This window comes from Achroia grisella, unplaced genomic scaffold (genome assembly GCF_030625045.1).
Source record: "Achroia grisella isolate CSIRO2021 unplaced genomic scaffold, CSIRO_AGI_Agris_v1 utg784, whole genome shotgun sequence".
NCBI classification, from domain to species: Eukaryota; Metazoa; Arthropoda; class Insecta; order Lepidoptera; family Pyralidae; genus Achroia; species Achroia grisella.
In genome coordinates, this window is record NW_026713024.1 from 2,468,986 (window position 1) to 2,541,074 (window position 72,089).

Genomic DNA, 72,089 nt, shown 5'->3' on the forward strand with positions numbered 1-72,089 from the left:
ATGTATTTTTATTTTTTGGACAATTTTTATTTACCATCAGGCGAGCTGCATGCTTACAATAGGATTGAATGAAAAAAAAAGCTGAAAAAAGGATAAAAGGTTTATTAGCTATAACTTACGAATATATAAATATTATTAGTCTCTACATTCTTGTTGAAGGGTTTGTCAGTATATGCAAGGCCGTCTCGCAATTATTTTTTTTATCAATCTTTTATAAATAAATAACCCTGGACAAGCGGGACAATAACACAGCGTTATATGGTCCCATGGTAAGCAAGGGTTGTGTAATGGGTATTAGACAACTGATATAAATACTTAAATATTTTATTTTTTGTAAGTACATAATATACTCGTACATACAAAACATCCAGACCGATATCAACAATTATACTCATAAATAACAGACATTTGATTTCACCGTGTGAGGAATGTGTCATATATAAATACGTATATTTAAAATTGTCTTAATCTTAATCACGTGATCCTTTTTTAGAATTTTGTACCCCTTCTCCCCCTTGGTGACACGAGGTTTAGGACAATCCCCCCATCCCCTCAACATCACGTCTATTTTTAGTGCCTGCAAAGATTTTTTTCTTTAAATACAGATATTAACAATAATTATATTTTATTATGAAATTAAGGACCATAAAAATACAGGTTGTTTTTGATTGCCATAAAAATAGAAAATATAAATACACGTGATATCTTACTACACTCCCCCTCCCTCCTGTGATATTTTCCCCCCTCCCAGGGGGGGAGGGAGACGGTTTGAGGGAGATTGTTTCAAGCCTCACGTGATTAATGGACAATCTCTTAATAGTTGCGTTATTGCTCTACTATTAGAGAAGTTCTCCATTTGGTAGCGAGTCAGTGGCTTTATGACGCATTTTCCTGTACCACTCCGGGTCGTTTTTAGCAACAGATTCCGGTCGTCCGCCTTTATGTCTGTAGTGGAACTCGGAGACTCCCCTGCCCGGCATATTGTTCACCATGAACTTGCAGAATCGCTCCACCATCCGGGCTTCCCACTCGTCAGAAACGTAGTGTATTGACTCGTACTCCACTTGAACCTGTTCGCGACCATTAAAATTAACTGTTAATTCTATTAAATACATATGTAATCTACTAACTGTGGCTACTACTTCGTCCGCGAATGATCTTGACTGAATAAAAGAAATATTCAATAACGTCTAACCCAAAAAAGACAAACAAAAAAAGTTTCGAAGTTTCAAAAGTAACGCATTTCCATATAAGCTTTTGTCCTTTTTTCATGTTATTTTACTCCCATTATCACCTATCATTTTTACAAAGTTTGAATGTCATATTTATTTTTATATTTAAGCAACAGTCTAGCAAGTAAGTTTTAAGCTTCTAGCTTTTAAAACTTCTCCCCTTTTAACCCCTTACAACCCTTTTTCTTTATTTATATTTAATCAACAGCCTAAATGTAAGTTTAAAGCTTTTAGCTTTAAAAAATGACGATATTATCATACAGACTTTCATCTGCTCTTTCAACCACTTACAACCCTTTTTTGCATTATAAAGTAGCCTATGTCCTCCTGAAAGTAAGTGGGTAAAGTATTAATATCTTCAGGCTTGTGTAAGGACATGTTTAGTGTGTTGGAATGACACCTGTAGGCGAGATAATAATTGGGAGAATTTTCACTGTTTCTATCTGCTATTGTACTTTTAGTTCTTTTGCTAGATCAGTATATTTAACATTTTTTCTGTATATGTTGATAGAAGATTTTGTGTGTTTGGTATTACCATATCTATGAGATAAATAATAATAATAATTATTATTAAATACCTGAACTGTATACAGTTCATCTCCAGCCCCGAACCTGAAGGCATAGTCTCTCGGAGCCTGTCCATTCTCTCCGTGATTATGTAGCCGTAGATCTACCCATTTTATAGGCAGAACCTTCCCGTTGGGTAACGCTACTTCACCTGCTTCGAATCTGAAAATTTAACAATAACAATATCTCAGGAAAATTCTCACAGCGCCATCTAGTCCCAAGCTGAGCAGAGCTTGTGTTATGGGTACTAGATAACTGATATCAATATATAGACAATTTTTTTATAATTACAAAAATAATATACATAGAAACCACTTAGACGGAACCAAATAATTATGCTTAAAAATACAAATATTTGTACCGTGCGAAGAATCGAACCCGCGACCACTGGAAGTAAGGCAGTGTGCTAAACCGCTAGACCACGGAGGCGGTCAAATGCCGTTGGTTGGTTTCAAAGAGTGGGTGTTCTTTCGAAGCAATATATTTATGTGGAGAAGGTTTTGTTATTTAGAAGAGCATTGCTATATTTTTTAATGGATGATGATGGAAGTGTGCTCCTCAGTGGGATATGGTAGGATTAGAATGTCAGGTCGTCATTGTCACTGTGTTCCTTTACGATAGTCGTGAGTTCAATTCCTCACACGGTGCAAACATTTGAATTCATGAGTCAGATTGTTTGTATTATTTTATGAATTATAATGGATTGGATGCAATCGGTTTCGCTAACGGGCGAGGCTACAATGGAGGATGATAAAATGAGCAAAAGTCAAGTTAATTAGCCCAATTTATCATGATGGTTTCCAGAGGGAACGACGTGGATGATAATAGGTTGGATGCACCCACCTGCGCTAACGGGCGGGCATCAGTAGATGATGTATGATGATAAAAAGAGCAGTCATCAATGAAGTCAGCCCAATTTATCACGATGAATTTCAGTGGTAACGGCATGGTCAAAGTTTCAATTACTGACAATCTCCTTCTTCCTGATTTTTTCTATTGGTGTTGGTGGTTTTTTAATATATATTATGTCAGAAAGGTTAAAGAGTAATCGTCTATCGTGGTATGGGCATGTAATGCGTAGGAAAGAAGATTATATCTTAAGGACGGTGTTACATATGAATGTGGATGATTATAAGGGTAGAGGAAGACCGAAAAAGAGGTGGATGAACTGTGTGGAAGATGATATGGTGAGAAAGGGAGTAAATAACGGAATGACTGCGAACAGAGATGAATGGAAGAGAAAAACATATTACGCCGACCCCAAATGAATGGGATAAGGAAGAAGCAGATGATGATATGTATGTAAGAAAGACATAACTAATTTGTAAGGCAACCCTGAGAAAACTAAAGTACTATGAAACTGGTACTTGGATGATGATGACAATGGTAAGGATGACGTCCATGATGGTAATGGTGAAGAAAATATATTTGTAGCTTCACTCACACCGATGCTGTTGATGGTTGACAGATGACACCAACGCTAATACTGACACCATTTTTGAGGAAGATGTGATGAAACGCATATCGATGCATTAAACTCCAATCTCGTCTCTGACCTGCGAGATAAAAAAACGTTTTATATACTTTGCACTAAACATAATATATAGTAAAATAAATATATCATCACGACTCAAATTGCAGATGAGGTAGTCATAGATGCCCACATTTTCTTGGATATGCTCATATTTGAATCCAACATGAGCGAACGAGCTGTCTCTCGGATTATTTTGGTTTGTTATCGGTGTTTCCATTCCCGGAGCTTCAGAAATATATATATAGAAATAGAGTTCTAGGTGATTTAGATTTAGAGATTTAAACTTATGGTTGTTTCAAAATATGTACAAAACAATATTTGAAAATATCTTACCAAAGCTATGGTCTCTAAACGAAGGCATGCTGTACACGAACGATTCTTGATCTATTTTAAAATTACATTTTAGGACACCAAACTGTTCATAGTGAGATTGGTGAGCTCTGAAATTAAAAAAATCATTTAGTGGCATTTTACAGCTATTAGATCACTAAGCAAGTAATCACTAGTTTCTAGATTTACTCACGTCTTCAGTCTTTCGAAGTAGTCTCTGCTCCAGGTTTCTCTCGCTATTGATCTGATGACTGTAGCCGGGTACAGATCCGAGTCAAAGTCAAAGAACTGGCTGGTCGCTGTCCATTCGCCTTGGAAGTCAACGTTTACCGTCTTGCTGGGGTCGTTCTGATACCTACAATAATATGGTTCTTTTTTAGTTCATTCTTTCCAAAGATTAATGCGCTATTATATATGTGTGTATATGTCTTTGTTGTTATTTTATGTAATATATATTTAATATGTATATATATGTTTATTCAATTTATGTGTCCACCTACTCTTTTCTTCTCTTTACTTACACTACCCATCTAAAGGTAGTCTCGAAGAAATTGCTAAGCCATAAAATCGCCTTTTGTATTAGTTCATCTATATTTACTAGTTTAATTATTTTCTGTATTTAGTGTAATAAATTAAAAAAGTAATAAAATAATAAACCAGGACAATTCACACAGCGTCATCTTGTTCCAAAGTATGTAACACTTGTACTGCTAAACTGCTAGTAATAATTCTATAAATTTCTTTTTGTAAACAGATACATATAGAAACATCGAATAAAAATAATCACACTCATGAATACAAATGTTTGTGTCGTATGAAGTATTGATGATTGTTTTTTTTCGGACTACTCTAATGCTGTTGGCCGCCACTGGCCTTTACAGCTGCACCGGCGGACAGCGGGCGAGTGCAGATGTCACTCCAACCCCACGGATGGACTAATGGAGCGGCTGAAGGCCAACTCCCGCCTAACGAATACGAATTTAGTCTGAGAGCACCCCTAGGGTTTCGAATCTCAGCTTAGGCTATTGTAATTTCGATCTCCATTTTAATTGGACGGGGGATCGATCGGAGGTATGGACGGGGATCGATCGAAGGGGATCTCGCGCCCATAAGACAGTGTGTTAAACCGTTAGACCACCTGGGCAATCAGTTGATCAGCCGATATTTTAAATATCTATCAAGTTCATATTAAAAATATCACTTTACTCTAGAGAAAATGAATTATAAAATTTCGTGTCATACTCACCACATTTGACCTTTGTAAGATATAGCCCATTTCTTCATAGGTTCTACGGGAGCCATTTTAATTCCCTCGGCACCAAATTCACCAATGTCAGCGCCAAAAAGTACGGTGTCTGGTAGTTTTTTACTGCACAGCAGTCCTTTGCCTGGTAACTGTTAAAAAAATAAAAACTTCCATTAAATTTATGGTCATCAGCCTGTAGTTAAAACGAAAATATTAAATATCAGGCTTTCGTTACTAAGAACAAAATTATATTTTGTATAAACTTTACAAGAAATCTCATAATACACCTAGAAAACATCCAGACCGATACAAACAATCATACTCATGAATACAAATGTTTGCACCGTGTGGGGAACCAAACCTGCGATCATCAGACGTAAATCGGTGTGCTAAACTGCTAGACCACCGAGACCGTCCAAATAGAAACTCATTAGGTGTATGGCTAGTATTAATGTCTGTAATTAAGATAACAATTGAAATTGCTGTAGTGTATGTGGAAACACTAGCAGTTTATTATCTATGGTCTCGAGCCGAGCGTACACGGGCAGCCGTGCGCAAGAGGGGAGGGATTCCCTGCGCAAGCGCCGCCGCGGAGTAAAGACGTGTAGCTGTGGCTAACGAGCCGATATTATGTCGATAACAACTTACATACAAAAAGACATAAATAACAAATAAGTGAACACTATAATTGCAAACGAGATGGACATTTAAATTTTCCATACATAGTAGACCTTACCCCAATGTAGAAGAGTCCATTGCACATGCCCATAGGTCTACGTTCACAACCGGATATGACGTAAACACCTTTGTCATCGATGTCTGTGGCAGATATAAAGAACACAGCGTCGAAAGCCTGGAGAGAAAATTATTTTATTTTAATAGTTTCATTTATGACTTTAATAATGTTGTACTCTCGTCGGTCGATAATAGATTAATTTATAACAAAACAACGTTTTCCGGGTAAGCTAGTTAAATTGTAATTAAAAAATTAGGTTCCAAGGTAGTAATTAGGTAGTCAGGAAAATAGTGTTTTTTTTCTATGAAATGGCACTAAAATACATACAACTCAATTATGTGTATTTTTAGTGCCATTTCATAGAAAATAACTATCCAGAAAATAATAATGCCCTTATCACTTAAGGGTATAAAAATAGTTTACGTCCTATTCTCAAACCTACTGAACATACTCACAAAGTTTCATAGGAATCAGTCAAGCTGTTTCGGAGGAGTTTTGTATCAAACACTATAATACCATATATCTGTATACAACATACTATAATTGGCGCAGTGGGGCACCATTCTATATAGAAACGGATTTCTTTTTAAAACAAACATAATACACGTAGATGATGTCATTGGTATCGTATATGACATATACCATACTAATGACAATTTTTTTTAGTTTAATACCATATGCTATTAAACTTATTCGCGGTTGTCGCACAAAAGGGTCCAGAAAAGTAATTTCGATAATTTCGGTATATGTATGTTGTAGGTAATTGTGCATTATTATAAAATAAATGTCGGGTAGGCTAAATTAGCAATGAAGACACTCTCAACTAGCAACTGGTCTTTGAGGCACGTCCTCCTTACATCCTATAGATATATTATATCCATAAAAACATACGTAACAATGGTGAATGTTTGGTATGTGACCTGTACTTGATTGCAATTAAGTATTCCATAAAACATAGTGAAATAACAAAATAAATCGAATTTACATTGACATTTTTGAGATAATTATAAATTATTATCTATTGTTTTTTCCTGTTGTGTATAGATAGGATTATTAATGGATTAATCGATAATAAAAAAAGTGTATTTATCTTCCAGTAATTATAAGTCACGATTGTTATTTAGTTGGAATGGCAATCAACCTGATGCCACTTTGGATGGTCAGTGGTAACTGTCTCCTATATACACGAATGGCACTACGAACTATACGTTATTATGACGACTATTAAACCCTGTATGTTGCCATTCTGTACGCTGAATGCCACTCGGAAATCAAGGTATTATATGACGTTTGTTAAACATTTATGTTGCCATTATGGAAGTTATCATGCCTATTTATTATTAATCTCTAATTTAACTGCCTTATCTCGGCCTACAGCTGAAAAATCTTACAAAGCAAGCTGTTTGGCGGCTGGAATAGAAATCTGGGTGACGTTGAAACCTTTTTCCAAATTTTAAGCGTCCTCACACGTACACTTGGATTGTGAAATCAGCTACCTGCCGAGGTTTTCTCGAAAGACAAGGACAGCATGGGGTTTTTCAGGGTATATTATGGTTTCTTAAAGGTCGACAATGCGCACATGACACTCTTGGTGTTTTAGGCGTCCGTAGGCTACGGTAACCGTTTACCGTCAGATACCCTATGCTTGTTTGCCACCTATGTAGTATAAAAAATATATCTCAGTAAAATAAACGAACCTTGGCATGATCGCTGAGAATCTGTGCACGATCCATATCTCCAGGGTTCGCTAAAGCCTTCATTCCTTGTCCAGCACGACCATCTCTACCAGCGGCCTTACTTGAATACTGAAATAATTTGTTTTCCACATTTTAGTAGTTTATTTACTTTACACAGTATAAAGTCGTCGCCGCTGTCTGTTCGTATATATCTTTTAAATTACGCAAAGAATTTTAATGCAGTTTTCAGCAATATATAGTGTGATTCAAGAGTAAGATTTATACCTGTAGCTAGCTTTTGCCCGCGGCTTCGCTTGCGATATTTATAGGTTGGAATATATCAAAATCCTTTCTTAGGAGATGCCTACGTCATAGTAGCTTTATGCATGCAAAGGCTCAGCTCGATCGGTTTAAAATTGATAAAATTACATACAAACTTTCATCCCCTATTTTATCCCTTTGGGGGTAGAATTAATCAAAAGTCTTTCTTAGCGGATGCCTACGTCATAACATCTACCTGCATGCCAAATTTCAGCCCGATCCGTCCAGTGGTTTGGGCTGTGCGTTGATAGATCACTACATCAGTCACCGTTGAGTTATATATATGCAAAAAGAACAAAAAACTCAGACGAAAAGCGAATCGAAACGAAGAAATTTTTAAGCCGCCATGTCTTTAACATTAGATTGTTAATAAAATCGCGGAACATGGTTAGTGTGATATAAAAGGATTAAATTATCATAGTATTATCACGTGTAAAGCATAGATATATAAATTATATCGCAGTTTATAAGATCTCATGCGCTTCTGAGTTGCAAATAGGTAAATTCATAATGCTTCATTTCAAAATTATTATGACAGTAAATACGAGATTATCTGTCGTGATAACAATATTTATGTAATAATACCTATGTAATAATTTAAATTACCTAATTTTTGGTATCTATATAAATATATTTATAGACTAATTTCTTTTCTGAAACCTCTCTTTTATGCTTTGGATCTTAGAGAGTATAAATAATATAATATAGTATAAATAATATCAATAACAGTAGTAAGTCAAGTTTGATATTTAGTAAGGTACATGCAGATACATGGACTTTTATATACTTATTAATTATTTAATGCGTTGGAAATATTGAAGAATAAATTAACACAAGCTCATATTTTTTCTTCACATCCTGAATTTTTTTTTATACTTAGACCTACTTCTATTAGTCTTTAAGCAATCTATGAACTTAATCCCATATTGATCTCGTCAAGAGAAAAATTTTGAAAGGAAATAGCGCGATATCTCTTCTATCGTAACCTCTGTATATATTTTTTTATTTATTTATTTCAGGCTACTAATGGCCCCTATTATAAATACCTTATAGACTAACATGCATATATACATATGAAACAATAGAGTAATCATAAATCGTCCCTGTGATCACGGCACTGACGACGGCAATCTGCCACGGTAACGCCGATAATAATGCTGCCAGAGACTAAATTCAAATTAAAAAATCATTTATTACTGTAGAATATTGTACCCGCTTATGAACGTAATTTTGTTTATATTATAATTACCTTACCGTCCAGATCAAGAAACTCAATTAAATACCTTTTTTTTTAAGCCAGTTTATTTACAATGTATCTAAATATATATAACTCAAAGGTGACTGACGTAGTGATCTCTCAACGCACAGCCCAATCTACTGGACCGATCGGTCTGAAATTTGGCATGCAGGTAGATGTTATGACGTAGGCATCCGCTAAGAAAGGATTTTGATTAATTCTACCCCCAAAGGGTTAAAATAGGGGATGAAAGTTTGTATGAAACTTTGTCAATTTTAAACCGATCGGGCTGAGACTTTGCATGCATAAAGCTACTATGACGGAGGCATTCGCTAAGTAAGGATTTTGATAAATTCCACCCCTAAGGTGATAAAATAACGTGAGCGAAATTACTAGCTTTTGCCCGCGGGCAAAAGCTAGTAATTTTTATGTGTCTATGTCTAACATTAAATGAAAATCCCGTGCATGAACAACTATTGGCATGCACGGCCGTTATTCAAGTAATCGTTGCTCAGTAAATATGATTTAACAGATGTTTAAAACATACTATTACCCCATTTAGTGATAATTGAACATACAACTTTATCGCATATTATTAACAAAAATTATCACTCACCTACCTTTCTATAGTAATATATGCCGGCGAACACTGCATATTTTAAATAATACCACTTCCCAGGCACAGAGTAAACACCAAAAATAGGTTTAGGGTCTTTAGATCGGAACTTGTATATTAGTAGAAGAAATATAAATGCGACTATACCGATTAAAAGCGTCATTATAACAGTTTCTACGGCATATATGTATTATTTGACTATATACGTATACTCTGCTTCACTGTAGATTAAAACGGGAATTGATAATGGACTTGACATGGTCAGATAAGATTGAAGACAAGTCCGCTAACTTATTAGAGTAGATTAGGTAGCTATTATTGCAATTGGACAATTCAATTAATTTTATAGAAATTGTCGATAGATACGTCAGTTTGTATGATACTAGCTATTGCCGCGGTTTCAATTTTTACTGTTTTACTTCTGTTGGTCGCCAGTGTGATTCCTCGCACGGTGCAAACATTTATATTCATGATTATGATTGTTCGTATCGGTCTGGGTGTTTTACGTATGTATTTACAAATTAAAATATATCTAAGTATTTACATCAGTTGCCTAGTACTCATAATACAAGCTCTACTTACAGTGGGACTAGATGGCGCTGTGTTAATTGTCCAGGGTTAAGAAATGGCTGCCTCGAACTCGTGCCTACATTCATTTAGTATTTTATTGCTTTTTATTGGGGAATGTCCGAGTGATCTGAGTTAAATAATAAAGAAAATAGGCTAGAGTAGTAATTTTAAATAGTTCTGCTCATTTTACACTGTGCTATTTAGTGTCAGCACTACGAGTTTTGAAATTATATTTTATAAATATTCGTATTTATTTTAATATTATTAGTTTTTAACAAGGATGTTATGGATACGAAATTTCGGATACGGATAGGTTTCGGATATAGGAATGATTATTATACCATATACGGGTACGGATACAGATATGAAATAAGTTATCATTTTTTCGGAAAATTTCAGTTACGAATATTATTTTTTTAAAGAATTCCAAAAGTAAAAACCAAATAGCTAATAAAATGGTTACATAAAGTATCTCAATTAGGCTCGGCCCCTATCCGATATTATCCGAAACTTTTATTTCGTGTTCGGTTACTGTTACCACAGATAACATAATATTACATACTGTTACGGAGCGCCCTAACATCCTTGGTTTTTATACGTATAGTATTTAAATTAGATACCTACTCTATAGAATATTATTATACTTAAGTAATAAAATAATTTATGTAGTACTTGATAATAATAAAATAGACAAGTAGGAAATTTAGGTTGCTTTAATAAAAAAAAACACCTTTTAAATGAATAACTTTAATCAACTTACTTTCTAAACATTTTAAACAGCAAATTTTAAAGCCACAAAAGCTACACATTTTATAAAAGGATACCACAGTTAATATTTAATTAATACTTTTAAAAGTACATGTATTTATTCTAATATTAATTTTTAACAATATTCGGAACATATATAAGGAATGAAAAAAATACATACATATATATACATAAAACCAAAATATTACACACAGGCATCAGCGCCACATTAATAAGGGTTTTCGGAAATCGATACTTAACTTTATTGTTATTTGTTTATTTTATACATTACTATTTTAATCAGAAACAATATGTTAAGAGCGCTTCCTGTATATGGCAATTATAAAAAAAAAAAACATATACTATTAGGTACTTGTTGTTTTAAGATGAAGAATTTATATTCCGTGGTAATATAAACAAATTGATTATACTCTTTGATGTAATTATTAATTTAAACCTCTTTTGATGTATATTTCACAAATGCATTTACAAAGTTAAGTATTGTATACTTTGTTTATGGTTTTTTTACAAACTGTCCATAGATAATACAACCAGTATTGAATAGGGAACTAAATCTTTAATTTGTAGTGACATTTTCGGTTACGCTAATTATTATAATATAAGAATGAGGTTAATTAAATTATAACATAAACGTTGGTTAACATTACATTAGAATCCCAATTAAGTAATTTTAAGTAAAAGTCCTTTACCAAAACAAAGTAAAAGTAGACATTCCATAAAAAATAAAAATATAAATTCCAAACTAATCAAAATATAATTTTGAAATAAGAATCTTTATTTTTTTTTATTACACTCAGTATTTTATTACCAGCCAGTGTCCCTTATATTAAAACTAAATACACTTTCTAATTTATACAAAATAATTTTTATTTTACTATTTGCTAGAAATAGTTATTAATAAGAGGCGAATTCCGTTAAAATCAACCATATTCAATTACTGTTTCGTATTTATTTCTTATTTTAGTATAAGATTTTGTGCAAATGTTTTATTATTTAAGTAAAAGGTAATTACGAACGACCTTAGTTTAGTTATTCCGTCTCTTTCACACTTATAAATGAGAGTGAAATAAAAGTAGCTGCTTTTGCGTCAGTGCCGAGTTGAGAACATATTGTCAGTTGCCCTGCAAGCGTCTAACTTATCTTCCTATAGTCGAAAATAAGTATTTGGACGTTATTATGCAACGTTATTGCAATAATTTCTAGCATGGCGGGGAAGTGATTGTCAGTAATGTGGATTTATAAACCCATTGCTTACACTGTACCATGTTAGGTTCCACGCGATTGATTCCAAAACTCTGGAAACCATCATGAGAAATGACCAACATGTCTGCTTGATCTCCAAGTGGTTGACCTTGGAAACTATCATGATAAATTTACCAGAAATTTATCATGATGGTTTCCAAGGTCAACTGACCTATCCTCATGATGTTCATCGTATCATCCTCCACTGGTGCCCCGCCAGCGTATACCGTTAGCGCGGACGGCAAACTATGCATTTAAAATAGCAGTCTTTAGGTTGTTTCTATTATTATTGACATTGAGTTGTAAGTTCTTGCACTTGCTGAAACTTAGTTCATACACAATCGCAAAACTTTCAAATTAAATATAACATTTTTTTTATTAAGGATTATTTAATATTGTTGTATGCAATAATTTTACATAATAGCGCTCCTGTACTAAGAATTATGTATATTATATGTTGCTATGCGAATACTATATCTACAAGCTATATTTGGTTTACTAGATCGCGAAGCATTGTCCCAACGATGTCAAGATTAAATATACGAAGCTCATATCTGACCAGAAATAAAAATAATTACTTGTATCTATTAATATATTATACATGTTTAACAATGAAACAAAATATTATATAATGATTTTTCATTATTTCACTCCATTCTGAGATAAAAACCATCGCTACTAAGAATAAGCTATCCCGAACCGATAAAAGATTTGGAGGGTATTCTTAAAAGTTAAGGTTTTTATCTCCAAAGGATAGATCTTTGAGTTTGGGTAGCGAACTCTGAAATTGGAGGGGACAGGTGACAGACAATGTGGCCAAATAATCTCACCTCCACGTTATTCCACCACCTGGAAACCACCCCGTTAAATTTCTGGTGAATTTCTACGATCGACTAACTGATCTGACCTCATACTCATCACCCTGCACTGGTGCCCCGCCAGCGTAAACCGTTAGCGCAGGCGGGTGCACCATTTCTTTATAAGCGATTATAAATACTGAAATAGTGCATGCACATTAGATCTCCGCAAGTTGCAGTGATCTAAGAGTCTAGCAACAGTCTAAACCCCTATATAAAAAAATCATATTATAACAAATTTTGTATGTTATATCTTTTGTTTCATTATTACTAATTACTTTTAAAAAACGGAAATTCGACTTTAAAGCTTTATAACTTTAAAGTTGTTTTTCCAATTTTTTCTTATTTAATTGCAGTTTATAGACTTCGTATTAATTGTTGTATAAAATAGTTATGTATCTTTTATTTTTTTCAAAAATGGAATAAAATCTTGTTGGTCATAGCTTCTACTGATAATTATCAAAACTTTTTAAATCCACAGGGCAAACAGTGTTGGTCCCATATACATTTTTTTGTTTTATCACACAAACAAAAGAGAGTAAGATCTGCGAACTAGTTCGCTTAGTTCGTGTTTAGGAGTTACACAAGCCTACTTCGCTACTTCGTCTGTAACACTACCGATATAGAATTAAAATAAATTTCTCATTACGGGAATTACGTGCCTCTCACTAAATATTATTCTGAAGACTAATCATGTGTTTTTTATAGCAAAGGGGACAATCGAGCTTTTTATACATTAGTATCGGTTACGGCTCACCTGATGGTAAGTCATTACCGCCGCCCATGAGCACACGTATTTCCAGGGGAATTGCAAGTGCGTTGCCGGCCTTTTAAGAAGGAATATGCTCTTTTCTTGAAAGACAAAAATAATCATTATTCTTAAATATTAATAATGACTAACTAGTAGTAACTGCAGTTTAGGTTAATTTAATTCATTAAATTATTTTTCAATTATATAGTAGTAGGTAATTTTTTTTAATTTGATTTTCTTTCATGTTATAATTGTGTTGCTATTATTTTAAAAGCATCTTCTAACAAGTTCTATCGAATACTGTTAATTTAACAATATATATTATTTCTGGTCAGATATATATTTAATGTACATAGAGTTACGACTACAATGAAATATAGACGGATAAAAGTTCTAACTACTTATCTATGGTATATTTATTATTGTTTATTGTTACATCTGGCCTCTACAGTATTGTAAGGCCATTATTCCTTAAATATAGGGTGTCGGTATAAACAAAATATTAGACAAAATAAAAAAAAAAAACTAAAAAAAAACATTTACTCTTCTTATCTTTAAAATAAATATTATAGGTTTCACATGGCGTAAGACGTAAGTTATTTTTTTTTATTTAATAAGCGGCTATTGCCAACGCAAACCGTACAAATTAGAACAAAGTATAATATTTCGTATAACTTCGACAAATGAATCGTTAATTTAGATTCTTCTTTCTACTTCGCGCCTATCGGTTCTAGTAATCGTTTAGAAATCAAAATGGCCACTAACATTTTACATCTGTGGAGATTTTTATTACTGGCAACCTCTAAAACCATAGACTAATCCAGTTATTCATAAAAATATAACGACCAATAAGTTTATATAGTGTTTCATTCCTATGGTCCTAATATTGCAATTTATTTGATTTATATATGCAATCTATATATTAAATATAACAAAAATCTATTCAAAATAACCTATGACTGTTTCGTTATTATATGAGTAATGAAATTGCAATAACAAATATTGGTTCTCAGTACTAACACATAGAATTTAGTTATGGTATTTAGAAATATAATCATGTAATCTGAAATAAATAATTATTAAATTCATAATTCGAATTAAGAATCTTTATACCAAACACTCGTAATATTTGTGTTATCTGTCAAATTAAAAAAATAAATAAAAGCAATGTTTAATATATGTGAATGATTACTTAAAATGTGCTTTAGTTTTGAATTAAATATTCAGTAATTTTTGCAGTAGCCTGAAAGATTTCTACACACACTGTGGCCTTGTTTATCACATATAGAGCTGCTATAAAAAGCATATTGGAGTTATACATTTTTATGAATAAGTACTATTTACATATCAACACATAAATGCAATACGTTTGGATCCAAAACAAATTCACAAAGTTAATTAAATAATGGTGCATTAAATCCATATGCTAGAAGGCCCTTACGCATCCTAGTTTCTGGAGGCACCGATGATGGTCAGAATGTATAAGAAGATGTTGACAATATCCAGGTAGAGGTTCAGGGCTGCGAAGATGTATTCTTCGGGGGAGATGCTGTATTTATGCTTGCCTCCCATCATAAGTTGGGTGTCGTAGACGAGGTAGAAGGAGAAGAGAAGAGCACCCAGCGACGCGTACACAAGAGTTACGATGTTGTTACCCCGCATGAATATGGCGATCAGGCCTGGAAAATTACAAAAAATGCATTATTATTAATAATAATGCATTTTTTTTATTGTGGTAAATAAATGTTAACTAATTTTTTTGTGTGTGTTCAGTTAATTCTTTAATTTCCTATTTGGTTATTTTGTTTTAGCGCAAGCCTATATACTTTGTGTTAATTCAGTGAAACCTATAGTAGCTTTAATATTACTACATATATTAATGTAAATTAAATTGCAACGCCGTTGGTTTCTAAAAAATAAAAAAAATACAACATATTCTACTTACCAAAGACAAGTAGAACGACAGTACAACAGAGCAGCACGCCGCCCATCATTGTGAAGTCCCATTTCGTTTGCAGTGCGAACAGCGTCAGGGCGAGACACACCGCAGCTGTTATACCTACCGCCATCAACACCTGGAACATAATACATTTACTTCGTTAAGAACAGAAAATAGAATGAGATTTCAAACTCAGAACCTTTTATCCTTTCGGTCTCTTCAGCACAATCACAAATTTTATCCCTATTCCTACCGAACTCAAGGGTAGGGATAGTGATAAAAAAATACATCAATACCTGGAACACAGTACATTTACTTCATTAAGAACAGCAAACAGATAGCAAATAGTCTAATCAGTGTTCGTAACCCCAACAGACAAATCCCCACAAGCATCGCTGTTACTCCAGTCAGCTCGTGATCACTGCTAGTACAACCTAGTCGAAACGTTATCTTATATATAAAATTCTCGTATCACAGTTTTTGTTCCCATAAAAAAAAAAAAAAAACGAAGGGTAGGGTAGCGATGCAATCGATTAATCGTAGCTCCGTATAAAAATATTTTTATAAATAATAATATACTATAAAACCTGTTTAAAACCGTTTAAGTTGACTAATTGTGATACAATAGTGATCAGTGAAACTAATACGAAGGACTCCATGGATGAAAACTGTGAGTGAATTGTACTTACCAAGAATATAATTGTACCAGCCGCATAGCGATAACACTTTCAAACAAAAATAGGCATAGAAACCCAATGCAAATTGAAGAAGAGTGAATACGATCAAAATCATATAATAAAATAAAGATAAGCAATAGCATAAATAATACTATTATATGAACATCAACGCACTTGCCACTTGGATGTTATTGTTTATTATTTACTGCATTACTGGTATGTCACTAACACATAGTGGAAGACATCATTTTATGAGTATACACCAAAACACCAACAAAACATCTAACTGTGATAACTGCTTTGGAACGTCGAGGATAAACATTGTACGACGTAGAAAACGATACTAAATAATTACGAGCGCAACGGACCGGCCACCATCACTGCATAATAAACTTACCTACCGTCGCGTCGGAACACAAAATATAAACCCTACGGACTTGTGTGATGTTTATTAAATATACTGAATTGAGCTGATGGGACAAAATTAATGGGATTACTGATTATTATAGTTAAACAATATTCTTATTGTTTGCAGTTTGAAATTTTATTTAGCAATGAAATGAGACTGTGTTGTTCGCAAACACTTAATTTAATATTTTTCAACGACACTTGTTTTACTTTTATATTATAGGTTTATTCCTATCTTCGTTCATGTTTAAATTAATTAATAATTGTGAATATGCTTGGGATACATCATATTGATTAATCTAATATAGTTGAGTAATTAAATTCATAACATTGGATACAAATTAATTAGATATATATTTTAAACAACTTTACATGACAATTTGATTTTTGATTACTGGCGTAAAGATAGCCATACAAGGAAGTAGAATTTCTTCATTGTATTTTAAAATTTATAGTGTTGGAAGTAAGTACATAGTTTAATAGCAGTCAATAATGGCTTATGAAAACGTGACTTACAGAAAACCAATAAAATCAAGTTCACTACATGATGTGTCTGATACCAATTCTTCAATATTTGATTCAACCATGTTGAGCTTACCTAACAATACATCGTTTACCGACAATCAAATTGAAGCAGAATTGACGGATAAAATAAAGAAACTGACAAATGATTTGGAGATGGCTCATCAGGAAATTGAAAATTTAAACAGTGAAAACTTTCAATTAAGAACACATCTTGAAAAAAGTAATAAATTAGTAGAAACTCTAAGAAAGGTACAGACATCACCCTTGACTCCTTTGTCGGGTCGGAAAAATAGGAAAAGTACTAATAATATTCCACATACACCAAAAACCACAAAACTACCTAATGTTACCTTAAGTTCGAGCTCACAATTTGAAAATAAATTGAATCAGTTAAAACACACTGCTGAATGCAATGTAGTACCACAACAAAATTTATTAACTGTGGAAAAAAATGGTAATCCAAATAATACTGAAGATAATAGAAGCAAAAGAAACGAAAATAAAAAAAGAAAAATAATAGTAATAGCCGATGACCAAGGGCAAAGAGTTCAAAAAAATCTTCAGGAATTGGTTGGCGATGAGTATTTAGTTAGCTGTTATTGGAAACCCGGAGCTAGAATAAAAGAGGTTCTATCTGCAGAAAAAAAGTCTATTAGTGAATTAAACAAGAATGATTTCGTGATACTTCTTGGAGGAATTAATGATAGAAATCCCTATGATTTTCAAGTCTACATAAATAAATGGCTCGAATCGGTACTTAACACAAATGTTCTGATTTCTGAAGTACCATATAATTATTATCTAAATGAGTGCAAAATTAATTATGAATTGAAATTTATAAGTACAAAATATAATAACACAACGTTTATTGATATGAACTACTACTCGCACAGACCTAAACGTGGTTATTTTGCATTAAACCTATGTCAATTGGTACTTAGAGAGGTATTGCGTATTGATCATAAGATAAAATATTCTGATTACTTGAAACAAGTGACAGCCCGAAAATGTACTTTACCTAATTCACTAAACAAAAGTACACAAACAGAAGAAATAATAGATATTCCAATAAACACCGAACACCCGATTACTCTTTTTCGTGAATCTTACAGATCTAGAACAATATTAAATAAAATAGGAATACCTCAAGGAAGTATACTTGGTCCATACATTTTTTTGACTTATATAAATGATTTACCTGACATAACAAAACACAAATGTATTATGTACGCTGACGATACTACCATAGTAGTAAAATGTAATAACAAAAATGACATAGAAAGACAAATTATTAATACTTTACAAAGCGTTATAAAATGGTTAACTGAAAATAATTTACAAATTAATTTAAAGAAAACTAAGATAATGCAATTTGGTACATATAATTCGAATAATGTGAAATTAAATATTAATTATTGTAATCAATCTGTGGAAGTAGTGGACAATACAAAATTTTTAGGTATAATTGTAGATAGAAATTGTAATTGGAAGTCTCACATAGATGCATTATGTAATAACCTTGACCGATTCGTTCATGCAATAAGAAAACTGCGTTTATCAGTTTCCAAACAGGCTGCATTGAACGCATATCATGGATATCATGGATGTTTCTTCCAAGCTATCCTATGGATTAATAATATGGGGAAACTCTGTGGATGCTACTAGGGCATTTATCGTGCAAAAGAAATGTATAAGAGCTGTGTGTGATGCCAGAGTAAGAGAAAGTTGTCGATCTCTTTTTAAAAAATTAAACATCCTTCCATTGCCATGTATGTATATTAAAGACATTTGTATATTTGTAAGGGAACATCCTGACTATTTTAAGAAATTAACAGACACAACACTGCGAGTAACGAGACCTAATGATAGACTATACACACCAATGTGTCGATTAGACTTACATAAGAGAAATGTATACTGTATGGCAATCAAAGTGTACAACAATCTTCCAAGAGAGATTAAAGAACTGGGGTCTCATACGTTATTCAAACTCAAACTAAAGAATTGGCTGTCACTTGGTAACTTTTACAGTGTCCAAGAATATTTGAGTGGCACAAGCGCCTTCACGTAATTTGCATGCCTGTATGGTAAATATTGCTGATCAATGGATTTCATGTGGCATCGTATTAATTATACTACTGTACCAATATTTCGCAAATAAATTATTTCATTTCATTTCATTTCATTTCATACTCCTCCGAAACGGCTTGACCGATTCTCATGAAATTTTGTGAGCGTATTGAGTAGGTCTGAGAATCGGCCAACATCTATTTTTCATACCCCTAAATGTTAGGGGTAGTCCAACCCTAATTTTTTTTTATTTTAAGGCAAAACTACGTTTTCCGGGACAGCTATTTTACTATAAAATTATTCGTGTTTAGACCCGGTCAACGATATAAATAATGTACATTAAAGACGAAAATTTAAAAAGAATAAATTGACCCCACAACTTTGTTTTGCCATATAAATTAAAATCGCTATTAAAAAACAGGGGTTCATGGAGGTATGTATTTTTTAATGCTATTATCACTTAGAGGTAGGAAAGCCATATAGTAACCGATTCCCAGACCTACGGAATATGCATATAAAATTTTAATCGCCCAAGTCGTTTCGGAAGAGAATAGTAACTAACAGCGTGACACGAGAATTTTATATACGCATAATGCTTATACATATACATATCAAATAGGCATAGGCTTTTTTTATAGGCAAAGAAAACAGAAATAAACCATAAAAAAGGTTTTTATGGTTTATCTATGTTTTCTTTTCTCTATGGTTTGTTTATAAGTAAAATTTTCTTTGTAATAAATTTATATATTTTGTAAATTTTGTTAGACAATACGTGATGGGTAACTACATTGCATGTAATTTTTTTTTAATTATATAAACTAGGTGGAGTACATCGATATTCGCAACACAGTTTTATACTTCTGAATATCATCGTTTCTTCAGTAAATTAGTACACATGTTTTCTATATCTGTGTGAAAGATGATATGGTAAGAAAGGAAGTAAATAACGCGATGACTGCGAACAGGGGTGAATGGAAGCGAAAAACATATTACGCCGACCCCAAATAAATGGGATAAGGAAGAAGCAGATGATGATGATGATGATGATATGTTTTCTGTATTAAGTAAATAAATATATAAGATATACTCACAGCATCGACATCATAAACGCTGGAGGCGACGCCCAGTAGGAAACTCTGCGCGAGGGTGAATATGCCGAGGAATATGAAGTTCATGGGGGCCTTCCTACGAACGTCTCCACAGCACGCCATCACAATCAGAGTGACAAATGTCACTGCGAACGCAACCCAGCTGAAACAATCATTTAACCACATTGTAGCGTAGTAGTATCACCCCACCACTGTAGCGTCATGTATGATGTAATGAGATGTCGCCATGGGCTCAGCATGGCAGCAGTAAAAAATAAGCCACTAAGGAGCAGGTCATTGACACTGAGGGTGACACAGCTGGAATCAAGTCATAACGCGAGTTTCGAGGCTTTTGTGGCCCGAGTTCCCACCAACATGCTGACCACCTTCATGAAGGAGGACTACTGGCTGAAGGATGTGGTGTATCGGCGCTACTGTGGCAGATTACCGTCATCAGTGCCGTGACCACACAAACAATTTATATTAAATTTAATATATTTCATATGCATGTTAGTCTGTAAGGTATTTATAATATGGGCCATTAGAAGCCTGAATTAAATAAATAAACAAAATGTTATGTAATTAGCACACTATATCCGCGTTCTGAGGCAGATTATTCTTTATATAAAACGGTTACACCCTGTATATATATATAATTTTTTGCTTGAGCTTGAACTTTCTTACGGATATTAAGTGTCGTAGTTAGTACTTAGATAGATCATCATCATTATTATTATTATGGATTGTCCATGTTTACTTACAACATGCCTGGGTTCCTATGCACCCACATCTTGGTAGGTTGGTGGAATATGAATAGAGCTATGAATCCCATGGTGACCATGAGCTGACACATGAGGATGGAGTACACCTGAAATAAATAAAAATAACTTATAAACCTAATTTATAAAGGCACCTAACTCTATTAGAAGGCTTGGTGGACCAGCTGTTTAAAACACCACTTTATTTACAATGTGCAATAATCTCATGTTTGATTCCTCGCACACTAAACATTTGTATTCATGAATATTATTGTTTTTATCGACCCAAGAATTTACTATGTATATAATGTATGTATTTACAAAAAACTAGTATTTATATCAGTTGTACCGTACCCGTACCCGTAACACAAGCTCTGCTTAGCTATGGACTAGATAACGCTGTTTGAATTGTCCAGATTAATTATTACTTGATGGTAAGTGGTAACTGTCGTCTATTACATACATTTTCCTCCGTCCAAGTCAAACGGGATCGAAATTACAACGGCCTGAGCCGAGATTCAAACCCCAAGCAGTGCCCTTAGTCAAGTCGTATCCGTCAGGCAGGAGTCGGTTTCAGTCGCTCCATAAGTCCTTCCACGAGTTTGGAGTACCATTTAATAGGCCAGCTTCTCGTAAAGGCCAGCTGCGGCCAACAGTATTAGAAAATTTCGAAAAAAAAATTAAGTTTTGGGAATCAAATTTGTGACCGTGCAAAAGTGGTGTTTAATAAAATAAAAGGTTACTTACTTTCCTTATGAAGGACCTTCTGATGCTCTGCTCGTTAAAATCGAACCCCTTGACCTCGCCATCCTCGCCGACGCTTTCCGTCGGACCGCCGTAGCCTGGTTGCTGTAAAAAAATATTACAAATATAGAGATCTTCAGCATCATCAGGTCATGGAAATTTGTTACAAAAATATATTATTTATTCTTTATTCAAAATATCGTTATACATACCGGTCTATTACAGACTCTTATAATATGTGAAATCTACCGTCAGTTCAGAATGATTTCGAGATGAGAAGAACTGACAAGAAATTCAGCTCGTATTCTTTACAAATAAATGTTGTACATGTTTACAATAATACAGAATAGATACATTATTAAATTTAAATTTGTGAGAATAGTGACCACCAGCATATGCTATTGCAACAGAATGCTATTGCATAATAATCTCTTGTACAGCAGGCGAGTATAATGCTGTATGTCATTCTCTCCCAGATAATTTTAATGTATTAAGAAATATCTCATATAAATAATGTTAATTTCATTATTTATTTATTCCTTAATGTAGAATAGAACTTGTACAAAAATGTAAGCTTAAGCTAAAAAGCTTAAGCTTCTCCACCAGCTAACCTTTACGTATACAGAAAGCGTTGTGGAGCAGTTATGACGAAAAAAGGTCAATGTTCCATTCTTCCTGTGTTCCGTTTAGTGTTTCTTTCCTACAATTAGCGCACCCATGCCAAGCCGAAGTGATAATATGGCAAAAAATAAAATTATTTAACAAAAATATACAAGATTTTTAATTCCAACCAGCACTGGAGGTGTGTACGTATGTATCATTAGGTACTGTACTTCAGCGTATCACGATTGTTTTTACGTGAGAGAGAGTCCCCCTCCGATCGATCCCCCGTTCAATTTATGCGGGGATCGATATTACGACGGCGTGAGCCGAGGTTCGAACCCTTAGCGGTGCTCTCAGGTTAAAGTCGTATCCGTCGGGCGGAAGTTGGCCTTCAGCCGCTCCATAATTCTTCCCGCGGGTTTGGAGTGTCATCAGCACTCCCCGTATACCGTCTGGTGACGCTGTAAAGGCCAGCTGCGGCCAACAGCATTAAAAACGTGAGAGAGATAACTGTTTAATCCATTTTAATTAAAATACTATGTACTTATAAGAGAACATCACTGTCCATTACCTGATACATGTTGTACGATCCTTTGGTCGATAACAACTGCATTAAATATATGATAACAATTTATCGCCATGATAAGCCGATAACTAAACATTTTCGATAGTAATATTTTTACGGCCAATCGCATTGCGATTTGCACCTATTTGTTCCGTAAATAACTAGCGCAGAAGCGTCTCCCCAAACCGTACAGATAACATACGAGTGTTTGCAATCATGTAGAAAAAAACAAAATAAACGTTAGTAAATTAAAATTTTTTGAAGAAGGGTGTATGTTGCAATGCTTTAATACGAAATGGGACTATATATTTTATTCATTCACACACAAACTAAGAATAGAATAGAATAGAAAATTCTTTATTCAAATAAACATACATGTAAGCACGTTGGCATAGTCATATTTTTGAATCCACCGCGCTCTCTTATCATAGGCAGAACGATCAAGACAATTGCGTGTTGCTCTTTTAAATAATTATTGTAACTTTACATTTTTAAGTTGAAATGTTTACATTGAATGAAATGAATACAAACTACTACAACTTAGAGTCATAATATCCCCTCCGATCGATCCCCCGTCCAATTCAAACGGGGACCGAAGTTACGACGGCCGGAGCCGAGGTTCGAACCCCTAGCGGTGCCCTCAGACTAAAGTCGTATCCGTCAGGCAGGAGTTGGCCTTCAGCCGCTCCATAAGTGCTTCCGCGGGTTTGGAGTGCTATCTGTACTCGCCGACTATCGTCCGGTGAAGCTGTAAAGGCCAGCTGCGGCCAACAGCATTAGAGTAGTTCAAAACAAAAAACAGTTAGCTCTTCGAGGCGACTTATCCAGGAATTAACTAAGATGGATTCCATGAGACCCCGCGTGTAGGCCACTGACATCAATGAGTTTTTCTAAGGGATGACGCACTCGCCTGCACTATTAAACTAACTCTGGCGGGGCACCAGTGGAGGATGAAAAGACGAGTATGAAAAAGCTGTAAAGGCCAGCTGCGCCCAACAGCATTAGAGTAGTCCGAAAAAAAATCATAATATTAAATATATAACTGATTGAGTAATTAAATAAGAGTTGTCTAGCGGTTTAGCATACCGTTTTACTTCCAATCTTCACGTGTTCGATTCCTCGCAACGTACAAATCATTTCATGAGTATTGATTGTTTGCATCAGTCCGGGCATTTTCTATGTATTTACAAAAAAAAAAGTATTTATATAAGTTGTCTGGTACCCATAACACAAGCTCTGCTTAGCTTGAGACTAGATGGCGCTATGTGAGTTGTTCTGAGATTTTTTTTATTTGCAGTAATTAATCGTACTTGTAAATAACTTACAATAGGTAGAACGCGTGTGGTACTGGGTAATGTCATTAACATCAAATACATTTCTGTAATTCTACATCCTGTTGTAGCAATGCGTCGGATAGTAGATACTCAGAGAGACAATAATGACGGAGAGTCAATAATTATTCTTAAAATAAATTAACTAAAATTTTAAAGTAAATTATTATTGATACGTATAATTAGTAAAAATCACGGGATCTTACCACGTTTTATATTTATTTGCTGAGTTCCCGATATTTCGGTAGTGTTTCAACCACCATGATCACGGGTAAACTGAAGAGCAGCGGGTAGATGGAAAATGAAATCTTTTTATGGGCAGACATATGCGTCTACCTTCACACGTCTTCGTTTGTTGCTACTACTGGAACTCGCTCGATATTCATCTCGGCAAACTGTACTCACAGTATCTTTACGTACATTTAATACACTTTGTGAGAACCCGCTGCTCTTCAGTTTACCCGTGATCATGGTGGTTGAAACACTACCGAAATATCGGGAACTCAGCAAATAAATATAAAACGTGGTAAGATCCCGTGATTTTTACTAATTATACGTATAAATAATGACCGCGTCAAGTTTAAAACAAATTATTATTATATTCGGAATATTATAGTATTTATGCTAATATATGTACAACCTGACAATAAGTCATCAATTCGTCATGGCTTACTTGATGACGATTCCCCGCAAACAGATAACAAATTGATAAATCGACTATGTTTGGAAAGGATATAGATAATTATGATTCATTTACTTCAATTGATGATTCAAATTCAACGACATTATTTAATGGCCAATAAAATACTTTCCTAACAACGCTTCCTTCTGGCTAGGGAAGCGGTATGATCGATAAACATCGATGTTTACATCGATATTAAGTCACCGATAATATCAATAAAAAAATCATTCAAAACGCGACGCGTCATTCGAAATATGACAAGATATCAGATAGGCTAAAAGGAAATATCGATATTTTCTGACATACCTAGATGTTTCTCGTATTTACATACTTGTAAATGTAATAACGAATGATAGTAGATAGATATGTTTATAGATTGCTGATCTCAGTGACAGAAGTGAAAATATATACAATACTTAAAAAAAAAAAGATATATATTGACGTTTCTCTGTAAACTGGTCAACTCTTCGTTTCAGATCAATATACAATATACATAAAAAAAAATAGATCGTAAATATTTTCAAAAATTAATAAATCAATCACCTGCTGCTCAACGTTTAAATTCATTAATATAAACTTTATTTTATCAAAATCATTTTTATAGGCATTTATTTGACTACAATGAGATTCACTGGCAGTTTACTTATATCTACAAATATCATCGATGTTTACTAATGATGATGATCTAACATCACTACTATGATATACTACAGTGGTTATGACTTATGACAATGGGCGTAGCTGTGATTTTATTCAGGGTGCCCGATTCTTTTCTTGGTGGTATACAGGTCCTATTTATTACTATACTTTAAAATACTTACCTCTCCGTAGCCTCCATAGCCAGGTTGAAAGCCAGGTTGAGGTGCTGAGGGGTACTGTGGTTGTGGGTAGCCTCCCGGTGGATAGCCTCCTTGTTGGGGATAGCCTCCTTGCTGGGGATAACCCCCTTGCGGGGGATAGCCTCCTTGCGGGTAACCGCCTTGTGGATACCCACCCTGTGGGTAGCCTTGATTTTGGTCTGTAATTTGGAAATAAAATAGAATTTCATTAAAAATTCTAGTTTTAAGTTAGTCTGTTCGAATTTGTATTTATTGCATTACATTTTTTTTCTAATTTACAATTATTTACTTAATAGATGAGGTGGCACTTTCTTTTCGTGATATTTGAAATAAAAAGTAACATGGCAATTTTTTTTGTTTTTAACACTAAACGTTATGGGAAGCATGTCATAATACGTCAGTGAAAACCGCATTCAAATCAGTCAAGCCATTACCGACGTTAGCGTGCACATACGCACAGAAAAACAATACTATTGACCTCGGTAACTTAACTACATCGTGTAACTGTGCTGTTTTCTCGCGTTCTGTAGACACGCGGTTCATATACGATTATATTGTATGAACGATTTTACTATATGATTTACAAATTCGAACGGACTACTATTTTTCAAGCACAGAGAAGCACACCCTTAACAGCCACATCAGACACTGCACTGAAGGAACAAAGTTTTTTTTAACTACACAAGATGGCGGAAAACCATAGTGTGGTGACAAATGAATTTTAACTTTTTAATTTAGTAGCTAAATCAAGGTATTAATTACCACACTCGACTTTCATACATAACACATAGAAAAGTAGCCTACAACGAGAAATAACAAGATTTACATATACTAGCCCCTATTATTACATATATTTAATGATTTCTCTTTTTTTTATCCATACCCATACAAATCAATCCTGGATATGAACTTCCAGGCTTACTATCTTATTTTCCACGTTGTTTTCTATGTTCGAAATAGATTTCCATAAAAATATTTTTATAATAACATTTAAGTGTAAGTGATACAAAATATTTATGAATTATTTGGGAGTGTTAAAAAATTATCAACTATTAGAACTGGCATACAAGCTAACGATCCTGAATAGTCTTACAAGTTTCTACATGAAAAGTATAGATATACAAAATATAAGAAACAATGGCTTTTCATGAGAGTCATGAAACATCGCAATATTTTCATTATTATAATAATTATGCGATTAATAATAGAACAATTAATTAAGATAAGATATATTTAAAACAATAATATAAATATATATCTGATATACAGCAATCAATGTTGTATGTGGCTAATCAGAAATGTATTTCTTATTCTAAATTGGTAGTTCTTTTATTTTTTTGTTATTACATTCTTGTTTTCTATTTCATTCTGTCTTGTCAATCGTTTTATATACATATACATGTATCTCCGTATACAAAGTCTTTTTTCTATAGTTTTTTTTTATCCATACATACACATATAACATAAAACTACAACAATTAAAATAAAATTATTCAATTTACATGAAATATTTAATTATTTGCTTCTGTATATTGCGAAAAATCTATATATAAATACAAATCTGTCTGTACGTTTATTACCTATGCAAGACTACGAGTAACCTGATCTCATAAAGATTGAATATGACGAAGATGGCAGGCAAAGTAACAGGTAACAGTTGGTGATGATATAAAGATAAGTCCGATCACAGACAGAATCATATGTAAGTATGTGGATATAAACTTATTTTTATTATTAAAAATCCATTGTAATATAAAATTATAATATTCCTTATGACAAAACAAATATATTTAAGAAAAAAAAAAACAAAATTAAGATCATTTAATATAAATTAGTAATATTTCTTAAATCATAAATATAATAAAAAAAAAGAATTTTAAATTTAATCGCCAGGATAGTATCCGGCTCAAAGCAATTCAACGCAGAAATGCTGCCAGCGTTATAGGCTGTATATATATCTTGTAATTAAAAAAAAACTTTGTTTTAGTCTAAATCGTTTGCATGTATTTTGTTCGATTAAAATTATATTTCATTACATTTAATTATAGTAAACATAAAGTTTTTAAATCCAGAGAAGATATAGTTATAGATAGACCTTGAGATATAACATTAAGCACAGTTAGTGAACATCTTTAACCTATGACATTGCACCCACGCGTACCAACAAGTTATACAAGGTCAATGCTGAATCGTCGCTCACTTCATAAATATAACTATAGGTGGTATAATAGTCGAAATACGGGGGGAAAGGGGGTTGTTAGTAATGTGGACTGATAACCCCATTGCTAGCAATGTGCCATGTCAGGTTGACCTCCATGCGGTTCCCCCTGGAAACCATTGTAATAAATTCTTGGTAAATTTGTAACAATGGGCTAACTGACCTGACCTCATACTCATCTTATCATCCTCCACTGGTGCCCCGCCAGCATATACCTTAGCGCCGGCTGGTGCATCATTCCATTATCATACATAAAAAAAAGAGTCGAAATACGATCATAATTAATTAAATTAGGGTTATGTTTCACATTCAGTAAGACTATAGGTAATTAATATTATAAGAGTAACAGTCTATTCTCAATTTGATATATGCGTTTTTGATATATGTATTTTCTTATTGTATCAATGTATTTTTATTCATATCTTTTTTAAATATAAGCAATCTGCTCTCCTATTCTATAGAAACGATTACATGTACATGTGACGAAGAGGACACTACTAATTACTTTTGTTTCGTCATACATGTATTTCTTTATATATTTTATTTATGTATGTGTATATTATTTATATGTATACCTTTAGTATTGGTATGTATATGTATTTAGTATTCATATAATATTTAACTCTCTTTTTATAGTGCGTCACCTACCTTTCCCTCACCTAATACTTTTATCTCCCAGGTTCAAGAGATCGCTTTGAGCAATAAGACCGCCTTTTGTTCGCATATTTTTCTTTCTTTCTTTTTTGTAATTATTTGTTCTTTTTTTTTATGCACAATAAAGAGTTTTTATTATTAATATTATTAAAAAAGGACAAATGAACTATAAAGTTACAATAAACCATTAGTTAAAGGGTCATAAACTAAGGGTAATATCGAAGCAGGGGCGGGGAGCGCCTTTGATCTTTTTCTAATTCACCTCGAAGCCTAATAAAAAAATTAAGGGCGATAACATACACCCACCGAGCCGATTTTACCTCCTTTTACCACTGCTCTGATTATGATGTTCATGATGTTGGTAAATTACAAAGACCTCACGTTACCAGCCCGACACGCGGGCCATATTCCTCGAGCATAATTAAAACAGTGTTAAATTGTGATAAACTAGTAAAATTGTGCTAGTACATAATGATCCATCTGATACGTACTGAAGAAACCCTCGGTGCATCAAAAGGCATGACTGGCCTAATTTCACGCTTCCGCACGTGATGATTTCCTAACATTTTGGTTAATATTTGGTTCAGTTAAAATTATGCGCTTGTTTTGCGTATCACATTTCATAGGCATTCATTTATAACTCTAATTATCTTAATATTAAGATCCATTATCACTAATTGAGTTTTTATTTGTTCTTCCTCCATTGTGTCATCATACTCGCCATATCAGTCTAAAAATGGGAACGGCAAGTAGACTGAACAACTTGCGTTATAATTATCTAGGTGACAAAGTGTAAATTTGCTTGTGTAAATATACACGTGCACGAGCAAGCTATAATGGGAATGAGGTGCGCAAGAGTCGAGAGAATTGTGACTTTGTTTATAGATTCGGGGCTTCCCCGCTTTGTCTTAATGCAAAACCTGTAATACCATACCATGCATTTGAAAGTGCGGGCAGTGTTTGTAAGTGTATTCAAACTGCAAATTTTCTCCGCCTATTTTTTTCGCATTTTTTTTTGTCATATTATTTCTATATGGATTGAACATGAATCGATCGATCGATCGATGATCGACTTAACATGGTACATTGCTATCAATGGCGTCACTAGTTTAGCTAGTAGGGATAATTTCTTACAAGGTTTTTGGGAAATTGTTAGGTGCTAAGACCGTAAGTAATGGGACCTGCATAGATCTATTGTCTTTGCCCTTTTTCAAAGTTCGCTACCTAGACCCGTCTGGGACAAGAATTGAAGGATATTCTTAGGAGCGATGGTTTGTATCTCTTCAGTATAAAGTGTATACTTTATACATGTGTGGGCTACAACCACATAGGATGTGTAGTGGCGTTTTCTCTTCAGCTTGGCAAAATTTGCAGAGTTGAATTGTTGTTTTTTTAGAACTAATAATTGATCTGTGAATACAGTGTACACACAATGCATTTTTTATGTTTTATAAACAAAAGGCCTTAGAATAGACGTTGCAGATTACATCATTGGTTCCCAATTGAATTTATAAATAAAAATGCTATGTATCAGACACGTTGTCCTTGACCGATTTGTTTTTGCTGTACCACACAGCTTTGTTTATGGTATCTACATCGATTTCCCTATATTTGACCGGGCGCCAACTTTTATGTATAGGTACTTGTTTCGCATCTATGAAGTTACATTTCGCCATCAGACTATGCCATAAAAAAATAGCTTATAACTAGTATTCTATGTAGATGACAGTTAAGAATTCTGTTTGTAAAAAGTGTTGAGTTCAATTCTGCGAAATGTTTTGCAATAATATGAGGTAAGGTTTCCTCGTCTGAATAATGAGATTATGAGCAGTCGCCATCGCCGCACCGTCGGTATCATGTATCAAATTATTTCCACGTTAATGTTTGTAGCGACTTCAAAATGGTGGCTTTTAAAAAGATATAACTTGAATTTTTAATATAATGACAGAATAATTTCCACAATACGATTATACCCTTTTAGTCCCTAATCCTAAAACCTCATCTAAGATACAGTAGGTATTAAACAGATGACGTAAATACTTAACCACATTTATCTATATATATGTCAATATACATAGAAAAACTACAGACCAATAGAAACAATCATACTCAGAAATACAATATTTGTATGCGAGAATCGAACCCGCGACCATCCGAAATGACCACTGAGGTCATAAAATAATAAGAAATACATAGAATAAGAAACAAACAATAACATGAGGCATCCTTGTATTAACACAATTAGGGCGGGTTTATTGCTGAAAGCAATTTTTTCAAGGCAACATTAGTAACAGATAGTAAACCGTTGAAAAAGAAGCCTTATTACAATGCAGTAAGACTTTCTAACATTCACATACATTTTGCAGTTCATAATGCAGGAAGTGACAATTCTTCCATACTTGAACACAAAATTACTACAAATATTTCGTAATTCGTTAAAAATATGTGTTTATAAGTATTTTTTTTAATTGTGGTATATAACGTAATTGGTTTACCTATTACCAGTATTTTCTTATAATATTATGACTTAGCGTATAAATTATTTACATTAAATATTTATTAGTAAGATATCGTTGCAAGGTAAAGCTTTCCTTTAGAATGTCACTGCTTTTATTTTTTTCTTTTTGTATCACGGGGAGGAAAAAGTCTATATTTTGTCTTAGAAAAAAGGAGACGATGTCGTGGGTAAGATATTCAGCTTAAATTTAATTAAGATACATCGTATTTAATATGATAATAATTAAGATAAAAAAGATGCCTTCAGACGTGAAAATAATAATAATATAAATCTTGGTGTGTGTGCATAATGCACAGAAAATTATTTGCTAAAAAACAAGGTTACATAAATATGCTAAACAAAAGGCTGTCTTATCGTTTAAAGCAATCTCTTACAGACAACCTGGAAATGTAACACAGACATTTATTTTTCTATTAATTAATTTTTATACTTTTTAATTTATTATTAAATTTAATATCTGGGTACCTGCCATTTTCAGTTCGCTATATTAGCACGCACCGTGACGACACCTTGGAAACACTACACTGTACGAAACATTAGTCTTTCAATTATCACCCAGTACATAAACAAACATAACGAACACTCCGGCTGAGTGTGCAGTACATACTGTCTATTAGGGATGTGAAAATATTACATTAACAATCTATTATTCTCATCGATTTCAACATACTAAACAATCGATTAAAGTATTAATCGATTTAGCCCTAAATGACTTTCTTTCTTATTTTTATTTTATGTTAAGATGAAGAAGTAATGAAAATGGTTAAAAAAGAGACAGGTCATAAATATTATTGAAAACTGGCAGAGAATAATATTGGGGCACTAGATACGTCACGAAGAACTTATGAATAATATTATCAAAGGAAAAATAGAAGAAATGAGAGGAAGGAGGAGGAGAAAGGAGAAGACCAAGACACAGCTATATCAAACAGATTAAGGAAAAAGTTGGAGTGGTATTGTAACAACAACTAAAGAAGTTGAAAGATCGAGGAAAATGGCAAGAGCTTCACTGTAAAAGCGCAACTCATTACTTAAATCATGACTGAATGTCTTTTTTCATCAGAGGCCAAAAAAATAGACGAAGTGGATACTTAAAACAAACAACACCTATATGTCAAGGGGTTTGAAAATTAGTGCTGTGGGAAAATTAATCAATTTTTATATTCGATTAATGTACTATAAAATTTAATCGATTTTTACACAGATAGTCTCATCCCTACTGTATACATGATATACTGTATACAGTAGGGATGAGATATGTGATGTGTATATGTGATGACTGATAGCCGAGCGTGTGTGGTCCACAGAGAGAGGAGCTGTTGACTGATTAATTAACTATTTATATATGTAGTTTCACGACGGTAATCTAAAATGGGATATTCAGAGGTATTGTCAATTGCGTTGAGGTGAGAGCAACATGTGTTATCCACATTTCTCATAAAGCAAAATTTCATAAAGCAGATTACTTTGAGGTTTCTATACTCGGAGAGTCAGTCAGAAACATATTGGTATTAGAATTGAAAGAAGAGTCAAAAGGCAATAATTGTCATTTCTAATTAATACAAATCATCTCTTTGCCGTGTCACTTGTTAATGTTTTAAGCCAAATGTTGTAAAAAAATATTTTTTACAAATTCTTACGCAGCGAGCACGATAGATCAAATCACGAGACAGACAACATTTTTTAAAAATGTTATTTTGGTGTATGTGCCGTATTTATATTCATATGCATGTAGTAAAAAACGGTTATTTCAATATTACAAACAGACATTCCAATTTTATTTATATGTATAGATTCAGTGCAGTAAGCACAGTAATGAGGAAATCCCAGCGTACATAAGTGTGTATCATTCATTCGTATATCTACGTAACTATACAATATTTGAACATGCAGTGACCAACACGAGTCTACCAATCAGGATTCCAATATTACCACAAATCGTACTACTCGTTTTGGACGTCGTGTACATTTTCCAGACTTTTATCGCCCTTAGCCAGGTCTCAAGGGGGGAGTAATGTAGGCTACCAACCTCCTTGCATAAACTAGCCATATAACACAAACACATTTAATAAAAAGTATATTGTCAAAATGTCAAATTTATTCGCTTGCAAATTACTGATCTAAATGAGTTGTTAAATTAATTATTATTTGTTATTTTTAATTCTGATATTATATACACCGACATATATTCAATCTTTTATTAATATCACTCCTCCTGTATATCAACACGCCAACCTAACCACATACTAATGTTATAAATACAAGATTGTCCCTCTATCCGTTTGCTGAAGTCTGGAACATGTGCTCATATTGAAACAATGAATTCATTCATACTTAATATTATAATTGCGAAAGTATGCCTATCTCTCCATTTGTTTAATTATATCACGACAGATATAGAGGCGCTGATTCGATGAAGCAAATAATATAATAATTGTTAAATTTATAAAGGATGACGCCAAAGTTCCTATATAATTTAGCCCGTATTTTGCATAGTGGTCTACAGTGAAATTATTGGTTTTGGTATATGCTTCATAGTTAGTAGGATTGCTCGTCCGAGTATTATGGGGGGCGCGGGCCGCTATGGCATGGTGCCGCGGCCGGCACCTGATGCCTCCCAAAGTTTTGAAACGCTATATCTCAAAAGAAGACATGCTCCCAGAGCCGGCACTTGAACAAACGATTCTAATAATTATGTAATCTTGTCCAAAACAATAATTTCACTGTAGACCGCTATATCAAATGCGTTACGCGGCGTCACTTTCATCTAAATATTAATATTTATCTAAATTTGTAGGATCAAAACGTAGCTGACTATATTCCTAAGAACAATATAACATATTTGAAGCAAATAAATAGTTATTGAATAAATGAAAAAGTGTAACGGACTGCAATGATCAATTATTATTATCATTGCAGTGCATTACAAGAACATTAATCATGCCATAAGATTGTCATCAAACACTCACTGACTATACTGATATTTGTTTATATGTTGTAACTAGCTTTTGCCCGCGGCTTCGCTCGCGTTAATTAATACATTTAGAGGTGGAATTTATCAAAATCCTTTTTTAGGGGATGCCTACGGCATTGTAACTTTATGCATGCAGTCTCAACCCGATTGATTTAAAATTGACAAACTTTCATACAAACTTTCATCCCCTATTTTATCCCTTGGCGGTAGAATTAATCAAAATTCTTTCTTAGCGCATGCCTATGTCATAACATCTACTTGCATGCCAAATTTCAGCCCGATCCGTCCAGTGATTTGGGCTGTGCGTTGATAGATCACTATGTCAGTCACCTTTAAGTTATATATATTTAGAAGATATCAATTACAGCTATTAATGCAGCTCTCTGTGTACACAATTTATATATGTAGTTTCAGGACGTCAAATAAAAAGTAAAATTGGGTTTTCAGAGACATTATCAATTGCGTCGTGGCGAGCGCAACATGTGTTATCCACATTTCGTATAAAGCATAAATTACATTTATCAATTACAGTTATTAATGCAGCTCTCTGTCTACACAATGAGAGTCAGGATGTGAAAATAGATAGACAGTTAGACTTCGTTTGATTGGCGCATTCGTTGCTATGCCTCACCCTCTTTGATAATGACAAACAAAGTGTAGAATATAGCTGATAAAATAAAAAATATTGTTTGTAACATCAAAAATTTATTTTATATCATGAATCTATCTTTTTTTTATCATAAATAAACTCTTTCCAAAATCAATACTATTTCACTTATTAATCAATAATTTCTAGTTTTGGAATATTAAATAATAAATGAATTTTTAATTTGTATAACTGTTGTTGGCCAGTTAAACAAAACAAGACATAATACGATGTGAATGTATGTATGTGGATAGGATTAGGATGAGGCCACTCTTCTTCAAAATATTAATTATTATTTTGTATCTTATGAAGGTATTTTACTCTTTAACACAATAACGTTGGGTTAAGGAAATTAGATATAGAGACTTTTGACTCAGTTGCTAGCAATGTACCTTGTAAGGTCAACATCCACGGCTTCATGTTCATCCTATGATCCTCCATTACCCCGCCAAATAATACCGTCCACCATTCCATTTTTATGTATATATATAAATAAAACATAGTACCTATATACACCATACAATAACTAATAGACTTTTTTTAATACAATCAAATTTTAACGATCACGTTCAGTGATAATACTATAAAATATGTGATGTATAGTATGTATAGTGATAGTAATACTATATAATATATGGAATACAGTAATGGTAGTTTTGATGAATAGTGCATTATGTAGTGAGCACGATTCATCCACAGACAAGTGGTTGTGTGGTGCAATGTCAATTGATTCAGATCCAATGATATAAGAACTTTCATATTATTATCATTATTTTAAGTACATATACATATTTTGTACATACTAATCATTATTATTAACGGAAAAAGTGTAATCCTTACCTACCTATCTACCAATACTTTCAAATACTATAAATGCGAAAGTAACTCTATCTGTTTGTCTCGCTTTCACGCCAAAACTACAGAATACATTTAAATGAAATTTAGTACACAGATAGTCTAGATTCTGAGAAAGGACATAACTACTTTTTAATGTGAATAAAGGGTTGTAAAGGGTTGAAATGAGAGAGAAAAGTAACTTGAAACTTATATTTTAGACTGTTGATTAAATATAAATAAATATGACACTCAAAGTTTATAAAACTGTTACCTTAAGGGCATAAAATAAAATAAAAATAAAAAAAAATTCTTTTTGAATTTTCTGGGTTAGAAAATTAAATATTTTTTCTTTATTTGGTCAAGGTCACTATTCTATGCAGATAAAATTGCGGGCACAGCAAATACACTATAAATATATATATATATATTTTTTTTATTTTATATCAGTATGTATAAGTAAACTAAATGAGGAAGTAGGTTAAATTTAGAAACTATGGAATGTTATTGTAAATATTTTTTTGTATTACAATAAAATTTAATGCCATTTGATTACAAATAACCATAACAATGGAACTGATAATAATCATTGAAGTCTTATATCATCAGATTGAATCATGACGCGTATAGTGTAACAACTATAAATATTCAAAAGAGACCTCCTGGATAAACTCCTGGGTTTTGCCACATCCTCAAAACGTGGGTATGCTGCAGAAATAAACAGAATGTTTAGATATGTAAAGAGATATATACATACACATTGTGTTGTAGTTTGGCTGATCAGTGATGGTAAGTTTTTCTGACGCCGTTTTTACAGAATTAACTTACACGGAGCGCAGCAAGTAACTGAAAGAATAATACCGAGATGTTTAAAAAAAAAATAGGATAATACTGATTGTATTGACATGTCAACACTAAATTTGGAGGGAAAGGTTATTTTTAGTAATGTGGATTGATGATCTTATTGCTAGAAGTGTACCATATCAGGTTGACCTCTATGTGGTTCCCTCTGGAAACAATTGTCATAAATTTTTGGCTCATTTTATCTTCCTCCACTATGTGGTCTGTAGGAAACATTAATTAGTTAGTGCAAAAAATGAAACCTACAACCTTCAAAAGTTATATTGTGTGCTATACCACTAGAGCACTGAGACTGTCACTAGGCAGGAAGCAAGGAAAGGTGTGACGACATGTTGAAGATAATTATTTTGAGAGACAGCTATTATTAGCAAACAATAAAAATTTAATATATAATATAATAATGTAATATGTATAGTACATTATGAGGGAATGAAATTAAAGATATATGTAACTAGCTGTCCCAGCAAACGTTGTCTTGCCTTAAAATAAAAAAAAAAACATTTAGGGGTGGACTACCCCTAACATTTAGGATGAAAAATAGATGTTGGCCGATTCTCAGATCTACTCAACACGCTCACAATATTTCATGAGAATCGGTCAAGCCGTTTCGGAGGAGTATGGGAACGGAAACTGTGACACAAGAATTTTATATATAAGATTTACTGAATAGTAAATCTTATATATAAAGTATATCTTATATATAAGTATTTATAATAATTAAGTAAAAAATAATACATAAAGATATTTTACTTTAATATAATTTGTAACTACATAGTCTTAATAAGTTATTTTCTTTATATATTAAAGACTATCTGTGCCCGTGTTTACACCCGCGTATAATTTACAGCCTATGTTAATCTGATGTATAACTGTAGAGTTTTATTAAAATCACTTCAGTAGTTTTTGTGTGAAAAAGTAACAAAAATTCATCCATCCATACTCATAAACTTTCGAGTTTATAATATTAGTAAGTAAGATAATTAATATTTATGTATGTTTATCGTATTATTAACATTTCAAGCAAAGCTATTAATCATTTTTATTGATTTATATTGAATGGAGTACCTACATAATAACAAGGTTGCGAGTTTTGTAAATACACACAACATGGATTATATAGATAATATATTTAAAATAAGAATGCCTAGAAAATATCTAGCCGTCACGTAACCACTTCCAGATTACCGAAAAGATATGAATATTTTAGAATATGCTAGACGTATGGCGCAATAAATGATCGATCTTTTTCGACATGACAAACAAGATGACTATAATTAAAATTACCTGGTTGGTAGAAGTCACAAACTCTGCAAATGTGAGCTTTGCACAATTTTACCACTTTATAAAATAATTTCAATAATTCTTCTGCAATATGAAATGTAATACAATAGAAATTAGCCGTTTACGAGTGACACACAAATCGTAATGAATTTATAAGAAAATATTGTGAAAGTGAAATGTGAAAAAAAAAACAATGAATGAAACATGAATCATGAATGAATGATGCGAATAGTGATGCGAAACACATGTGGTAGTAGATGGATGTCATCATTTCAGGCTAATAAAAATAAAAATTGACAAATTTGTCCCAATAAGTTGTCCAGGAATAAACAAAATACGATAATGAGCGAAAAAACACACAAGTTACATCTAGTCTTTTATAAATGAGTTGACAATGTAAAAGAAAATTGAATAATCGAGTACGATAGAGATAGAGAAATAAACACGATAGAGAAAGCTTCAATAAATTGCTTAGAGAAAAAAAATACTAGTAGTTATTTAATTCATTCTTTACGATAAATAAATGTTTGTATTAAGTAATTGAAGTCTACTTCCAAAAGTTGTTGGAAGAAACTTTATATAGGTTTTTAGGAATGCTTTTTAGCCATATATGTCAGTAACCGTCAGTTTGTTTGTCATACTGTGAGTTACTGAATAATGACTCAACTGTCATTGTGAACAACAAAATCAGTTTGGAATATTATTTTTAATTTAATTGATATAATTTCAAAATAATAAATATCTCACCAATTTGTATTATTGCTACTAAGGAACGTTACATATATTATTAACACAAATCGCACAACATGAGTTTAATTCCATGGACTTCGTTAAATGGTAATTTGTAACCTATAACCGCGTATTCGTAACTCCAATCTAATTTATTTACACATTATCTGACATTTAAGATTAAATTATCTAGGTGGCATTTTAAATAATGGACTTTATTATAAATATTTACCCAGTACTATTTTATTATATAAATATTTACCCAGTACTCAACTTCAATTGAATTTCATGATAGATTCCTCATTCACAATTAATTAAAGTAAAAGTGCTTAGGAATTAATCAATAAAATAGTTAACTATGAATTTAAACTCCTTGTTCATATATTTTTTGTATATACAATTATTTTTTAATTTAACTTATGCCGGCGACAGCTATAGCCGTGATTTCATACAGCCTAATGTATATATATAGACATAGAAACTACTAAGTATGTTGTATATAAAACGATTCAGTACATTGAATTGTTTTAAATACATAATACTTAGTAAATTCAAATAAATTAAAATATTTATTCAGATAGGACATTTTAGCCGCTTATGAATGTTAAGTTTTCACATTATATATTTTTTCCTTACCGTACAGTTCGGTATATAGATCCAATTGAGAAGAACTGGCAAGAAACTCAATTGAATTACTTTTTTTTAAAAGCCAGTTTCTATTATTATCCAGTATAACATTTTTCATTGTTATCAGCCATTCTTTCTAAAATTAATAAAAGGACTATTATAGGTGGTAATAATAGAAGAATTTTATAAATTTTCAGTTGCAGTCCGGTCATTTTCCAGTACTATGGTACAACAATCAAAGCAATGGCGACTGTCTCAGGGGCTTTCAGCAAATCGCAATGCTGAGGGTGTTCTTACAGATGGACCTGATTATACTTTCTTGGATGGGAGACCAACACCTCTACTGGTTTATATATATAAGTTATAAATTAATTCTTTTGATAACATAAATGATTAATTAAAAGAAAATAAATCCAGGATAAACTATATCCAGGGTTAGTGTAATGGGTATACCAGCCTAAAGTCAGCAATTTATGAAATTAAACAGATTTCCCCAAGAAGTGAATTGGAAAATTGGAAATATTTATTAAAAGCTTCATATAAATGTAGTTTCAATCATAAGATCAATTTAGTATGAATTATACAAAAAAAAACACATCTCTTCTTTGTTATAACCATATAAAGAACTGGCCAAAAAATTACCTAAGATTAAAATGAAAATAAATATTTTTGAATTAAGAACTTTTTTCTTTTTAAACTGAATTAAATCTGAGTGCCAATTATTTTTTTACATATTAATAATTATGGTCTTGTAAGATGTTTACTTTCATAACAATTTATAGGGATTATGTAAATAAAAATGCTAAGGTTCTAGTCATACACTTTATTGCACTTGGCAGATTTGATAGCTTCATGCTATAGATTTAATAATATCTGTACAAAGACTTGACACTTATTTTTGTAAATATGGCTCTTTTGGAAATTTATCTTATAAATATGGGTTACATATATGAATATTATGCCTTTCTGTCAGCTAGCCTTTTTTTAACAAGAATCAAATTAAATTAAAATAAAATATCTTTATTCATGTCGGTCTATTACAGGCTCTTATGAAGATGTCATGGTAAAAATATCAACATCCATCTGATTGATTATGAGCTAACAGGAACTGACAAGAAACACAGCTCTTATTCTTTTCGAATGAGCTTGTACATGATTACAAAAATACAGATTTATTATTAAACTAGCTACCCACCTAGGGTACGCATGGGTGTATATGTATTATACATATAAACCTTCCTCTTGAAACACTATCTATTTAAAAAAAACCTCTTCTAAATCTGTTGCATAGTTTTAAAGGTGTATATGTATTATACATATAAACCTTCCTCTTGAAACACTATCTATTTAAAAAAAACCTCTTCTAAATCTGTTGCATAGTTTTAAAGGTGTATATGTATTATACATATAAACCTTCCTCTTGAAACACTATCTATTTAAAAAAAACCTCTTCTAAATCTGTTGCATAGTTTTAAAGGTGTATATGTATTATACATATAAACCTTCCTCTTGAAACACTATCTATCTAAAAAAACCTCTTCTAAATCTGTTGCATAGTTTTAAAGATTTAAGCATATATAGGGATAGACAGAGACAGCGACTTAGTTTTTTACTATGTAATGATTCGATTAGTTTGCGATATTAAAACAAATAATTGAATAAGATTTCTTATATGTTAGTGTCACTTTGAATACGATAAAGATCATGCAGAACTACAAAACGATTTAAAACAAGATGACAGCCATTAACTAAAAACGTAGGTGGCGCCCTCATACAGCAAAAGTCCGAGTACAGTATTGAGTGTCAGTAAGCAAATAATCACTATGTATAATTCATTCACTACATAGTATAAAACAAAGTCGCTTTCGCTGTCAGTCCATCCCTATGTATGCTTAAATCTTTAATACTATGCATCGGTTTTTGAAGCGTTTTTTTAATAGATAGAAGTATTCAAGACGCAGGTTTATATATATAATACATTCAATTAGAGAGGACATAGTAACCACCAATATATGCTATTGCAATTTTGAAAAAAGGAAATAAATAAATTACTAGCTGTAACCCGAACAGACAAGTCCAAAATATACATAAATATTATTAATAGTTTAAATTTTATTTACAGCACAAGCAAAAACTTCGAATATTGAAACAGCAGGACTATGCTGCCCAAATCGTGGAAATGTGTGCTGAGCTTGATTTTGCTAAGAAAAGACATCAAGATATACTGAAAGCTGAGGCAGAGGAGAAACAAAAATATATAGATAATAGGCTTAAACCTAAGGGAAATTTGCTAAATAGACGTAGTAACAAGTAGGTTAATAATTGCAATATTGTTATATTAGTTGGTAATAAATTTGTTTTTTTATATATTTTTTTTAATATTATAATCCTAATAACTACTGCGCTAACTGCACCTGTATTCATCATAACAACTGTATTGCATGAGTATATATGAATGAGAATGGGGGAGGGGGGAAGGGGATTGTTAGTAATGTGGATTGATGATCTTATTGCTAGCAATGTATCATGTCAGGTTTACCTCTACTACTCCTAGGTGAAAAATTCTTGGTGATTGTCCCGATGGGCTAATTGACCTGACTTCATGCTCATCTTATCTCCACTAGTGCCCCGCCAGCGTAAAAAGTTAGCAAAGGCGGGTGCACCATTCCATTAACATCCTTATAAAAATAGTCGGAGGAGGCCAACTCCCACCTGATGGATAAGACTAGTCTGAGGGCACCGCTAGTGGTTCGAACCTTGGCTCAGGCGGTCGTAATATCGATCCTCGTTTGAATTGGATGAGGGATCGATCGGAGGGGAAGAGCTAATTAACCTGATTTCCATTCTATCATCCTCTACAGGTGCCCCGTCAGCGTGTTCAGTGAGAGTACGGGACTGCACCATTCCATTATTATCCATTAAAAATCTGAGTGGGTACTCATTCTCTTTTTATTATTATATAAAAAAAAACAAGTATATACGAATATGTCCTTTATATGTGTAATCTATTATAATTCAGACTTCGTTACGTAATCTGTAACATTCTGCTTACTCTTTGCTTTTATACTTTTTTTCTTTATTATCTATTTTGGTATTTTTTTTAATTCTTATATTTAGGGTGTAAAGAGTCGATATAAAATAAGATTGACCTGGATAGAAAATTCGGTTACGTATAATATTTGGGGGCATTAGGCCTTCCATATGTTTAGATTAGCCGCTCCACTGGCCCGTTACCACGATCCATTAAGGTCCGCCGGCGCGGAATAAACCTTTTACGGACTGACCACTGTGCGCACAATATTGATATTATCTAACAGATTTTTTATATGAAAGTGCTGTCAATTAGTAAAAAACTAATTGACAGCACTTTCATATAAAAAATCTGTTAGACCGAGATACAGCTATATCAAGCAGGTTTAGAAAAAAGTTAGAGTCGTGTCGTATCAAAGATTGATGGAAGATCGTGAGAGGTGGCGAGACGGTGTACGTCTTACTTTTTTCTAAACCTGCTTGATATAGCTGTATCTCGGTCTTCCCCTTCCTCTCTTTCTATCTAGTTTTCCTTTCATAATAGTATTAACACAGATAACATAATATAAGTTCTTCGTGTCGTACTAATATGATGTGTCAAATATACCGTCAGTTCGGAGTGCTTTCGAGCTAACGGTTTAAGCTCGCGAGGCACCAGTGGAGAATGATAAGATTAGTATAAGCTCAGGTCAGTGAGCCCATCTTGTTAAACCTGACAGGTCAACCTGACAGAGCTCATTGCTAGTAATGTATTATTATAGAGGATTGTTAGTAGTGTACATTACTAACAATCCTCTTCCACACATGGGTACACCGTGACCATGACACCATGGTCACCATGACTCCACTTCACACCTCAAGCTTTTTTGTAAGATGTGTTGAAGGAAAAGATTGGACAGTGAATTTACAGGACAAGAGGCATGCTATTATATCGTATGTCCATGAAAAACACATTTCAACTGTAAGGAAGGATAACTCAAAAACTACTGATGACACAGGAAACACTAATTTTCAAATAAAAAAGTCTAAATTAGTTTCGTTTCTCTTTATAGGACAACATAGAAAAATATACAAAAATCAATTCCCATGGAAATCATAGGCATTAGCGAATACCGATTTTGTGGTTAAATTTATACTTGACTTCATTTCGTTCGAACAATGAATTGAATTTATAGCATAAATTTAATTATATTCATCCAGTAATAATGCAATCTGATTCGACACCATTCGTCTGTCACTGGCCTGCCGATATCAATGAATTGTTCGAGCGGGAGTAATTATTTTAAAATTTAATTTATCTTCAGTAAAATGATTCTTTTGCATATGTTATGCATGTCATCCAATATTTCTTTCCCTCATATTCGTCCATCTCCTTTTTAATGATGGAACAGGCAAAGACCCTTAAACCGTACTGCCTAGTCTACTTTTAAATTTCTTCATATTTATACAGTTAATGCGACCAAAAGCCAATTCCTATGTAAAATTATCCATAATTGCTTTCATTCGTGTTCAAAATTATTTAAGTCTTATCCATATCCTTGCATCAACTATTCAAAGTTCTAACGATATAGAGGTAGCGTATCAATAATGGCATGCAATAATGAAAAAAAGTTTTTTTTAATTGTCCCACCACGGGCCTCGCGGTAGCCGACGCGGGGACGTCGGCTGTCACCTAAGGAGGGATGAGGCCAGGAATTGGCGCGCGCGGACAACACGCGCCCCACTCAGGAGTGGGGCTGAAGAGCCCGCGCTGCCAGGGTTCACGATTGATGTCACGATCACGTAACCCTGGCAACAAAGCGCTCGGAGGACACCAAAGGGTTTTAGCCGGTAGGAGTCCGGCAGTATCCGCAGGCCTCTCCCGGAGCGTGCGGATCACCATGAAGGATTTCACCTTGTAAAAAAAAAGGTGTCGGTATAAATGTCGGTGTTGGCATAGGTGTTGGTGTCGACGCCAGTGTCGGTGTCGGTGTCAGTGTCGGTGTAGCCGTCTGCGGAATCGGTGTCGGAATCGGTGTCCAAAGTACTAAGGACTTTTATAATAAATACACTTAATAACATATACGTATATATATATATATATATATGTTCGATTGCTTGCAATGCTAAAAATAATTAATATATTTTGTTCTAAACTTCTAAATAGACAAAAGACTGCATCGGGCCTAGTCTCAATTCTGCATTTTAGTAACATTTTATTGAACTATTTAACGTTTGCTAAAAAACTAAAAACTAAAAGTTAATAGGTTATTGAAACTTTTAATCGTGTGTCGTTTGCAAGCACACAGCGCGAAAACGTTACATCGAAATTAGTTTGCCTTCAATTTAGCTGCATGACAGTTTTCCCATACCTACACGACCAAGAAATTAATTTAGAAGAAATAAAAAAAAAAATATATGCGCGTCGTTTCGCGTACTTTTGAATCCAATTTAAAAATTAAATAAAACATGCATATTTTTATTATGCTAATGAAATATTTTTTTAATTATAAATATTAATTATTTTATTGGAGGTAATTATACGCATAGAAGAATTAGTATGAACGCATATTATTAAATGTGATAAAGAATAAATAACCGAGCCACAGTGTAAAATATTTATATATACTTACCTACTATAAAATATTTATATATTATGTAACTAGAAACAGAAAACTGCCGCCCCTGTACTTGCTTCTCAATTTATATATTCAAATATCCTATATGTTCATAAAAATCTTGACTTATTTCCAAAAAACAGCAATATTCATAATATTAATACAAGATTTAAAGACAAACTTGCTGTCCCCAAGTATCGTTTAGAAAAAGTTAATAGGTCTTTTATGGGAATAGGTATAAAAATTTACAATAAGATACCAAAGGATATGTTGGAATTACCCTTAAATAAATTCAAAACATCTGTTAAATCATATTTACTGAGCAAAGCCTATTACTCACTAAACGATTACTTGAATGACGAGTGTGCATGGCAATAGTTGTTCATGCACTGAATTTTCATTTAATGTTAGACATAGACACCTAAATAAATATACATTGTAAATAAACTGGCTTTAAAAAAAAAAGTAATTCAATTGAGTTTCTTGCCAGTTCTTCTCAATTGGATCTATATACCGAACTGGACGGTAGGGAAAAAAATAAAATTATAATGTAAAAATTTGACGTTCCTAAGCGGCTAAAATGTCCTACATGAATAAATGATTTTTGAATTTGAATTTGAATTTGAATTTGAATCTGTCACCTGGTGGCAGAAGTAAAAGAGCGCAACATACTAGGTACTGACAGGTTTACTTTCACGCGGTTCCATCTGGAAACCATTTCAAATGGAAACAAAAGCCGTGATTAACCAGATTTATTTGTTTATTCTTTATGTTAAATTTCATTAAGATCCGAGTGTGTCCACCCAATTAAATTACGACGAAGAAGAATATTCTTATCGTAATATGTATCTTTATTCAGAGACCTTATGTCTCGCCTTAACCCAAGCGTAATAGCAATACTTTCAGTCAAAATTTTGCCGTAATATTTATATTCCGCTCTTATACGTACTCATCTTACTGTATTATTACAGTAAATATAAAGGTATATTCTACGTCATTCTGAAAATAAAGTGAAATTCCAATGTCTCGCACATTTTTTTCAACTTTTTACTCTCTTGGATTTTTCATACGAATGAGCTAGAATATTTTTTTTTGTGATAATTAAGTTTTTCCTGAAATAATTAATTTCTTTCAAGAACTTGTTTAAAGAAATGTGATTAGTGTAAAACGATATTACTTGCATTATTCTATGGATATGAATGAAATGAATGAAAAACACTTTATTGTTCCTCTAACAGAAAGAATAATTACATAAATTAATATGTACATCAAATATAAAAAGAAAAAAACATAATTATAATATAGAGGTAACAATGGGCGGCCTTATCGCTAAATAACGATTTCTTCCAGGCAACCTTTGGATGGAGACTGTGTCTGGTCGAGGTATAACAATTAGTTGTTGGATGTACAATTTACATATCATACACACATACATATAACTACATAATAATCATATATAAAATATACATACATACATTATAAATAAATAAAATAATAATATCTATACAATAGCGACGTTACTATGAAGATAAGTTTCGTGAATAATATTTTTTAACGCTCGATAGAATTTTATCAAGTGTAGATACTTAGTTATTGTAGAGAATTTTCATAGTAGCACGACGTAGTAGTAGTAGTAGATGTATGGCGAGGGTCGAGAAGGAGCTTTAACTCATTTAGTCCTGAAAAGATAACACTCAGACAGCATATATCCCCTCCGATCTATCCCCCATCCTATTCAAATGCGGATCGAAATTACGACGGCCTGGGCGGAGGTTCAAACCCCTAGCGGTGCCCTCAGACTAAAGTCGTCTCCGTCAGGTGGTAGTTGGCCTTCAGCCGCACCATAAGTCCTTCCGCAGGTTTGGAGTGCGTTCTGCACATGCCAGCTATCGTCCGGAGAAGCTGTAAAGGCCAGCTGCGGCTGAGAAGCTGTAAAAGCATTAGTGTATAGAGTAGTCCCAAAAAAAGACAGCATGTATAATGTTACACATAGTATAGATAAGGATATATCACATCAATTCCTTTATACAAATATATCTGTATTTGTCACTAGCTGAACTCGCGACATCGTTCGCGTGGAATTTAACTTCATTTTTCTAAAATAAAAGTAGCCTAAGTTACTACTTATTACATCAGCTACCTGCTAATAAAAGTCCCGTCAAAATCGATCCAGCCATTTCAAAGATTAGCCGGAACAAACAGAGAGACAGATAAAAATTGTAAAAAATGTTATTTTAGTGTATGTACCGTATTTATATTCATATGCATGTAGTAAAAATCGGTTAATTCAATATTACAAACAGACACTCCAAATTTATTTATATGTGTAGATTATGACCGTGTTGTTAGCCACTCGAGCTCAGATTTAGAGTTCTCCGTAGTAGGTAGATATATACGAGCAAACACCGTAATTAAGCCACCGTGATTTTAATTAACCCAAGACGCTCGTGCTATGACTGAAATTGCTCTCTAAATGAGTCAATCTGCGGTTACGTTGGTAAATATTATTTTCTGGTTATATTTATAATTTCTTATATTATAATTGTTGTTGCAATTATTTTTAAACACACATTTTGTGACATTAATGAAGTATAGTGTATTAAACTTGACGTGGTCATTATTTGGCAGTACAATTAGGAAAAATCTTATACTAAAATCGCGATCAGGAAGTGTCGTGGCGATGATGTTATTACCATTACTGTTATATGCTAGCTACCCACCCCGGCTTCGCACGGGTGTACATGATTATACATATAAACTTTCCTCTTGAATCACTCTATCTATTAAAATAACCGCTTCAAAATCCGTTGCGTAGTTTTAAATATTTAAGCATACATAGGGACGGACAGATAGCGACAGCGACTTTGTTTTATACTATGTAATGATTGTTTACTAGCTGGCCCACGTAACTTCATCTGCATCACAATTTATATTTATTATTATATTTAGCCCAATTTACATATCTTTCTAAATTATTGCTTGTATATTATTCTGATGTATAAGCTATATTACTGTAAATTTCATCTGTTGTCCGTGTCCGTAGTTTTTGCGTGAAAGAGAGACAAACATCCATCCATATTCAAAAACTTTTGCGTTTATAATATTAATAAGATTGTAGTATGTAGGTAGTGAGTACATAGGTGAAATAATTGCACTATTTAATGTACATTAGTAATTTTATTCGATAGTGTGCTACATGCCTTATTAGTAACGCGTACATTCGACGCGAAGACGTAACGTGGACCAACTTTACACTGAACTTAAATCTATGTTATCTGGAGAGGTAAACTAATGGAAGGGTCTCGGGTGTTGACAAGTATAGGCACAGTGTATAAAGTGTACGTGAAGTAACTGTGAGTATAGATTGCGGAGATGAAAATCGATCGAGTTTCAATAGTAGCAACAAACGAAGACGAATGAAACTAAACGAATCGAGTTTCAATAGTAGTTTAGTTTCATTTATTGACTAATTTAAAAAACAACTTTATATTTCGTCGATTAAATAGAAAATATGACATTTTTCATAATTGATGATATGAAGGTAATCGAAAGAAAATAACCATCAGTGTAGATAGGTTTTTTTTATGGTTGATAATGGGATGGTGCACCCGCCTGCGCTATCGGTTTACGCTGGCGGGGCACCAGTGGAGGATGATAGTATGAGCATGAGGACAGGTCAGATAGCCCATCGTGACAAATTCACCGAGAATTTATCACGATGGTTTCCAGGGGGAACCGCGTGGAAGTCAACCTGACATGGTACATTGCTAGCAACAGAATCTTCAGTCCACATTACTAACAATCCCCTTTCCCTCCAGTGTAGATAGGTTTAATGTTTGACGAATTAAGAAGCCGAGATATCTACCAGTAAGGCATCATCCACATTTTAGATCAGCGTCATCTTTCACAGAGGCCCTGGCCACATTAGAATTAGAGGCTTATAAAAAATATGAAAACTTGAAAAAGTCGTTATGTGATGAGGGGTTCTAGTTCTTGCTAGACAGTTATAAAAAAAAACAAATACTAACAAATTGTCCATAGTCATTTGTTAAGACTGATTTTCAGGTGAGAGTAAAGTCGGTCGGTTATCGTTTATCATTTGAGTAGAGACTAGACTAGACTAGGGGGGCTATAATCCATCACGGGGCCCTGGGTACGTGCCCAGTGTGCCCAGCGGGGAAGAAGGGTCTTTCTATAATATAAATATGAGTCTGAAATCAGCATATTTTGTGCATAGTGACGAAATTAATGCAAATTAATCACCATACTTTTAAGTGAGAACGTGGAAGGAGTGTCGTGTGTTTTGTGTACAAATACTTAATTAAACTTTCATAATATTATTCTTTAGTGAAAGCAAAAAGTTATATTCAACTTGCTTAGTTTAATTAACTGCATATTTTGAATGACATTGTATGAAAACTAGTGGCTGCTAGGCAGTGTCTTGTACATAACATACGTATATTAAAACTTTCTTAATTAATCCGGGGCTGAAGATACCGCCAAGTTTTGTCACGAAATGAAAATATTCGGTCGATAAAACTTCCTTTTCATTTAAAAGTTCTTACTGGCAAGTGAGAAATAGTTCATATTATACAATTTGCATGTAGGTATATTATGTACAAGCTGTTTCTTGTGACTTCGTCAGCTAAAATGTAAGTTTTACTTTATTATATAATAAAAAAAGTAGTTTATATTACTCTTTATAGCATAAGCTATCTGTGAGTGAATGTCCCTGCAAAATCGGTACAGCCGTTTCAGAGATTAAGAACTAATCTTTTAAGATTATATTTTTTATATAAGTATATTATATTATTCATATGCATTTGGTGAACAGCAATTGATTTGTAATTGCAAACTGATACTTCATTCTTTTTTATTTGCATGTGTATGTAGGTAGATATGTATATATATAAAAATTAAATTTGATACATATTAAATGATACGAGCATGGCATGTAGCTAATTTTAGTCTATCGTAACATGTACACAATTAGTTGTAAGATATAGCTAACGTTAGTTTCGACTAGAAATACATAGTCCTCGGTAGTATAGTGGTAAGTATCCCCGCCTGTCACGCGGGAGACCGGGGTTCGATTCCCCGCCGGGGAGACTTTTTTTGCGATCTTCCTAACATATAAAGGACATATTCGTATAAATTTGTTTTGTTTTTTTAGATTATAAATAAGTATCTAGTCGGATTTTTTATTGGATTATAATGGAATGGTGCACCCCCGTAGGTAATCTCAGGGCACGCTGGCGGGTCACCTGTAGAGGATGATAGAATGAGCATAAAATTAGGTCAGTAGCTCAACAAGGCGAATTCACCAGGACTTAACCAAGATAGTTTCCTCCCGTGGCCATGAGGCCCCCCGTGGAGGCCAAGGGGCCTCATGGAAGGCCTGACCTGACAAGGTTTTTTGAAGGGATGACAATGGAATGGAGCACGACGACACGACGAATGGTATACTATTGCGGGGCACCAGTGGAGGATGACAACATGAGTGTGAGGTCAGATTAGTTATCCATTCGTGGCATAAACTTAACAAGGTACTTTGCTAGCAATGGAATTATTAATCTACATTACTAATAATCCTTTTCCCGCCAACCTGGCAGGGTTAATTACTGGCATTAGTCCGCTGCTTGCATATAAAAAAAAACGTGAAAAATAAGTTATTAGAAAGCCTAGAATTTCATATTATAGATATGAATTTCTAGGTTTTCTACTGTATTATTGATGTGATTATACACAACAAAAAAACTAACTGCGTACTAACAATTCCTACCTTCTATCAGCAAGTAATATAGCCGGTGAGGGGAGTAGGGAATTGTTAGTAATGTAAATAGTAGCCAATGGGACAGCTAGCAATATAACATGTCAGGTCGACCTCCACGCGGTCAACTTTGGAAACATCATGGTAATTTGTAAAACATTTTGTAAATTCATCACGATGGTCAAACTGACCTGTCATCAGTCTATCATTATTGCTACTTTTTGGTAAATTGACCTGGAAGATATTATCATCTTTCACTGGTGCTCCGCCAGCATGTACCGTTAGCGAAGGCAGCATTCTATTATCACCCTGAAAAATATATAGGCTGTATTCTATACGGGCTGTGCTGAGGGAAACAACTAGTATTAAAACTAACAGAGTTGACCGACAGAATAACTCGGTCGCAGTGGAACAACACAAAACACCAGCCCCAGAAGTATATTTCTACATCTTCAATGTATGAACTCATCAAACAGCTATAAGTCATGAACTAATAACTAAAAGAAAGAAACACACACGCTAAGTAAAGAAATAAAAGGAATAACAACACGAACACAACTATAATAACAAAAATAAAGTAACTGAAACGAACCTTTTTATTTCGCAGCAACAAAAATACAAGACCGTAAATACATAATGCAAAGGAAAAGAAAATTTGAGATTAGGTGAGTTGAGTTGGGAATGCAATAATCCTGATTCGTTACGAATTCCTACCGTTGCCGAGTTATGATTGAAATGATATCCCACGTAATCTGCGGCTCCATTATGTAACGCAGTTGCTATCGATTTTGATATTAACATCGTTTCAAATCGACAGTTTTGCGATTAGGCGTCTATGTACCGATCATCATTAATTCCAGATAAATCGGTCTGGAATTTAATTTAATTTCTTTCAAATTACTTTAGATAGCAATTATATTACTTAATTGAACCGCTGTTCAGTTGTAACGACTTGAAATTGTATTGTAGGATTTCGGGGTGGAATTCTTTGTGTTTTTATGAATATTGGAATATTTAAAGCAAAATTAGGTATTATTTTGGGTTGTGTTAACTATAGAAATTGTAAATTAGCTGATGACCACGGGTTGACTGATAGCACTGATTATATGGTAGACCATATAAAAGTACTAACATAAAGTGAAATGAGAATACACAAAAGACATGATTAAAAACTAACTTAACTGTATGTAGAGCTGTAAGAAATAGTGGATATATTTTGTAAAAATGAAGCTTAGGTACAATATATACATAAGATTCATTTGTACTGTTGTCTGTAACAATATTTATTAGATATTAAAGTTCTGTATACAAAAATATATAATAAAATTCTTAATAGAAAATACAATCTAAATATGAAATATGAAACTAAATGGCCAGTACGTTAGCAACAGTATACAACTATATTTCTTTATCCTTACCTAATATATATATAACCAGCGACTTCCTTTGCTTTTTATGTACATAAAAGATTGCCAATGTGATAGGTACAATTCACATCATACTTGTAATAACAAGTAATTTTATAGTTAAATATTATTTGGGTATGTTGCTCTGTTTTTATTAAAAAACTTTCTGTGACCGCGACTTCGTCTGCGTGGATTTAACAAATAGATAGACTTTTTCTAAAATAAATATAGCTTAAGTTACTCTTTTCCACATCAGCTACCTGTCAATAAAAGTCTCGTCAAAATTGGTCCAGCCATTTCTGAGATTAGCCGGAACAAACAGACAGACAGACAGACAAAAATTGTAAAAGCTGTTATTTTGGTATATGTACCATATTTATTATACATATATTCATATGCATGTAGTAAAAAAACTGTTATTTCAATATTACAAACATACACTCCAATTTTATTTATATGTATACCTCATAAAAATTAGGCAGTTCGCAATTCATCTGAAGTTCTATTAAAATACTCGTTTATAGTAATTTGATGCGTCTAATTTTGAATGCAGCTCCGCTCCTATTGGTCGTAGCGTGATGTTATATAGCCTATATCCTTCCTCGATAAATAGGTTATACAACACTAAAAGTATTTTCAAAATCCGATCTCTAGTACCGGAGATTACCCTGGACATACAAACTTACAAATACAACATTATATTAGTATTGTAGATGATAGAATGCATGGACTGTATGTATCAGATTAATGAAAGAACAGATAAAAAATACTTATAATGATTAGTAACAATGCAAAAGGTGTCAATAAAAAATATGACGATTCTAAAAGTTGTAAAAAAAGATCCTCAGAATAGATACAAAAATAATGTAGAATTGTGCAAAGATTTTGCAACAAGTGTAAAATTACTGGTTGTATAGATAGAGTTGCTAACCGTCCTGCTTTTCCAGGACATGTCCTATTTTTTGTAGTGTCCTGGGATGTCCTGTCTAGTTATTAGTCCGCGTCCTGGGTCCTTAAAACTATGAAAAATATGATTATTTTAATTACTTCAATTTCACTTCACCTATTTTTACTACATATTAATTTAATAATTTTTTTAAGGGATCATAATGTAATGAAGGACCTGCCTGCGCTAACGGTTGAGATGAACATGAGGTCAGTTAGCCCATCTTGACAAATTCATCAGAAATTTATCACGATGGTTTCCAGGGGGAACCGCGTGGAGGTCAACCTGACATGGTACATTGCTAGCAATAACATCATCAGTCCACATTACTAGCAATCCCCTTTCCCCCGTAATTTAACTATTACAACAGGATTACTGCGCCCTGTTTTTAAACTGAATAGTCCTGGTTTTATGAACTTTCAATCCTAGTTTTTTAAATTTGTGCTTGGCAACCGTAGGTATTTTTTGTTATTGGGTTGTTTGGGCTATTGTCAGATGTGTAGCACCTGTAGCACTGCGACCTACATAGATCTATTGTGCTCGCCCTTTTCAGAGTTCGCTACCTAGACCCGTCAGGGACAAGAATTGAAGGATATTCTTAGGAGCGATCGTTTTTATCTCCTCGGGAAAGAGTGTAAACTTTCCAAAGGAGATATTTCGTTTATGCATGAGTGGGCTACAACCACATAGGATGTGAAGCGGCGTTTCCTCTTCAGTTTGGCAGAATCTGCAGATACTTGTCGTGCATAGGCCTAGTTTAGCCATATGCTTGTTTACCTAGGTAAGTTATATGCTTGTAACCGTAGGTAAGGTATAGATAATAAATAAAGTATGTTATTTATTTCCCATGAGAAGTAAGTTATAATTACTTTTGCTTAGTTTTCATTTTGCAATCGACACATTTGAATTAGCGATCTTTTTATAGCAGTATATAAAAATCAAAGTACTAAACTAAATGAATCATTGTAGCCGGAAATTGTGAATCTTTACGGACATGTAGTTTTCCCGGATAAAGGAAGGAGCACGCGGAAACCATTACCACGGTTCACAAGAAAATCTTCACAAGACAATAACTACGATTAATATCCTGATTGAATCTTTTTTGTTTCTGTACTCGTATGTTGTGAACATACGGTTGTTACATCGTAGAATATAATAATAATAATAATCTCAGAACAATTAATACAGCGCCATCTAGGCCCAAGTTAAGCTAGCTAAAGCTTGTGTTATGGGTACTAGATAACTGATACATATATATAGATATTTTTTTTTGTAAATACATACATATTGTACATAGAAAACACCCAGACCGATACAAACAATCATATTCATGAATACAAATGTTTGTGACGTGCGAGGAATCGAACCCGCGACCATCGGTCGTAAAGTGGTGTGTTAGACCACCGAGGTCGTCGTATGTTCATTATAGTATATACTGTGCGCCAACATATAAATTGCCAAAAATACTTACTAATATTATAAATGTGACAGTAGGGATGTTTGTTACTACGGTAATGTTTGTCACGCAAAGACTACTGAACCGATCTCCATGAAATTTTATACACATGTTCTTGAAGGTATTAGAATGAATAATTTTTTTTATTATGAATTAAAAGGATATTTTTTTTTATTATGAAAAACCCAATAATATTTTTTTATAAATAATAAAAAATAAATATCAACATTTTGCTACTTCGCATTTTGCATATATATCAAATTAAATTATAGTATCTCGGTATTTATAAAGTTCTGGTACTCTAACTAATTCCTACTTTCTAAGTTCTTTTATTACTTATTTATTCATTATTTCGTTCAGTTCATTTTAGTTTATTAAAAAAAATATACAAGGTACATTATTCACCCTCGAGGACATAGCTGAAAATCAATGTTTTGCTCCTTGAGTGATTCTCCACACTGAGCTATGTACCAATTTTGTATTGCTGTAGCACACACGTGCAGGTTTACCCTTATTGAATTGTTATATTGTAGGTACTTGTCATTTGATGTTATAATTAAGCCTATATGTGTGTACTAAGATACAAATAAAAACTATTATCTATCTATCTATCTATCTACTTCAGCGCCATCTAGCAGCCAATAATGATTCAAAGCGAGCGAAGCCGCGGTTAAAAGTTAGTAAGTGACAAATTTTCATTATTTCTACACTGTATTTTAAGCAAATGTAACATTTATGTTATACTATAAATAAATATTTCTAAATGATTAGATATTTAAAAAGTGTTTACGTAAGGATTTTTACCGATCTCATTTATATGACTGATTGCATTTTCTTAATAAAAAACGTAATTGGAAACAATAAAATGACAAATTATCAGCAGATTTTTAGTTGTTACTTATTCTATGGTTATAGTTTTTTTTATATAATATTTATATATATAAGTCAAAAGATAGGGAATTAATGAAAATAATTAATCGTTTTTGAAAATTGAGAGATAACGCAGACGTTGAGAGATTTTGATATGTAAATCTATAAAGTTTTCCCGCCATTCAGTCAGCCATATTGAATTGATAATTTAGCATCAAAAAGAAAAAAAAATGTGTATTATAATCATCCGATATTGGGTAGTCCGATATTAGGTATACTTACTAATTGTTAATAATGGGTATTTGCTTCTAAATTGCAGAGGAACCAATTATCTATTTCTAATAAGTGTAGCTTGTTAGCACACAGTAAGTAGCTAGTTCTTATCCGGATTTAATTTTGTTGTAGGCACGCACAATAAATTCCTCCAAAATTGTTTTAATATACAACATTTTTTTATAATTCTAGTAAATAATTACCATAATTATAATAACAAGACCTCGATAAAAATTTTGTTTTTAATGAATTTTGTTTTATTTTTAATATAGATCTGGATTAATTCGTAGCATATTTTCGTACTACCGACCTCCTTGTGTTAAATATCAACTATATGAAAGTAATGAGTGAACTTTCATTAATCAAAGTAAAGAAATTTCTCTAAAACATACATCACAGATTTTTAATTTTAAATACATAACTCCATTCTCATATATATCATCTCAGCATCTTCTAAAGGATCTTGGCCTCTCTAGACCTGATGTAAGTGCTGTACTAAAACGTGTACCTAAAGCAGCACTAGCAGGCTCCTACCAGATTTGTTTGGACAGTGAGAGAAACACTTAGGGGGGAAAGGGATTGTTACTAATGTGGACTCTCGACCCCATTGCTAGCAATGTACTATGTCAGGTTGACCTCCACGCAGTTCTCCCTGGAAACCATCGTGATGAATTCTAGATGCATTTACCACGATGAGCTAACTGACCTGACCTCATGCTCGTCTTATCATCCTCCACTTGTGCCCCGCCAGCGTAAACCGTTAGCGTAGGCGGGTGCACCATTTCATTATGATATACAAAAAAAAATCAAGAGCGGTGAAAGTGAATGTTGGCGTACTTTTGCAAGGGTCTCCTTAACTCTACAACCGGGTCACGAGTCGCGAGAATTGTTCGGTCTCTGCCACACGATGAACTCGGCATCCACACAGTGAATCCATGGAATGCTAAGTTTTTCTCCATCTCTCTATGTAATGATTTTGTTACCTGACTGAAAAGCTCTAAGTATCTCAATGAAATTTGGCGGGAAGATAAACGTTTCACGTGGACAGAAAAGCAATAGTTTTTATTAAAAGGAGTCGAAATCACGAAAAACTGCCAGTCTAATAAACTAGAGTTTGGCTACACATATACAAGCTTTGTAGTACTTGACATAATTTAAAATCGAAAAGTTGTCCAAATAGCACTATTTGGCTCAATTTTACTGCACACATCTCTTTTATAAGGAACTAAAAATATGCACGAGTGTTGCCAACACTGAGCCTTTTACGGCTGCCAAAGATATTATTGTATATAATCTTTGATAGTATCATAGTACGTATAAGTATATTCGGTTTTAAAACTTATCAACATTTAACCCAAACATGATAGTGATTGATAAAAAAGAATGGATTAGTGAATGAATGAAAATACTGTGAATGATGATGTACGGCGGTCCTCCGGTTTTTCCAAGTATTTGCCACGCACAATCACATTGTGGAATTACATTCCAGCAAGGGACTTTCCAAGAAACCTCGTTTCTAATAAACCTTCTAGAAAATACTTTATTTCTTTTTAAAACGCCGACAACGCTCTTCCAATATCTCTGTTGTTACGGGTACTTATGGGCGGCAGTAGTTAGTTATCTATAGGAGAGCTATAAGCTCATTTATCAATTTTTTTTAAAAAGCTTCAGTTTATAATTAAGTTTCTAGTATGTATTACGAGGTAGGAAAGAAGATAATATTAAAATAAAAATGTTAGTATTATCGTGGATTAGGAATAAATTGGGTTGTGGATAAGGGCAGAAGAAAGTAGAAAAATATGGATAAACTCAGTGAAGATGATATGACACAAAAGGCAGTGAATAATGAGATGACTGCAAAAATATATTAATGGAAGGGAAAAACATTTTACGCCGACCCCAAATTATTGGAAGAGGAAAAGAAGGTGATGATGATGATGATGACGTATTTATATGATATAAGTATGGCGTATAACAAGTTAAAATTATAAGCTGGGCTATTATTATATGAAATTGAACCTACCCCAAGAAGTAAAGTGGAAAATTCAAAATAATAGAACAATTCAAAATTTATTTTTAATTTCAAATTTCTACTTATTTTTTAGAAACTATGGTTTAGTTTCGTGAGTGTTCTGCATGGATTTTAGCTTTGTGATTAAGATTGGATACCCACGTAATGCTATGAAACCATATATATTATGTATGTAAGAAGCACTAATTATGATAGACGACTGAGGCTTTGAAGCAGGCTACCGCAAGGGAAACCCCAAGTAGCGCCCGTGACTTGACACGGGTGTAGGTTTAAAAGGCCCTTTTAGAATGCATTAACACTCACCTTCACTACTTGCAGCTTCCCCCCAGGCCCTACTAAGACCGGGATAAACCCATTGCTAATACAATTCACTTTAATATCCAAAACACAACTGGCACGCTCTGCGCTCGTCTACTGAATGCCGCGGCTCACGCAACGAAAGAGGATTATTCAACTACCGACCTCCGTATTTATAGACCAAAGTCAGTGTAGTAGGTTGTTCTATGAATACTAGATGGCGCTATTTACAATATTCGTACTAATCCTTACATTGGGTACTTCATTAGTACTAAAAACAAACTACCTTCTTTTAATATATTTTTTAAATATCGGATTTTTTCTACAGTAATGATGTGAATTCTAACATGTATGTAGCTTTTCAATAGATGATGACGGAAAGGTGTTCCCGCCTGAGTCATTACGTGACGTGACGTGACGTGACGGTCCTGGATTTTTCCCTTGAATTATTAATTGCAAAAGATCATACTTTTTATTTCGCATTATATGTCCATTTAATTTTGCGGTATAACATTTGACGGCCTTGGTGGTCTAGCAGGTTAGCTCACCACTTTACTTGCGATGGTTGCGGGTTCGATTCCTCGCACGGTGCAAACATTTGTCTTCATAGTATGATTATTTATATCAGTCTGGGTGGTTTTCTACGTATATTACGTAGTAGCTGTTCCCGCGATTTCGTCCGCGTGGAATTTAACTTTATTTTTCTATAATAAAAGTAGCCTAAGTTACTCCTTATTACATTAGCTACCTACCAAAAAAATTCCCGTCAAAATCGGTCCAGCCATTTCAAAGATTAGCCGGAACAAACAGACATACAGACAGACAAAAATTGAAAAAAATGTTATTTTAGTGTATGTACCGTATTTATATTCATATGCATGTAGTAAAAGACGGTTATTTCAATATTACAAACATATACTCCAATTTTATTTATATGTATAGACGTAATTACAAAAAAAAATATCTATGTATACTAAACAGCTGATATTAAAATATCTATGTATTAATATCAGTTGTCTAGTACACATAACACAAGCTCTACTTACCGTGGGATCAGATGGCGCTGTGTTATTTGTCCAGGGTTATATATATACATATATAGTATTACTAATTCGCCTAATATAGTCATATGTACATACATATTTTATAACAAAAATTGGCTCAAAACCTGATCGCAATAGCCAAGTTATTCCTAATTATAAAATGGTGGGGAGTGGACGAATGGACGGGGACTCGACCTGATGTTAGCGACCTCCACGCGTACCCTGGAAAACTTCCGTGTATGTGATTCATGACCATCGAAAAAAAAACTAAGATATTATATCTAAATGTGCAAAATTATTTCTATACGCAAAATGCGTGTAAATTGTGAAAATAAAGAGAAATTACGACGTGTGATGAACGAAGTGCGTTTTAGCCGGTACGTGACACGGTTGTAAAAACAAATAAGCATGGGGACCAGAAATTGAAAAAATATATGACGTGAAAACTTCAAGAACAATGAACAGGAAGGGTACAAAGTTAACCTCGCAGGGCCGAGTGTATATATACTATTTATTGCACTTTAAATACAGTAGTAAATTTAATTATATGTATCTAGCTACTCGCCCCGGCTTCTCACGGGTGTACATGTATTATATATATATATATATATATATATATATCGACCTCGGTGGTCTAGCGGTCTAGCACACCGCTTTACGACCGATGGTCGTGGGTTCGATTCCTCGCACGGCACAAACATTTATATTCATGAGTATGATTGTTTGTATCGGTCTGGCTGTTTTCTATGAATAATATGTATGTATTTACAAAAAAAATATCTATGTATATGTATCAGTTTTCTAGTATTCATAACACAAGCTTTAGCTAGCTTAACTTGGGTCTAGATGGCGCTGTGTTAATTATCCTGAGATTATTATTATTATTATATAAACCTTCCTCTTGAATCACTCTATCTATTGAAAAAAAAATCGCTTCAAAATCCGTTGCGTAGTTTTAAAGATTTAAGCATACATCGGGACAAAGTAGGTACCTACCTAGAATGAAGATTTAGTTTATAAATTATGAAGATTTCAAATCAAAATGGTTGTTTACGTTGTGGGAATCTGAGATCGCTCGGTTGGTAGCACTGATCAAAACCTCGAGTACGCAACGATCAATCATTATTCAAAATATTTTTTCCCGCGCTCTCTATTCAGTGCGTTAACGGTAATCAATTATAGATTGTCATATGAAAATATTTTTTAACTGAAAATCATTTCATATTGGTGATGTAATCTTGAAAAGTGTAATAAATTCATCATGCACTAGCAACTGGCGTTTATTTTCCGTAGTTGTTCTTGGCACTTGACCAAAGCAAAAATATTGTTTAAAAACTTATTATGATTTATACAGATTATGGTTTTTATACATCCGATCTTAGACCACGAAAAGTCTGAAATTACAAATGCGAAAGTTTCTGAGTATGGATAGATGGATGTATGTTTTTCTCTTTCACACAAAGTCTAAAAAAACTACTGAACGGAATTTGATGAAACTTTACCGTAATACCTATAGGTGCGGGTGAAATCACAGCAAGCATCTTAACGAAAATTTCGCGCACTATTAAATAATTTATTTTTATTAAATTAATTCAATTAAAATTGCGTATGTAATTTGGCACATTGGTAGTATATAGAAAGAGTCAGAATGCTAATATTTTTATACTAATACGTAAACATTACATGCAATACCGTGTATTTTGTTGATTATTAAAATTTGTGGTCAAATTGAGAATAGATTTATATTGTTTGTCACTAATATTATTTGTCTATAGTCTTAGTCAATGTTTAATTAATTATCTATCGACTATAATATAATTATTTATTTATTTACGTCACACTAAGTGAGCTTTACAGTTTCCCAATGTGCCCACTTAGGAAGATTGTATACATATACACACACTTATAAAACACTAGTTACTCATACATATCTACACTAATTACACAAGAAAAAAAAAAAAATCTTAATTTTCTCTACTACATAAATAATCTACTGCCATCCTACGAAACTCCAGCAAATTACAAGTAAATATGTCTAGATCTGGAAAGCGACTAACTACACCGTTGAGTAGACTCAATGCCAGAGAAATAGGAGGCTGTTTGGCCAGCTCTGTTCTTCTCCATGGAACATCAAACAAGCTTCGTCTTCTTGCGTGTACGTAATTATTGGGCGCTCTTATGGACACCGATGTTAATACCGCTTGGTTACAGTTTTCATCTCTCATGACTTTGACTATATATTCCATTAATGCAATCTTCCATCTTACTTCGAGTGTGTCATATCCCACCATCCCCATTATAGTCGAATTTCAACCACTGGGCAACTACTAGTATAATTAAACGCATATTTTTTTTTTGCTTTAAGTTAGTACCTTCTTTTTAAATTGGGGTTGTAAAGCAGCCCACTCTTATTATAATAGAAAATAACGATAAATCCAGTACAAGAAACAGGAATTATTATTAACAAATATTAACCTAATCCAATAATGTTAATACACATATTTTATTCATCTATTTAATAGAAATAAAAAAAAAATAGATACATAAATTTTTTGTCTACGTTTAGCCTTTAACGCACACACACGGCACTGTAATATTAAGAACAAAAATAAAAAAAGTATATTTATTTATTTATTTTCGGAAAACCAAGGCTATTTACAACTATAGTTATAAACATAATTAAATCAGAACGGCCACTTACAGGTTTTCACGGATAGAAACGTAATATAAAAAAAAAAAAGTAATTCAATTGAGTTTCTTGCCAGTTCTTCTCAATTGGATCTATATACCGAACTGGACGGTAGAGAAAAAAATATATAATGTAAAAACTTACGTTCATAAGCGGCTAATCTGTCCTACATGAATAAATGATTTTTGAATTTAGAATTTTTTGAAAATAACATGAGAGGCGTGTTTGTGTCATAAGTACTCATAAAATCATATATCAAAAAATAACAATTTACTAAATTAAAACATATGCTGAAATTAACAAACAATAACAATTTTAAATAATGGAAATGAATAAGTAACATTAAATTCGATACTTATAACTCAAAGAATTGCCTGTGTCAATCATGGGCCATGGCCCTCGCTAAAGATATTCTATCGGAAAACAAATCAATATTTAATACCCTTCTTAATCTATTGAAGTTGCTACTTGCTCGCCACATATAACTGTTTTGCCTATAGTTAGATGATACAGAAAGTAAATAGAAGGAGTAAATCTGGTACGTTTCGCTGGTACAATTAAGTTTTGTTTTTTATATACACAATTACATTGGTCAGGCAACAAAATACAATACAACAGAACACAGACTATGAAATACGTTAAGTTATATATTTTGTGTACGATTGTACGTAACTCCGTTCAGTTATTTCCAAAATGTATACACGTTTGCTTATTGGAGATGTCCTTTGAAGATCCTAATACAGTCGAGTGGCTCTCGTATATAGGTGGGGTTAATACTTTGATCATTCCCCCCGATTTTAGACAATCTCTTTCGGATGTGTATCGAATTGTACGTATACCTATTCAATTTATGTACCTTCCCAATAAATATAGGTTATATTTATTGGGAAGGTACAAAAATTTAAGGAATTAATTGCTTTATTTTGGTATACAGAAAGAGTTATCCGTACTTAATATACTATATTTTTCTTACTTCCTTATCCTCACTCCTTACTAATATTATAAATGTGAAAGTAATTCTGTCTGCCTGAATGTCGCGCTTTCACGCCAAAACTACTGAACCGATTTAAATGAAATTTGGTACACAGATAGTCAAGACCCCGAGAAAGGACATAAGCTACTTTTTATGCGAAGAATAGGTTGTAAGGGGTTGAAAGTGCAGATGAAAAGTTGTATGGACTGTATGCCTGCCTATCTGTCTGTTGCATTATCACGCCAAAACTCCCAAACTGATTTAAATGATATTTGGTCCACAGTTAGTCTAGATCCCGAGAAAGGACATAAGCTACTTTTCATGCAAAGAAAGGGTTATAAGGGGTTGAAAGGGGAGATGAAAGGTTCTAGCTTTAAAAAAGCTGATACATCCGTATGGATGTAAAACTTATTTTTTAGGCTATTGATTGAATATAAACAAATATGACATTCAAAGTTTGTAAAAATATTACCATTAAAATAAGTAAAATAAAATAGGGGATGAAAGTTTCTATGGAAATTCGTCATTCGTCGTCTATTGCACGCTGGCGAAGTTGCGGCCACAGCTAGTGATATAATAAAATTACAAATCATTTTTTGGCTTTTATACAAAAAGAGGTTTCATGTGCTAACAGATACAGTTTTTTTAATAGTTACCGCTAGTTTAATAGTTCTAGAGGTAATTTACCAACCCTAAGACTTATTATAGCGCAGGGCTATACCCAAGCATACAAGTGTTCTTTCTCTGTTGGATACTTTTATATTATTACCATACCACTAAATGTTATTGTTCTTTCTTTACATTATATTCTCTGTATCATTAAATATAGTAGCCGTATACTTCTTCTAATGTACTTACAAATAAATTTTAGGATGTAATATCTAGTGGGGACCTGGTGACCCGTGATACAGATTCTTCAGATACCTAGTACAGGCATGTGCTAACAGATACAGTTCTCCACAAATCTGTAATTTTGCATAGAATTTTACATGCCTCAAAGGCACTCTATATTATGTATGATTTTGTGGAGAAAAAATAAATATATTATTATTATTATTATTATTTTTAGTTATTAAGTACATAAATTTAATAGTTTAATACTGATTTGGCGTGTAACTGCTCAGTCCAATCGGTTGGGCTTTGAGTACTATTTAGTTGTACTTCAATTATTTTGATCAATCTGTCGGAACTGGATTATTGAAATTTTGGTTACTTTTACAACTGTATTTCTATCATTAGGCATATAACAATAATAACAGCAATACTTCACAGTTACAAAGTTTTTCCTATATAAACTCGTGACGATGTACTCGGTTGTACACGGTAGCACTGCTTTACTACTGATGGTCTCGGGTTCGGGTCCTCGCACAATTTTTTAGACAGTTACTTTCATACAATTGTCTAGAATTTTGTACAGAATCTAAAGTACTTATAGCTATATTTTTAATATCTATGTAGGACAGCCAAATATCCAAGGTAAGTAATTCGATAGTGTATGATGAGTGGATTTCTATATAATTAATTTTGTTGATAGATTCTACCAGAAGAGGTTTTTTCCTATTCTGCCATTGTCTTGTACCACAAAGAATGCTAAGTTGCTGCATTAAATTAATTGTATCATTATTTAATTTGGGTTTCGGTGTCGCTGTGTGAATTGTCCTAAAATATGATTATTATCTAGGTCAGTTATTTTCCATAGGATAGGTAATCAGCATGTTTACCATTTGCAGTTGTCTAAAAAAATATATAACAATTCATGTTATATGCATATAAATGAGTTAAGCCAAATGTTAAATGAAATTTGCCGACCCTCGACCCTTCCGCCTGGCGAGAGGTCACGACAGTGAATTAATTTTATAAAGACCCACTCACCACATCTACTTTGGGAATAATATTCTTATTACTCTCAGAATACTGACAATAATAATAGCCATGGACACCTGACGGGAAGGGGATTGTGAGTACGGACTAATAACCCCATTACTAGTAATGTTCTATGTCAGGTTAACCTCCACGTGGTTCCCCCTGGAAACGATCGTAATAAATTCATGGTGAATTTACCACGATGGGCTAACTGAGCTGACCTCATGCTGACCTTATCATTCTCCACTGGTGCCCCGCGAGCATAAGCCGTTAGCAAGATTCCATTATCATGTAATGACACAGCGCTATCTATATAGTCGTCAGATAAGTGGAGCTTGTATTAAGCTAGATATAGTATAGTTTTTGGCAAATACACACATAGTATGTAGAAACATCGAGAGCTATACAAACAATTATACCTTTGATTAAATATACTGCTGTTGAAGAACTTCATAAAAAATATCATGATTGGCATATATTGTATACGGACGGTTCAAACAGTGGTGAGATGCAAGGAGTAGAAATTCTTGATCCAAAAGAATCTAAATTTGAATGTTTTAAAATTGAAACGAACGTCTGTATTATGACACTTGAACTCATTGCAATTTTAAAAGCATTAAAATACGCTGCAGGCTTGCTTTGGCACAAAGTCGTAATCTGCTCTGATAGTAAGAGTGCAATTCAACATTCGGCTCGATGCGCCTCTGGGTACAGAGGTGTGAGAGAGCTTAGGTGAACATGAGTTCTGTCTGCGTAACAATTCTGTTAAGCTGCAACAGATTCCTGCACATATTGGTATAAAGGGAAATGAACTGGCTGACAACCTAGCACAATCTGCAAGTTCATGTGGTAAACAATACAATGTTAGTCCTAGAAGTTCAGAAGTACTACCTAAATTTAAAAAACTGTGCCAATTACAATGGAAGGAATACTTTGATGACCTTTTAAAAACTAGAGGTATTTGGTATAAAACAATACACTGTGAGCCTCTTCAGATTCTCTGGTTTACTAATGCAAAATTGAACAGACGTAAATTGAAATTGTTATTTAGAATCCGAACCGGTCACTATCCATCGAGAAAGTACGGATATTTAATGAAAAAGGAGAGTTTACCCGATAGTGTTGTGTGTCAAAAAGTTGAAGATGTCCAGCACCTCTTAATGGAATGTGATAGGAATAGAGTAGAGAGGGAACTATTTATTAAAGATTTTAAAATCAACAAATTTGATGTGGGTACTATTCAGAGCATACTACATGCCCCCTACTACGGATATTGCTCTGCGTTTGTGTGCGCTGATAAAAGCAACTTAATAAATAAATCCCTCGCAGTTGGAAATAATTTCATTGTTTATTATTTTTAAGAATTGTTTCGATTAGTTTGCAATAATGGGGCTGACATGTCTGAAAACAAAAACCCCAAAATAAATCTAGATTAAAAAAAAACTTTTATTAAATAGAGCCATTTTATGGTTACTACATTACTTATATATATATACATAGATATGTTTTTGTATATATATACGTAATATACATAGAAAACACCCAGACTGATCCAAACAACTAATAACATGTTTAAATTTCGTAAAGTATGTCTTTTCTCTACACTGACGGGAAATAGAAATAGAAATAATTATTTCTATTTCTATTTACAGAAATCTTTATTCAAACAAACTCAATATAAGCACATACGAATAGTCATATTCTTTTATTCTACCACTCAATCGGAACGCATAAACTTAATATAAGAACTTTTAAATAGTCACATTTTTATTCTACCACTCATTCGGAACGCAGACTCATCACAAGAAGATAGGAGAGTAGGAAATTTCCAAGTGCTTTAATTAATTGTGGCGACCGGGCGGGAAGCCGTCATGGGCCGATTGAGTACCGAAATCAATGTATTGTATGTCCAATCGAAACCAACCCGACTAATGTCACGGAGCTTTATTACAGACTAGCTTTTGCCAGCGGCTTCGCTCGCGTTAATTTATTCCCTTAGGAGTGGAATTTATCAAAATCCTTTCTTAGGGGATGCCTACGTCATAATAGCTTTATGCATGCAAAGTCTCAGCCAGATCGGTTTAAAATTGACAAAGTTTCATATAAACTTTCATCCTCTATTTTATCCCGTTGGGGGTAGAATTAATCAAAATCCTTCTTAGCGGATGCCTACGTCATAACATCTACCTGCATGCCAAATTTCAGCCCGATCCATCCAGTGGTTTGGGCTGTGCGTTGATAGATCACTATGTCAGTCAGTCACTTTCTGTGGGTGGAATTAAAATAAAAAAAATTATTTTTAAATAATTCCTAAAAAACTATTTATGTATTTATATAAGTTTTCTAGTACCAATAATACTGTACCTATAGCTTGGGACTATATGGCGCTGTAATTTCACAAAATTTTTCTTTAACACTCCATTATATATGACATTGACATTGTTGTGTATTATTTTTAAGGTGCAATAAAGAGTTATAAATAAAAAAATTGTCATTCTTGTTCTGATAATTGTTATACTTTTGTACATAAAATTATATTATTGCCTCCTAAAACCCGTGTTTGCATAATTATATCTACTAGCCCCATATATATACAGTCCTTCGTTCACACAAGTATAAAAATATTTTAAGAAATATTACTAAATACAAAATTAGTTAACAGAAAAGCGCAGAGTAAAATTAAATTCCAAGATCTTTATCCCGAATTTGTAAATGATTAAATAAAATATTAAAAGAAATTATGCCGATTACAAGAAATTAAGTAACAGAAAAGTGTAAATCATTCTATAATTGAATTTAAAGTAGCAACATTAAATAAAAAAGCATTTTAAACATATTGTCGAACATAACAAATTAAAAGAAATTAAAAACGTAAATTCATTAATTCTATTGTATAATTTGTATATTACTAAAATTGTTGCATGCCAAAACAATGGCGAAATATGTGGACAATTTTATTAATACTGACATTCTTTTAATATTTATACCATATTTCATGCAAATAAATACATTTCATTTTCATTTCAAGAGTAAACCATATAAAATTGAATTAAAAGAGCTGTACGTATAAAAAAGAAATGCCTTTTTCGTGATATTTATTTTCCAGTGAACCAGCGAGTTTCCCACTATCCAATATGTTGCCACTTCACAGAAATATAGCTGTTAGTTGCAAAAATTTATTTCTCTTTCACTGGAACAAGGTTTTATTGCTTTCGTAATTAAGAATGTACGAATGTATATTGCTGTTTATTGAATGTAAACGAAGCTGGAAATAACCCTAGCAATTTATGTTTTACTATCTATGTCTGGTCCAATGAGAATGTAATAGAAAATTCTTACACTACGATTGATTTACTCTCATTTAGTTGCTCAACCAATTCGTTGTATCATCATTACATAGTATAAAACAAAATCGCTGTCGCTGTCTGTCCGTCCCTATGTATGTTTAAATCTTTAAAACTGCGCAACGGATTTTGAAGTTTTTTTTTAATAGGTAGAGTGATTTAAGAGGAAGATTTATATGTATAATACATGTACACCCGCGTGAAGCCGGGGCGAGTAGTTAGTAAATAATATAAAAGAAAAGAACACGAACTTATTGCATTGTTAACTGTTACCACTATCAATTTACTGGACTAAAACTATTCAATAACAAATCTTCATAAAAAATATTAAAAAAAAATATATATATTCTGGTCCAGCATCTCTTACAGGTGTGAGACTAATTGCATTACGGTACCGTACTAACACAATTAAACACTTTCCTCAATAAATGAATTAAATACTGATACAAATTTTCACCGTTATAACAGCCTATAATTATGTTAGTCTGATGCATAAGCTATATAATAATAATAATAATATCTCAGGACAATTCACACAGCGCCATCTAGTCTCAAGCTAAGCAGAGCTTGTGTTATGGGTATTAGACAACTGATGAAATACATGGATGCATTTTTTTGTACTTAAATACATATTATACGTAGAAAACAACCAGACCGATACAAACAATCATACTCACTCATGATTGAGTCCTGTAAAAATGTGCATTTTGAATACAATATATGGTCCATACATTTATTGCCCACAGGCATCCTTTAAGAGATTCTATCTCTTAAATAATGCCCCGAAAGAAAGCCTCTTCTTCTATTACAGATAAATTACCGGCAGTAAAACTGCGAAGTTTTAATATGAGCTACTTGGAAATCCATTTAATCACTTTCGCGTGAATGAACGAAAAGTCCATTAAATATAATGTGGCTCATTAATTAAGATATTCGTTTGAATTTCAAATTGTTAAATTCCACTCTATTACATTTAGAAGATTTACTTGAATCTTCCGTATTAAGGTAGCTGTTACCTCGAAATGTCCGTGTGCAATTAATTTAATAAAATTTCTAAAATAAGTTACTCTTCGTAACATTAGCTATTTGCGAGCGAACGTCCCGTAGAAATAAATCCAGCCGTTTCGGATATAATTTTTTTTTATTTTATTTATTTATTCATTTATTTCAGGCAACTAGGCCCATATTATAAATACCTTATAGACTAACATACATATAATATAATATTTAAAAACCAATACAACGATATTGTCTGTGTGATCACGGCACTGAAGACTGCAATCTGCTACAGATTAGTAAGAATGACTAAGATAAGATATGGGTTATCCACCCTAGCATTTATTTTTATTTCTAGATTTTTTTTATAATATGGCATTAACAAAAACCATCAACTTCTATTTTTTAATAGCCATTTTAATTTATACGGCAAAACACCGTTTGCGGGGTAACCTAGTAATTAATGAACGAGCACGTGAATAATATTGCACGGTCTTTATTTAGCAGCTAATAGAATTTTACAGTATATTTTAGATCTTACAAAAGCGTTAGGAAAATTGCCATAGCAACCGATTACAAGCATGAGCTTTGTCTCTGACAACTGAAACAATAATCCGCCAAGCGTTCTTTATCATCATCATCTGCTTCATCCTTATCCCATTTATTTGGGGTCGGCGTAATATGTTTTTCGTTTCCATTCATCCCTGTTCGCAGTCATCGCGTTATTTACTTCCTTTCTTAGCGTTCTTTATCATTAACCAATAATTAATACAAACCGGATTAACTGCCAGTATTAATGTAGAAATAACCCGTGAAATAAATTTACATTTATTTTAATAGCTGCAGTCCCCGCGACTTTGTCTGTCTGGAATAGTAATTTATAATAATAATAATAATGGTTTATTTATACAACCAGAAGATTACAAAATTAAAAAGGAGAGTTCATAATAGTTGAGGTTAGTTAGCTAAAGCAATCAAATGGCAGAATGTTGCGTAATACAAAATGAGGACCGTGATATCCTAAACTATAACTATAATATTTATTACGATATTAGAATCTTGAAAGTGGCATGTTGAATATATATATGTGTATATATGTATAAAATAATAATAATAACCTATTTCAGTTTTAGAAATAGTGCTTATTTATGAATATATTACGTTATTACTTTAAGGGATACATGTAGTAATAATTTTATAATATTAATTTATGTGGGTATGTTGCACGGTTTGTGTTGCTTTAGTATATAGAATTACCTCATTAAATAAAGTTCGAGAATGATCTGACGTTTTACTACAGGTATTACACCTGTGCTATAGGTATCAGTGCTCTCTTGTAACATGTACTGTATATTACTTTTATTAGACGTTACATTTATTATATTTATTATTTATATTTAGTGAACTTCCTGAAAAATAAGTTTCAAGCTTCTAGCTTTAATAATGACGATACTTCTATACAATCATTCATCTCCCCTTTCGAACTATTACCACCATTTATCGAGGAGCTTCCTCTCGCGTACACTTAGATTGTGGAATGAACTATCTGCCGAGGTTTTCTCGAGATACTGCAGCATGGGGGTTTTTCAAGAAGGGTATATTAAGGTTTCTTAAGGGTCGGCAACGTGTATGTGACACCCCTGGTGTTTCAGGCGTCCATAGGCTACGGTAAGTGGTATAAAAAAAAAAAGTAGCCTGTGTAAGTTCCCAGGGTCTAGACTATTTGTGTGCCAAATTTCGTTTAAATCGGTTCAGTCATTTTGGCGTGAAAGCGAAAGCGAGACAGACAGACAGAGTTAATTTCTCGTTTATAATATTTGGAAGGCCTCCAGCAAGGTGGACCGACGATATGGTCAAGATCGCTGGAAGGCATTGGATGCAGCAGCGCGGGACCGATCGCCGTGGAGATCTTTGGGGGAGGCCTTTGTTCAGCAGTGGACGTCTTCCGGGCTGAGATGATGATGATGATGAATATTAGGATGGTAATTAATATAAACGGGGTTAACTACCAATATTAATACAGAAAAAAACCGTGAAATAAACTTACATTTATTGTAATATATTTTGTATTATACCTACACGTTTCAATATTAATATCATAAAGAGAGAAAAGGGATTTTGTTATGAGGATAAACTTCGGAAGTAGCGTACCATTTTGAGATATTATTTCACTGTTTTATAGGTAGGGATATTATTCCAAAGTTATATGCCCCCGGTTTTACTCGCATGAAATTTTTGCCTATGTGTTATTCTAATAGGTCATCATCATCATCATCGCAGCCCGGAAGACGTCCACTGCTGGACATAGGCCTCCCCCAAAGATCTTCACGACGATCGGTCCTGCGCTGCTCGCATCCAATGCCTTCCAGCTATCTTAACCACATCATCGGTCCACCTTGCTGGAAGCCTTCCCACGTTGCGTCTTTCGGTCCATGGTCGCCACTCGAGGACTTTACTGCCCTAACGGCCATCTGTCCTACGAGCTATGTGCCCTGCCCATTGCCACTTCAGAGTCGCAATTCTTTGGCCTATGTCGATCACTGGTTCGTCTGCGGATATCTGATTCGATCACCATTCTAATAGGTATATAAGCTCTATTATTGTAAAGTTTCATCAATATCCGTTCAGTGGTTTTTGTGTAAAAGAGCAACAAACATACATCCATCTATCCATCCATACTCACAAACTTTCGCCTATATAACATTAGTAAGATGAACACGTGAAGTAAATTTTTTTAGCCCTTTTTACGAAAATTGCGTGGACAGAGAAGTATGAAATCTCGCTCGTTTATGGTTTATATAGAGAAAGGTGCAGAATGCTTTTTTTTTTTAATTTATGCGTAAGAAACATATTAAATCAATAAAAAAACATTATATACATTACCAAGTACTTGACAAACACATGCATTAATACTCTTTTATTTTTAAAGTCTGTAGTCAAATTGAGAATAGATTTATATTTTTGTTGTTCTTGTAATATTTGTCTATAGTCATACTGGATCTTAAATTAATTAACGTCGAATTTCGACCACTAGTTATCCATAAAAATCACAAAGGTATGGAGCATAAAGTGCTTCTATATTTTTTAGTAAAATAAATATCCTTCTTAGTACCTATAAAGCATTCAATTTCACAAAATAAACCTTATTTTGCTCATAATCTCTTCGTTTCGTCGACACCTTGCTTGCTTCCAGATTATTGTACTTACATTGCATACGCCGAGTTAGATACTGTTCCACAATTTTTTATTG

At 33.2% G+C, this 72,089-nt stretch overlaps 3 protein-coding genes and 1 non-coding gene across 5 annotated transcripts; 2 read left to right on the plus strand and 2 right to left on the minus strand.

The window, feature by feature from the left end:
- Positions 1-776: 776 nt before the first annotated feature.
- On the minus strand, positions 777-9,658 carry LOC131851551 (uncharacterized). 2 transcript variants are annotated; one of them, XM_059202059.1, is made up of 9 exons: positions 9,500-9,658; positions 7,343-7,450; positions 5,646-5,762; positions 4,910-5,058; positions 3,857-4,018; positions 3,667-3,773; positions 3,244-3,355; positions 1,811-1,961; positions 777-1,070 (listed from the first exon to the last, which is right to left on the minus strand). In XM_059202059.1, the coding sequence occupies exons 1-9, from the start codon at positions 9,656-9,658 to the stop codon at positions 840-842; spliced, it is 1,296 nt and encodes a 431-aa protein (XP_059058042.1). In that variant the 3' UTR covers positions 777-839. The 2 variants fall into 2 exon arrangements, with proteins under 2 accessions (XP_059058042.1, XP_059058043.1); XM_059202060.1 differs by having other exon boundaries at positions 9,496-9,573.
- A 5,060-nt stretch (positions 9,659-14,718) lies between these two features.
- LOC131851534 (protein lifeguard 1-like) lies at positions 14,719-38,074 on the minus strand. The gene is made up of 9 exons (XM_059202041.1): positions 37,902-38,074; positions 36,585-36,602; positions 36,416-36,464; positions 25,895-26,091; positions 21,896-21,997; positions 21,152-21,258; positions 20,394-20,553; positions 15,629-15,758; positions 14,719-15,362 (listed from the first exon to the last, which is right to left on the minus strand). Exons 3-9 carry the CDS (start codon positions 36,444-36,446, stop codon positions 15,130-15,132), a joined length of 960 nt encoding a protein of 319 aa, XP_059058024.1. The 5' UTR covers positions 36,447-36,464; positions 36,585-36,602; positions 37,902-38,074; the 3' UTR covers positions 14,719-15,129.
- Positions 38,075-38,580: 506 nt separating this feature from the next.
- LOC131851553 (large ribosomal subunit protein mL52) lies at positions 38,581-41,595 on the plus strand. The gene is made up of 3 exons (XM_059202063.1): positions 38,581-38,735; positions 39,452-39,600; positions 41,377-41,595. Exons 1-3 carry the CDS (start codon positions 38,705-38,707, stop codon positions 41,566-41,568), a joined length of 372 nt encoding a protein of 123 aa, XP_059058046.1. The 5' UTR covers positions 38,581-38,704; the 3' UTR covers positions 41,569-41,595.
- Positions 41,596-49,917: 8,322 nt separating this feature from the next.
- On the plus strand, positions 49,918-49,989 carry Trnad-guc (transfer RNA aspartic acid (anticodon GUC)). Its single transcript has one exon. It is a non-coding gene; the product is annotated as a tRNA-Asp (tRNA).
- Positions 49,990-72,089: the final 22,100 nt, after the last annotated feature.

Excerpts from the sequence above, each read along its gene's own strand:
- LOC131851551 (XM_059202059.1), bottom strand. The coding sequence starts at position 9,658 with ATGACGCTTTTAATCGGTATAGTCGCATTTATATTTCTTCTACTAATA. Across the intron at positions 5,763-7,342 it reads TTCTCAGCGATCATGCCAAG|GCTTTCGACGCTGTGTTCTT; the intron begins GTTCGTTTATTT and ends TTTTCTCTCCAG. Across the intron at positions 1,962-3,243 it reads CAACCATCAACAGCATCGGT|ATTCGAAGCAGGTGAAGTAG; the intron begins GTGAGTGAAGCT and ends TTAAATTTTCAG.
- LOC131851534 (XM_059202041.1), bottom strand. The coding sequence starts at position 36,446 with ATGTGGCAAAACCCAGGAGTTTATCCAGGAG. Across the intron at positions 26,092-36,415 it reads CCCAGGAGTTTATCCAGGAG|ACCAAAATCAAGGCTACCCA; the intron begins GTCTCTTTTGAA and ends TCCAAATTACAG. Across the intron at positions 15,363-15,628 it reads TGTCGTTCTACTTGTCTTTG|GCCTGATCGCCATATTCATG; the intron begins GTAAGTAGAATA and ends GTAATTTTCCAG.
- LOC131851553 (XM_059202063.1), top strand. The coding sequence starts at position 38,705 with ATGAGTTTAATTCCATGGACTTCGTTAAATG. Across the intron at positions 38,736-39,451 it reads TCCATGGACTTCGTTAAATG|TTGCAGTCCGGTCATTTTCC; the intron begins GTAATTTGTAAC and ends ATAAATTTTCAG. Across the intron at positions 39,601-41,376 it reads GGAGACCAACACCTCTACTG|CACAAGCAAAAACTTCGAAT; the intron begins GTTTATATATAT and ends TTTTATTTACAG.